The sequence below is a fragment of the Dromiciops gliroides genome, chromosome 1 (genome assembly GCF_019393635.1).
Source record: "Dromiciops gliroides isolate mDroGli1 chromosome 1, mDroGli1.pri, whole genome shotgun sequence".
NCBI classification, from domain to species: Eukaryota; Metazoa; Chordata; class Mammalia; order Microbiotheria; family Microbiotheriidae; genus Dromiciops; species Dromiciops gliroides.
This window is the reverse complement of record NC_057861.1, coordinates 119419393-119491481: the sequence shown is the minus strand read 5'-3', so window position 1 is coordinate 119491481 and position 72089 is coordinate 119419393.

Sequence of the window (72089 nt, the reverse complement as noted above, 5' to 3'; positions counted from 1 at the left end):
TCCATTTATCCTTTCATTGCACCAATAAGACTTTAAAAAATATTTCAAAATTTACTTATTCAAATGAGCATTGTTTTTTAAAAAATAGTTGCCTAGGAAAGTTTTATGGTTGTTTCAATGTTTTGACCACTTCTCAAAACATTTTTTGAATTCTTCCTTGAAAATGTATGACCTTCAGAGCCAGTTTCATTTCACTGTAATTACCTCTCTCTCTGTCTGTCTCTGTCTGTCTGTATATCTGTTTGTCCCTAACACAGACACACACACAATATTAAATTGATCATATTTCTAAACTTGACTCTAAATGACTTTTGGCTATTTCCAAAAATTAAAGCTATTATCAAAGAATGATAGTTTATCACCACTGAGACTATCCAAAAGAATGTGACCCTGATTTTGCAGGTTACTATAAGCCAGACAGTACCAGGAAGGTTTTGAGCATTATAATATTCCTCCTAGATCACTGCATTATCATAGCAGAGGGATTTGCATTGCTCAGTGAAACTATGAGCTGTGCCATGCAGGATTACCCAAGACAGACAGGTCTTAGTAGAGGTTCTAACAAAAGGTGATCCACTGGTGAAGGAAATGGAAAACCACTCCAGTATATTTGCCAAGAAAATACCATGAATAGTATTGATAGACTTTGGAAGATGGTGGAAGACAGAAGGGCTTGGCATGCTATAGTCCACCGGGTCACGAAGAGTTGGAAATGACTGAACAACTGAATAATAGCATCATAATAGGAACTTTTCAAGTGCTCAAATACATCTTGTATTCTAATGTAAGATCAAAGGCCATGCCCTACAATCTCCTTTGTACCATCCACATACTTAATTAATTTTTTTCATCATCTACTAAGCAAAGGTAAAATAATCCAGCAGTATAAAAATTGCCATAAAATTCAAATTAGTTGAATTCAAGTAAATATTTAATGTGCCATACATATTTTTTCAAATTGAAAATGCCCCTTTCCCCATGAAGAAGATGTCAATCTATCAATCAACAAGCACTTATTAAGCCTTTACTATATGCTACGTACTATACAAAGCAGTGAGGATAGAAAAAAATAAAGTTGTCCCTGCCCTCAGGGACCTGGCATTCTAATCAGAGAGACAAAGTATTTACATATGAGTATATGAAAAATGGACATAAGATAGTATTGGGAGGGGTTCCCCTAGGCACTAAGAAAAACTTCATGAAGAAGGTGACTCTTGAGCTGAGTCTTGAAAAAAAGCCATGGATCTCTAAGGGAAAAAAGGAAAAGGGAGTGTCCATAGCTAGTGATAATTCTGAGACAATTGACACATGATGCTTTCCTTCTCCCATTTATCTGCTGAGGAATAGAGCCATTACTGACACATTATAGAAAAGCTATTTAAGAAAACTTTGTTCCAGTCCTAAGGTCAGCCCTTGAATTTGGCTGTGAGATTTTTATCGTCTCTCATCCTTTCCACATTTTAATTTTGCTACTTTTTTTTGGGGGGGGGAGGTGGGGCACTGTGGGCTAAGTGACTTGCCCAGGGTCACAGAGCTAGTAAGTGTCAAGTGTCTGAGGCCAGATTTGAACACAGGTCCTCCTGAATCCAGGGCTTTATCCACTATATCACCTAGCTGCCCCTTCTACTTATATTTTAAAACAAAACAAAACAAAGTTGACAGGAGAGTCTGATGCTGGATCCCTTCTATCCTGGGAGTTTTGTACACAGCCAATAAGGTGGTTTGGGTTGCTTTGGGGGTCCCTTTGGACTTTTTTAATCCATCTACTGGGGTAATCAGGACTTCCTATTGATGTCAAAAGAATGGGTAAAACTGTTTGAGAACACTGAGCATCCATAAGCAGAATGCTCCTTTTTTCCTCAAATATCCAGTGTTTGACTAGAGCAGGATGCAGAAGACAAAGAAACAATCAAAAGTTAGAGCTACCTGGGGGCCATTCTGTCTTGTGCAAGCACTGCATAAAAAAATTTCTACAATTTTCAAGACAAGAATGTATATTTACTGAAGGTCAATTGCTTGTTCAGACAAGCTGCACCCTTTGTGATGGTATCTCCTCCCCATTTTCTACAGACTCTTCTTTAAAGAACTTGGCCATAACTAAAAGGAAGGCCTCTCTAGGGAGGGAAGAATGCTAGATTTGTGTGGTTTTGCTGTGGGAGTTGCATTTTGGCGCCTTCACTTCAATTGTGCTAAAAGCAAAGAACTGAAGGGCTCTGGTCAAAGAAAGGATAAGTACCAACTTATGCTGAATGAACCTCATTCCTTTATTGATACAATTAAAACTCCAATAAAACCCCAGGAGGATGGAGCTTCACTTTAATGACATCCAATTTAACATTTTCCTGTATAAGGTTCATTTTTAACACCTTAGCCAAAGATCTAAAGGGTATAAATAATAATACCTGTCACATATATGGCACTTCAGGATTTGCAAAGCTCTTAGTGCTATTATTTCATTGGAGCCTAACAGCAACCTTACGAAGTCAGTGTTATTACTATTCCTGTTTTACAACTGAGGAAATTTAGGTTCTCAGTTATTTCCTGGGTAACATAAGTATCTAAGTCATGATTCAAACTATAGGTTTTTGTTGTTGTTGATGTTTTCACTCCAACACTGTATCCATTACACCTTGCTGTCTTTCTATTATGCCTTATGTTCCTGTCTATAATAGTTAGCTTCAGTTCTCCACATAGAATTAAGATACTACCTTATTAAACAGCATGTTAAAATGCTGGCAGGTGCTTTAGAAATTAATAAGTGATGGGGGGAGGAGTCAAGATGGGGGCTTATTTATTTTCATTCACAGACACATGAAAAGCTATAAAATGCGATACTTAAATTTGAGAGTCGTACTAAACTTAGAACTTAGTGATATTAAACTGTCAGACAACACGAAGATCAGAAGGATAATGCAAAAGCTCTAAATCATTTAAAAATTCTTGCAAAGGAAAGGTGAAGGAGAGAGACAGAGACAAACAGAGACAGAGGCAGAATGAGAGAGAGAGGCAGAAAGACAGAGACAGAGTGACAGTGAAAGAGAGAAAGCATGAGAGAGAAAAGAGAGAGGAGATCAAGAGAGAAGAGAAGAGAGGCCAAGACAGGAGAAAGAGAGAAAGAGAGAGAAGAGAGAGTGAAGAGAGAAACAAAGGGGAAAGAGACAGAGAGACAGAGAGAGGGAGAATTTGGCTGGTGTTTAGGCCAAACAAGAAAACTGGAGGCATGAATCAGAAACATAGATAAGCAATAGGAGAAAGAAACCTGGGAAACATTCCTGCCCAAACATAGCTCAGTACATTAGTGGAGGATGAGATGAACAATGCATCAAGGCAGCAAAAAGCAACAACTCAATTTGGGAAGACTTATATAGGGCATTACGGCACCAAATAAGGTGACTAAGAGTCTCCTTGCAGTTCCAGTGAGAATGCATTTATTTGTAGTACTGCAGTCATTTCTGGGAACCTCATTACCAGAAAGATGCAGACGAATTGGAAAGGGCTCAAAGAAGAGTAACCAAATGATTACAGGCCTGGAGGGACTGACTTATGGGGAAAGATTAAAAGAACTAAAGATGTACAACTTGGCTAAATGAGGATTAAAGAGGGACATGATAACAGTCTACTAATACCTGAAGGGTGCAAACATCAAGGAGGGCAATGAATTACTCTAAATGGTACAAAGGGTATTTAGCTAAGAGTAATAGGATAGAATTATGAAAGAGAGAATGTAGGTATAAGGTCTTGAAAGCCTACTTGATAGTGAGAGCTTTGGGGCCATAGAATTGTCTTTCCAAAGGAAATGAAAAAGCCACATCACTTAAGAACTATAAAAACAAGTTTGGACAATGGCTGAGGAAATAGACTATTAAGACCAATCCTATATGACCCTGGGTAGGAGGTGACCATGAGATCTTTCTCAACTCTTAACACCTGACTGACTCCATGAAAATGTTTAAGGGAATAAAAGAAACTAAGAGGAAGCTCTCTCTTAAATGTGAATGCAGAGGAGGCAGGTCCTATGATTCTGTGATTTATCAGCATGTATGAATACTTAGATCCTATAATTAACAATTATATTCCTGAGGCACATTTTCTGGAGAGGAATGCTAATAATCACTCCCACTTACTTAGCACTTTAGGTTTCTAAAATGCTAACAACTCTGTAAAGTCAGTAGTACTATTGCTAATACTTCAGTTTTACGCATAAGCAAACCTCTTATTAGGGCCGCTGAGTGGTATACCAGATAGCATGCCGGCCTAGAGTCAAAAAGGCTCATCTTCCTGACCTCAAATCTGGCCTCAGATACTTACTAGTTGTGTGACCCTGGGCAAGTCACTTAACCCTATTTGCCTCAGTTTCCTCATCTATAAAATGAACTGGAGAATGAAATGGCAAACCACTCCAATATCTTTGCCAAGAAAACCCCAAATGGGGACACAAAGAGTTGGACACAAATGAAAACAATTGAACAACAATAAAAACCTCTTGTTGCCAAGCAGCCGGTATCAGGTTTTAATCCAGATCTTTTGTCTCCAAATTCAATATTATTTCCACTATGTCACGAAAATTAATATTCTGCCTATGTAATCTAAGAGAGTGTATATATGCATATGCATATGCATATACATATATAAATACAAATATATATACATTTTGTAAATATGAATGTTATTATAGTTTGTACATTATTCCCAGAGTAGTATGGGCTCGTCCCAAGAGGTCCATGATAGCTGGGGTTCATCTTTATCTATTACTTCTTATCAGGATTCATCTTGGCAAAACTATGAAGCTTGTCTTACCCCCTCCCCACCTTCCTATTAACACTTTTCCTTTTCAGCAACACCTGCTTCCTTCCCTTAGGTGCCCAGTATCCTGAGTCTGTCCTTTCAGAAACAGAAGCAAACTAGCTAACTAATGTGCATTGTTTCTATTATGAAAGCAAATCCCTCGGAGAAGTCAATGCTTGAGCTAAAGGAATGAATCTCTCTTATTTGAATTAGCTATATTATGACACCCTGGCATAGGAATATTTGAAGTTTGGGCAGGGGGGAGCAGGAGGTAGAAGATCTCCTGTTGTGTCTCCACTTTCTCTATTTATGTGTGAGACCTGCATGTTTCCTAAAGGAATCACTCACTGTGGTGTTAAGTAAATAATCACAACTGTGTTTTTTTGCACAGACAAATAATATGATTTTAAAAGCCATCATTAATACTTAAATCAGGATTATACTGTCCCCAGACCTAGAAAGGAACATGGGAGTGCCATGATCCATGAAATTTATAGTGGGCCTGGGGATGAATACCAAAGAATTCAGTGGCAAAAACTCAATAGTTGACCTATGTGACACAAAGTATCTAGGTACTTAGAATCACCCTGATTTCTAACTGAATATTTCAGTTTTGTTTTGTTTTTACTATATGGACAATTAGTGAGGATACCAGTAAAATCAGGTTGTCTGGTCCTATTGGTAAAGTCGTTTCCAGTCTGACAATTCTGTCATGTGTAAAGGAACTATTATCCCAGTAGTGGAGAGAATGTGTCTTTCTCTAGTTAGGTGAAGTGTATATTTTCTCAGTTACTGACAAGTAAGGACAAAGGTTCAACAGTGACTAATGAATAAAATGTTAAGGTGGAGACAGGACATAATTGTTTAAATGCAGTCACTCCAGGCGTGTATCTGTATTCATTTTGAGACCAATCAAGCTACTGATGATGTGGCAAGGAACTATTTATTTCTTTTAAGGAAAAAAAAAACCTTAATCTTGATCAAAGGTCACTCTCTCTACTTTGTCCTACTTTGAATAGTTACTGAAGGAGGGTAGTTGGCTGTTTTTTCTCTGCTTATTCTGAGAGTAATTATAGCATCAGTTCCCTGTGCATGTTCACCAATAAGTAGGTCAGACTTGAAATGTTTGGATATTGCAATCTAGTAGGAGGAGTTGGTCCTTGGGAAGTTGCTAGGAGGAGGAGGAGGGAGCCAGAGCCTGAAGGAGTAATGGGTGATGAATTATGCAATAAATGAACTGTTCCTTCAGTTTTTCCTAGTAGGGTTAAGAGATTAAAATGTTAATCTGACTCCAGGTATTTTTGTCAAAAGAAATGCAGCCAGGGGAAAAAAAAGGGCCATGCTTAGTGGTTTTTTGCTTCAGTCACAGTCAGAGGAAAGGACACTCTCGATGATTGCCATTAGCCCAGAGCCCTCAAGTTCTGGAGATGTGTTCCAATGACTAAAATGAAGAATTTGGAAATCCCTGCCAGGTTTTACTTATGGAATGAATAGAACAAAGAAACATGGAATCTCTTACTTCTTGACCTCTGGGATGTCTTTCATTTGATCATATCTAAAGAACGCAGTCATTCGACACACAGAGGCACATATTTTGTTTATATAAATACAAGCATATTTGTAAGAGATGCATGAGTATTTACTTAGCCATATATGCATGTGTGCATACATACATATACAGCAACAAGGGGATAGGTAAGAAATAACTAGGAGTTCGTTACAGATTCTAAACAGAAGTTAGCTGGATGCAGAAGAAGGGGGAAGGCAATAAGCATTTATATAGTGCTGAATGTGTGGAACACATGGTAAAAAAAGGAAAACCATTTCTTTAATTTAAAGAACATAAATATATCATACAAGATAACTGAAATTTATATAGCACTTCAAAGTTGACAAAATATTTTACATGAGTGATGTCATTTGATTCTCACAACAACATGTGAGATAGATCAGCCATTATTCTCTTGCTTTTATACATCAAAAGGAAACTGAGGCTAAGAGAGTTTGAGCAACTTGCCTATGGAGCAAAGGGAAGAACAGAAGCATTTATTAAGCACCTTAGTGCTTTACAAATTTTATCTCATTTGATCATTGTGTGGCCATACAACATAGTGAGTAAGAGAGACAGGATCTAAACCCAAGTATTCCTGATTCCTATGAGGCGGCACAGTTATTGAGAAAGTATAGGTCTTGGAATCTTGAATATGAGTTCAAATGTTTCCATTAACATTTACTATAGGGAGCTAACTGAAACTTAGTCTTTTCATTTGTAAAATGAGAGTAGTATACTAGATGACTTCCCAGGTCCCTTCTAGCTCTGTCTATAATTCCATGACTCCAAGTCCAGGGCACTATACAATAAACTATGTGTTTTCATAAATGTGAAAAGTTTTGTTTTGCAGGTGAACTAGAATTTATTAAGTGCCTACTATGCACCAGGGGGCAGCTTGGTGGCACAGTGGATAGGGTTAGGAAGACTCATCTTCCTGAGCTCAAGTAAAGCTTTAGACATTTATTAGTTTTGTGAACCTGGACAAGTCACTTAACCATTTCCCTTATCTGTAAAATGAGGTGGAGAAAGAAATGGCAAACCACTACAGTGTCTTTGCCAAGAAAACACCAAATGGGGTCACAAAGAGTCAGACACAGCTGAAAACAGCTAAACAATAACAACTAAGTGCCAGGCTAAGTACAAGGGATGCAAAGAAAGACAAAGACAGGGAAAGACAATATGCAAAGTACTGTATACAGGATAAATTGGAGACAATCTCAGAGAGATGCAGTAGCATTAAAGGGAACTAGGAAAGGCTTCTTAAAGAAGATTTTAACTTGAAACTTGAAAGAAGCCAGGAGGCTGAAATAAGGAGCAAGAGAATTCCAGGAATGGGAAGAGTTCAACGGATGGCATTCAATCAAAAAGCATAACCCTGGCTGAAACTTTCTTTCATCCCAAATCATCTTTCTCTTTCCTATTTGTCTCTGCAGAACCTTTTTTCCCCTTTTATTCTCCACCTACATACTACCATTTCAGACTGTGAGACTAAGGAAGAACAGGCCAACAGTTGACTTTTCCCTTGGTCCTCCTAGAGACAGATGGAAAACCTGGTCATGAATTAATTGTTTGCCTGTAAGAGTTCTCCATCAAATAACAATTTTTCTTCCTGCTAAAAGTTGCCCTGAAAACCCATTACCATATTTAGGATTGATCTAATGAGAGAGAGAGAGAGAGAGAAAGAGAGAGAGAGAGAGAGAGAGAGAGAGAGAGAGAGAGAGAGAGAGAAACAATACTCTAATTAAAAATAAAATTAGCATTAGGTATCATTCTAATTCAGAATCCTCACATCCATCTGTAATGAGGAAAGGAAAGCAGGTTCTATCTTCTCTGAAGTACTGTAGGCAGCTGAAAGGTGACATGAATCATTATGTCTAATTATATACATATATAATATAAATATTATATATATATATATATATAATATAGAGGAATGGTAGAATGCAAGCACTAGTCCTTGATATCAAGAGAAGAACTGCAACATTTTTAAAGCTCGTTTTGTAGCTTGTGCTTTTTTCCTCTACCAGAGGTTATCTTCTGCAAAAATTCTTCTGTGGAAACATAGGTCCAGGTAATTATAATCACATGCATGCCCTAAAAGTCTTTAATCTTTCAACTTAAAAATAAGTTAAAAAATCAATAGAGAGAGTTTGTTGAATAATAAAGCTATTTTGATAATATAGTATTATAATAATCATATTTAATTAAATAAACATAAAATAGTCCTCAGTGCCTTCAAGAGAGAAATACTATTATTCCTACTTTATTGATATGAAAAATGAATCTTACAGAAGTTCTTTTTGCAAGACACTATGCTTTCCCCTCCCCAGGAGAGTAGAATTGCTTGACTTTAGAACAATTTATAGGAAAAGGGCATAAGTTCTCTTTCTCTCTGAAATCTTTAAGAATTAGATATTCCAAAGTAGCAAATAGAACAAAAATGGAAATTATTGGATATTGGAGAGGATGTGGGAAACCTGGGATGTTAATCCACTTTTGGTGGAATTGTGAAAAGATCCAACTATTCTGGAGATCAATTTGGAACTATGTCCAAAGGGTTATAGAACTGTGCATACCCTTTGATCCAGTAATACCACTGTTACATTTATATCCCAAAGACATCCCCCAAAAGAGAAAAAGGTCTATTTGTAAAAAAATTATAACAGCTCTTTTTGTGGTGGATAAGAACAAGAAACTAAAGTAATATCCATCAATTGGGGAATGGCTAAACAAGCTGTGATATATGATGGTGATGGAATATTATTGTGCTATAAGAAATGACAAGTAGGATGATCTCAGAAAGGCCTGGAAAGACTCATATGAACTGATGTATAATGATGTATACAGAACCAAGAGAACATTGTGCACAGAGACAGCAATATTGTTTGATAAAGAACTGTGAATAACAACTATTCTCAGCAATACAATGATCCAAGACAATCCCAAAGGACTATTGATGAAACATACTATCTACCTCCAAAGAAAGAACTGAAATTGATGGAACACAGACTGAAGCATGCCATTTTTTCACTTTCTTTCATTTTTATCTTTTCTCCAAGTTTTCTTGTACAAAATGATTAATATAGTAATGTTTTACATAATCACACATGTATAACCTATATCTGATTGCTTACCACTTCAGGGGGAGGGGAAGGAGGGAAGGATGGATAAAACTGGAACACAAAACTCTCAATAAAAATGTTTATTATTTTTTAAAAAAGAGTTAGATACTCTATATCCCAAATAAGTTAGAGAAAGAGGGAAGCTTTTATTTTATGCAAAAATATCCATAATATGACTTTTTGGATTAACCCCCAAGAAATGTAAACAAAGTGGGTGCCCATTGATTGGAATATATGAACAAACTGTGACATAGAAATTCAATGGAATAGCACTGCGAATTAAGAAATTACAAATATAAATAATGCAAAGAAACATAGGAAGATTTGTCAGAACTAATCCAAAATGAAATAAGTAGACCAAAAAGGAAAACAACAATGACTATAGCATGTCAATGAAAAGGTATACTAAAAGGAAAAGGAACTCAGCAATAATCAATCTTGGTCCCAGAAAACAGACAATAAAGTGTCTTCCTCCTCTTGACAGAACAGTCAACACTATAAGGAGAGAATGTTGTATATATGGTGAAGTGCCTACATCTAAGAATGTAAAAAAAAATCACTGCAATTTATTTGAGAGCCTGAGACAAAGATGGAAAGAGTAAGAGAGACACAGAGAGACAGAAAGACATAGAGACAGAGACAGACAGAGAGAACAAGAGAGATAGAGACAGAGAAACAGAGAGGAGAGAGAGAGATTTTTGACTGTCCTATGTCTAAAGCAGTCTATAGAACAATATCTGATGCTATCATTCTAAAATTGAGTCTGTGGTCAGGTTTTGAGATCATTATGTGTTTGTTTTTCTCCCATTTAACTCTAATGAAGACCCATAATCAGTCATGAGAATTTCCAGCCCTATTGTATCCACTCCCTTTTATATCAGTCACTTCTGGTGGCTTTACTCAAGGCTTTACTCAGCCAAGGAGTTTAACTCAATTTTGTTCAGGTATTTAAATGGTAGAGAATGGTAATTCATGGTCTAGTACTAGGCCCTTGAATTGTATTTCAGGTGGACTTTTTAGCGTGGTGCCAAAGAAGAGGGTAAGTATTTTCATGCAAGCAGGAAGGCAGGCAAGAAGGAAGGAAGGAAGAAAAGAAGGAAGGAAGGAAGCAAGGAATGGCTTCATGAATTGCTAAGTGGAGGGAATAACTATATTCTCTTCTTTTTTTCTTTCCTTCCAGCAGCTCCAACCAGTGGTTGCTGTGCCAGGGTAAGTCAATTAATAAACATTCTAATGTGGGAGACAACATGCAAACTATGTACACACAAGATATATAAAGGAGATGTAAGGTAATCTCATTGCATTTGCAATGTGGTAACATGAGAAGACCAGGAAAGGTCTCCAGCAAAAAGTAGAATTTGAAATAAAAGATAGCCGGGAAGCCAATAGGTGGAAAGAAGTGGATTTTAGTCAAGGGGGACAGCCAGTGAAAATGAACAGAGTTGGGAGATGAGGTGTTTCTGGGAAGAACAGAAAGAGAAAAAAAAAAGGCCAGTGTTCCTGGATTGTTACAGTTTGTGGAGAGGAGTAAAGAAGAAGACTAGAAAGATGGGGAAAGGGAAATTTGTGAAGGGCTTCAAGAGTATTTCATATTTGATCCTGGAGTTAATAAGCAGGCACTAAAGTTTATGAGAGGAAGGGAGTGACATGTTTAGACCTGCGCTCTAGGAAATTAATTTTGGCAGGTGATTGGAGAGAGTTAGTTTGGGGTTAGGTAGGGGGAAGGAATAAACATTTACCAAGCACTATGTGACAGGCATTGAGCAAAGAGCTTTACAAATACTATCTCATTTGATTCTAACTAAAACCCTGTGCTCCCCTTTCTACAGTTTAGTAAACTGAGGCAGATGGAGGGTAAGCTACTTGCCAAAATCACAATGCCAGTAAGGGTCTGAGGCAGAATGTGAACAAACCTTTCTGATTCTAGGCCCACTACCCTATCTACTATGGTCACCTAGCTTCCTGATAAGTGTTTATAATTTATAAAGTCTGAGGTAGAGTTCCGACCTTGCCCAAATCATGCCAGTTCTCTTCTTAGCTTTTCTTAAAACATTGTTCAGAGGTCACTCAACTGCAAGTAAGTGCTGAAAATGCCAAATCTAACACCTATAGCAGGTAGAAGTCTTGTAGCCATATAACAGGTTACCATATGTGTGCATATATACATTTATATGCATAAAATATGTATAAGCAAATGTCAAGGGTATTTAGCTATATTAGCTTGCCTACATTACAGATATTTTATTAAATTACAGTCTACATTTAGAAACCTAACTAGTAATTAAATTACAACGTATGTTACAATGTTGCATAAATTAACATAGCAATGAGAAACTTTTGGTTTTTCAGTTCAGAGCTACTTTCAGTGAAGATTTTTTAACAAAAAAATTACTATTTAAAAAAAAAATCACAAAGTGTTACTACTGTCAAGGACAACTTTGAACCTTGACTCTGTCACTTACTCGAGTTACTTCCTTTCTTTAGGACTCAGTTTCCTTTATTTGTATAATGAAATTATTCAATTTAATCCAATAGCCATTTATTAGCTGTTGGTACCTAGTATGTGCCAGGAATTCTGCTATGCCCTAAGAATACATCAATATAATTTTACAGTTCTTTTCCTCAAAGAGCTAACGTTCTACCGAGGCAGTTGTACCAAATAATCTATATGGTCCTTTATTGTTCTAACATCCTGACATTCTGTTACTTAAATAAGATAAACCAACCTCATCCTCATTTCACAGGTGAGGAAACTGAGTTTCAGAAAGGAGGAGTGACTTGCCTGAGATAAAATAGACCTGGAGGCAGACTCAAGACTAAAATGTATGTTTCCTAAGTCCCAGTCCAATTAGCAATGAGAAGTTTTCAGAATCAGAGGCTCAATGGAAAATGAAAGGAAAAACTTCCTAACAAATAATGAATGTTCTTCCAAAGGAGAATAGGCTGGTTCAGTGGGTGGCTGCTCATTGATTCTCACTACCTGGGGGGAATATAAGATGGTTCTTTGTCAAGAATTTGGTAGAGGTGATTCTTGTTTGGGGATAGATTGGACTACATGGCCAATAAAGTACCTTCCAATTAAGAAGTTCTGTAAGTCTATTGTCTTTCCACTAAAGGAGAAAGAGAAGGAAGAGGAGAAAGAAGAGGAGGAGGAAGAAGAAGAAGGAAGAGGAGGAGAAAAAAGAAAGGAAGATAAGAAATATGAATTGTCTACTTCATGTAGCACTTTAAGTTTGCAAAGTTCTTTATGTGTGCTTTCTCATTAGATCCTGATAGCAACTATGGAAGACAGGTGCTATTATTATTCCAGTTTTACAGATGAGAAAACTGAGGTTACGAGTGATTTGCCCAGAGTCATACAGGCAATAAAGGTCTGAGACAGTATTTGAATTCAGATCTGCCTGACTTTATCCACTATATACCACACTGCACTTCCAGTCTACAGATAGAAAAGCTGAAGAATAGTAAGTTGGCTCATATCATGAGTGTCCAATAGAATCATTATAGATTTGGAGCAGGAAAAGACAATAGTATAGCTCAGAACAGGCATTGGTATCCCAGGTTTCAAAAGCTCTTTGTTCTCTCATCACTCTGCATGTATTTCCTGAATACAGCCACATAAAGCATTCACCATCCATTTGCCAGAAACAGACACACCAACATACACAGACCCACATGAAAATTTGGTGGCCAGATGAAGACTGAGGACTGATTAAAAGAGGGAGGGGAGAAGAGAGGGAGAGAGAAAAAGTAAAAAGATGGCAAAGGACCACACAGTCAGGAGACAATTGCAGCTGGTCTAAAAACTCTGCCAAGCTTCAGGCTGTGTGGCTCACAGGACACTATTAACTTGAATCTGTCTCTGGAGACTGAGACACTCCTACAAGCTAATCGTATTCCACATGTGAAGTCCCGTGTGCCTAGCTCCTCTCAAATATGCACTCCTATAAGAACAGTTAGCATTTATATAGTACATTAAGTTTAAAAAAGCCCTGTATATAAGGTTTCTTATTCAATCCTAAAAACAACTCTGGGAAGTAGGAGCTATTAATATCTCCATTTTACAGATGAGGAAATTGAAATGAAGTGACTTGACCAGGCTCATCCAGCTAGAAAATGTCTGGGTCAAAATTCAAACTCAAGTGTTCTTGATTCCAAATTCAACATTCTATCGAATTTTATAGAATTGTGCAGTAACATAGCTCATTCTACTGATGACATCCATACCTTTAAATGATTAAGCACTGCCCTGATCTTGGAATATCTTGCTACTTTCTTTCCACCAATGCCGTACTTTAGGAACAACCATTCCACAAGGCTATCACTCCATAAAGCCCTCCTAGCTATTCCAACTTATAACGATGTCTCCCTTCTCTGAATTCCTTCAGAATGAATATGAACCACATAGTTGAGCTCTTGTGTATAATGTCCTATATTACATTTTAGTTGTTTGATGTGTCTTCCCTGCAAGATTTTAAATTGATCAAAGATGGAGACTCTGTTTCATGCTTCTTTCAGGCTTCCCACAGTGCCAAGCACAATGCTAGGCATACCACTAAGTACTTATTGAATGATTGTGAAACTGAGTAATGTCACAGAGCTATTCTCAGCCCCTTCAGTTTCATCATTCCACCTTGGACACTGAGCTGTAATCTGTGATGTTCCATACATGTTGAAAGGAATCATACAGAAAGTAGCTCTGCCAGTTCACAAGGGGGGACCTTCAAGGGAAGAATCCAAAACAATGCTTCCTGATAATCTGAACACAGGCTGGATTATAGAAACATAGGACTTCAGGACTCCAAAAGTCTTTGAGATACTTTAATCCAACCCCCTGCCTCCAGGAGCATGATTTTCCTTGGAAAGGACATTCTTGGAAAATGTATATTTTATATAGTTACAAAAGTATTGCAAGCACACAATCCATATGAAAGAACAACCAATGCATTGAGAAGTTCTTCAAAGATGAACTTTGTGCCCAGACCATTTTTTGTTGTTAAGGTTCTTGTCGCTGGCCAACTTGGCAAAACTTAATGAAGACTGTTTACCTGCTGAGGTTGACATCACTCTCTTAATTATTGCATTTCCATTTTTTCCAACATCAGATTAAAAGTTATTATTCAAAGTCAAAGGAATACCTACAACCAATAAACTCAGAACCCATTGGACATGTGATTGTCTTAAATTAGCAGAAAGAATCAAAAGTATTTTTTCATTATTTAATGGAATTAGTTCTGTATAGCAAGCCCTAATCAGTTTTATCTTTTAACAGCCAACCTGAAGGCAGATCCATAGTACTGAGTCAGCCTAGTTTTCCACTCAATACTAGAGAAATAGTCTGTCAATTGGTCAGCCAGTCAGTCAATGAGCATTAATTGCTTACTGTGTGTCAGGCACTGTGCTAAGTGTTGCATATACTAAAACAAAGACACTCACTGAACTCAAGGAGTTAACATTCTAATGGCAGAAAATAACACATAAAAGAAAGCTAAAAAAGTTGGGGAGGAGAGAGAGTTGTAGAAATTATTCTGCCAGTAATGTCCTATAAGGTGTTTCTAAAAATCTAGAATGAGGCTTTATAAATAATGTTTAATAAATATTTATTTTTTTCTGTTATATTCCTGTAGTACAAAGGTACATGATATTGTCATTTGGGGAAGCAGAAGAATAGGTCTTAGAAACTAGGTATAACTGCTAGGTTTATATTTCAAAGATATTCCCCCCAAAGGGAAAAAACCTGTTTGTACAAAAATATTTATAGCAGTTCTTTTTGTGATGGCCAAGAATTGGAAATCAAAGAAATGTCCATCAATTGGGGAATGGCTAAACAGGCTGTGGTATATGGTGGTGATGAAAAATTATTGTGCTATAAGAAATGACAAGCAGGATGATCTCAGAAAGGCCTGGAAAAACTTGTATGAACTGATGTATAATGATGTAAGCAGAACCAAGAGAACATTGTGCACAGAGACAGCAATATTGTTTCATGAAGAGCTGTGAATGGCCTAACTGTTCTCAATAATACAATGATCCAAGACAATCCCAAAGGACTACTGATGAAAAATACTATCTACCTCCAAAGAAAGAACTGATATTGATGGAACATAGACTGAAGCATGCTATTTTTCACTTTCTTTCATTTTTTTCTTTTATTCAAATTTTCTTGTACAAAATGACTGATATGATAATGTTTTATATAATTGTACATGTATAACCTATATTCGATTGCTTACAGCCTCAGGGCAGGGGGAAGGGGAGGGAGGGAGGGAAGGATGGATGAAAATTGGAACTTAAAACTATAAAAAAAAGTTTATTATTTAAAAAAATATAAATTGCCTAATCTCCCCCCAAAAACAACAACAACAAAAAAGATATTTTAATTTGGGGAAGCAGAAGAATAGGCCTTAGAAACTAGGTATAGATGAACATCTCATACCATATACCAAGATGCAGCCAAGAGTATATTATTTAGACATAAAGAATAATATCATAAGACAATTAAGGGAGCATACCATATTTTATTTGTCAGATATATGGATTTGTTATTCAAACACTGCAGTCATGTCTAATTCTACATGACCCCATTTGGGTTTTCTTGGCAAAAATACTAGAGTGGTTTGCCATTTCCCTCTCCAATTCATCTTACAATTGAGGAAACTGAAGCAAACAGGGTTAAGTGACTTGCCCAGGGTCATGCTGCTAATGAGTATCTGAAGCCAGATTTAAACTTAAGAAGATAAGTCTTCCTGACTTCAGGCCACAAGGATGCCCAAACAATGGATAAGGAAGAATTTATGACCAAATGAGATAGAAAGCATTACAGGATAAAAAATAGATAATTTTCATTACATTGAATTAAAAAAAGAGGTTTTGCACAAACAAACCAATTCAGTCAAGACTGGAAGGAAAGAAGAAAATTGGAGGGGCAGGATTATAAATTCTTCTGATAAAGGCCTCATTTCTCAAATATATAGAGAAATGAATCAAATTTATAAGAATACAAGTCATTCCCCAGTTGATAAATAGTCAAAGGATATAAACAGGAAGTTTTCAGATGAAAAAAAATCAAAGCTATCTATAGTCATATGAAAAAATGCCCTAAACCACCACTGATTAGAAAAATACAAATTAGGGGAAGCTAGGTGGTGCAGTGGAGTCAGAAGGACCTGAGTTCAAATCTGCCCTCAGATACTTGACACTTACTAGCTGTGTGACCCTGGGCAAGTCACTTAACCTCAATTGCCTCACCAAAAAAAAGACAAGAAAAAGAAAAATGCAAATTAAAACAACTAAGAAGTATCACCTCATACCTATTAAATTGACTAATATGGCAGAAAAGGAAGAAGACAAATTTTGGAGGGAATGTAGGAAAAGTAGCACACTATTATACTGTTAATGAAATTGTGAACTGACCTTAACATTCTGGAGAACAATTTGGCACTATGCCAAAAGGGCTACAAATCCATGCATACTCTTTGATCCAGTAATGCCACTACGAGGTTTCTACCCCAAAGAGATCAAAGAAAAATGAAAAGGTCCCAAAATGTACAAAAATATTTATAACAACTCTTTTTGTGTTGACAAAGAATTACAAATTGAGGGAATGCCCATCAATTGGGGAATAGCCGAACAAGTTGTGGTATGTGATTGTGATGTAATACTCTTGTACTATTAAAAAACAAACAAGATGGATGCTTTCAGGAAAATTTGGGAAGGCTTTTATGAACTGATGCAAAGTGAAGTAAACAAAACTAGGAGAACATCATATATAATAACAGCAATATCATACGATTTTCAATGGTGAATGACTTAGCTATTCTCAGCAGTACAATGATTCAAGACAATTCTGAAGGACTTATCATGAAAAATGCTATCCACCTCCAGTGAAAGAACTGATGTAGTCTGGATGAAGATAGAAATCCTCTTTTTAACTTTATTTTTCTTGTGGTTTTTTTTTGGTCTGTGTTTTCTTTTGCAACATGGCAAACATGGAAATGTATTTTGCATGACTGCACATATTGTATATCAAATTACTTGCCTAGTCAATGAGGGGGGAGAAAAAAGAGAGAGAAAGAGAATTTTTGGAACTAAAAAATTTTAAAAAACAAATGTTAGTTGTTTTTGCATATAATTAGAAAAATATATGAAATTTTAAAAGTGAAGAAAAAAGAATAGGCTTTGAAAGCAAGAAAAGTGACTTTTCAAATGGTATAATTTGATGAGGCGAATTGCCTGGCACCACATGTCAAAATTTCTTCACTTATCATAATGCCTGAAATTCCACCATTAAAGATACATTACTTTGAAGTATGGAGTTTCTTTGCTTTTCTTTTCTTTTTTTTTTTAGTGAGGCAATGCCAAAGTGAGGACTTGCCCAGGGTCACACAGCTAGTAAGTGTTAAGTGTCTGAGGCCGGATTTGAACTCAGGTACTCCTGACTCCAGGGCCGGTGCTCTATCCACTGCGCCACCTGGCTGCCCCTGGAGTTTATTTTCTTTTAACTAGGTAAAAGAGGCCTTTCTTTGCTTTATTTCTTCCCTAGCCTTAATCACTGAGTGGGCATTTCCTCAGGCAAAGTAAGACCTGTGAAAGGCCTTAGTTTAAAAGGTTGCCTCCAACTGCATCAGAGCCATCTCCAGTAGTCGTGATGTATATATCTTGCCACTGGACCCAGAGGGCTCCCAAGGAGAGAGTGACTGAACAGCCCTGTTTCATTTAAATTCAATTCACTGCGTTATGACATCACCCTGAAGTCATGGTCCTCTTTGGGAATGAAGGACAAACAATGATGTTGACCCACTGGCTGTTCCATTAATACAGTTCTCCACCTACCAACCCCAAGTCTTTTCAATGACAGACTCTCATGCCTGGAATGCTTTCCTTCCTCATCTCTACTACTAAACTCCTCTGGCTTCCTTTAAGACTGAACTCAAATTATACCTTCTTTAGGAAGGCTTCTTCCAAGTGCACCAGACGGCCGGTGCCTTTTCTCTAAGGCAACCTTCCATTTACACTGTGTATATCTTGTATGGACCTAGCTGTTTTCATCTTACCTCGTCCATTAGAATTTCAACTCCTTAACAGCATGACTGATTTTTGCCTTTCTCTCTATCCCCAGTGCTTCGCACAGTACCTGGCACATAGTAAGTTCTTAATTAACACTTGTTAATTGATTAACATTATATATACTGGGTATTTATTCACTTTTGTACAGCTTCTCTTCCAGTATAATTTCAAATTCTTGATGTCAAAGTCTGTATTCACGTTTGTCTTTTCATCTCCTTGCAAAGTAGATGCTTAACAAATGTTTGTTGATTTGATTGAATGAGTTACTGTTTATAGTGTGAAAGTGGCCATTGATAATATGCTTTAGCATCCTGACCTTCGCCATGTGTCTCTCCATGTCCCTTTGGGTCTCCTACAATTTTGATGCACCAGTGATTGTGATGCTGTAGGATTTAAAGCCAGGTAGTATCCTTGGAAGAATATTGATATTAAAAATGTGTGTGTGTGTGTGTGTGTGTGTGTGTGTGTGTTTTGCTGGACTTGATGGTACATACCTATAATCCTTACTACCAGGGAGGTTAAGCCTGGTGGAACACTTAAGCTCAGGAGTTCTTAACTGTAATAAGGCTAAACTTATTAGGTATCATCAATACTAAATCTGGCACCAATATGGGGATCCCTCAGAAGTAAGGGAGCAACCAGACTGCCTGAGAAGGAATAAACTGATCCACATCAGAAATCAAAGCATCCATGTTGATCAGTTGCAGGATCATGTCTGTGAGTGTCCATTGAACTTCCAGTCTGGATGAGATTGGAGACCCAGTTTAAAAACCCAAACAGAATAGGAAAGGGGTAGGGACCTAGAAGATGCTCCAGGGAATACCTTGGAATTATTGAATATGATAGAAAATTTACCAAATTTAATTTATAGACTATCCTTGTCTTATTCATTTTCAGGCCAACTTCACTTTACACAAGCACATGTCATTGTCTGGGCAATAGACATTCTTCATCCATTTTCTTGTTCTTGCATGAACTATTAGGTTCATCGCTTGAATGGCCTCCTTGAGAGAGTCCTGTAGTATTTCAGTGATTGATGCTATCTATATAATGTCATCCACAAACTAGAACATCCAAAAGACTTACTGTCAGAAATGAAACTTACCTTCAAAAAAAGCACTTAATGTTGTCAGAGTATTGTAAATGATAATTGTGGTTGCCATGATGGAGTAAACTGGATGATCTTTGGTGAACACTTTGAGTTAACCAAAGGTATCTTAATTAGTTAATTACTAATGGTGTCAAACCATCAATTTAATAGACAGGAAAAACTCCATGTCATTATCACTACAAGCTACAAAGATAACGCTGACATTTAACGCTCAAGAGAGGATCTGTTGTACTCAGGGAAAATACTTGAGAAACACAGAGCATCAAGGAAACAGAGTTACAAACAGTGCCAATCTATGCTAAAAGTGACTATAACCTAATGGCAGAGGACAGTCAAAACATTAGGGCATAGTCAATATAATTAGTGCATTATATTGGTTTTTTGGGGGGGATTTGTGGAGCAATGAAGGTTAAGTGACTTGCCCAGGGTCTCACAGCTAGTAAGTGTCAAGTGTCTGAAGTCAGATTTGAACTCAGGTCCTCCTGAATCCAGGGCCGGTGCTTTATCCACTGCACCACCTAGCACAGTGACTTATAAGACCTGAATTCTTCTCTTGGTTCTGCCAACTAAATAGTTCAGGATCTTGGGCAAGTCTCTTTACCTCAGTTTGCTCATCTGTAAAATGAGGAAGTCAAACTAAATATCCTTTAAATGCCCTGGTTGTGCTATCATTCAGTGAGTTTTGTGAGTCATGTATATGACATAGAAGAGAATGTATTGATATTTCTATTATCCATGTGAAAGGACTGGCCTTTTATAAAAATCATTATTCGATTATAGATCATCCTACTTTTTCTTTGGCCAACTAACCAATCAGAACACATAAAGAATTACCCTTGGGTATGGAACTCTTGTTTTTTCCCTCATTGCAGCTTGTTGCTCAAAAGCAGCTTGCTTCACTTTCAAAACTGTTGCTGTAGACATAGATAGTGATCACTACTGATCATGCTATCTTTGAGTAAGGGCAGCAAATTTGTCATCTGCATGGTGGGAAAATCTAGATGAGCTTATACTGATGTGATAATGTGGCTTAACAGAGGCACTAAACCTAATGGCCAAGGTAAAAAAAAGGAATGAAAAAGCAAAGAGTCCTGTGGGACTATAGCAAAAATAAGACCAAGTCTCTGGCTGCTTGATTACATGTACACAATGGTCCCCACTACCAATAACTTCCATTTGATTTTGAAAACCTTTGAATTTAAACTAAACTAGAAACACTCCTTCTTACTGTCTGTTCTCCTTGTGTTCTTTAAACAAACTTAATCTCATGTAAAAATAAACCTGTGGATGGGTGGTGGGACATATTGGCCTGATTTTAATAAAAAAATCTGTCATCATAAAGCACATGAAAATTAAGAATGGAGCTCACCATGCACATCTTTTGAGTTCCAGGGACCACACAAAGCAACCAAGTGTTCTTCTGATGGTTTGCATTATGCCTCCAGAGCCATATGTGAAGTGTTTCCCACACTTACAGCACCTCCATAAGTCATCTTTCCATTTATTTGTATGGTATTTTTCTATTTGCAGGATATCCATGTTTGTGTCACCATCCACCTTCCATACCATTTATTCAGAGATGTCTTGGATGATAAACTGGCCCACATGTATTTTTCTCTTTCTCATATTATTTGCATGTGTGTAGTATATAAAATTCACAATAGTATAAATTTCACGAGGCTGGGACCTTAATGGTTTAAACAGAAGAAAAAGTATCCCCATCCCTGTGTGCACTTCCTAAAGTGTATTTCCCATACTTTTCTTGCTACACTTGTAATAAATAATGGACACAGTATAATAAATACAGTAAAATATCAGTTAGTTGACATTGCCAGGGAATCACCTGGATAACTGAGTTGTCAAAATAAGTGAGGGTTTGACATTTAAGAAATGTTAAATTTGAACCATATTTTTATAGACACTTCTCTTCATCAACCATGATTCCAAAAGACCAATGAAGAAGAAGATTATTTACCTCCTGGTTAAGAAGTGATGGTCTAAATATGCATGATGAATAACATTGGTTTTGGATATGGCCAGTGTGAGAATCGATTTTACTAGCTTCCATACGTCTATATTTCTTTTACTTCTCACTCCTTTCATGCTTCTCAGTTTAGTTAATCTCATGAAAATTGGCCTCTTGCTAATTCTACTTTCAGAGCTCTTCTTTCCTTCTAGTTTCTAAACTGACTAATAACAGCGCACTGAGTAAAATCACTGGGTCTTCCACAATTCCTGGTAGCTTTTACTTTTGCTTGTTCCTAGGGGCCTGCTTCCCTTCCATCAGAATTCAGGTTCAAAGCAGTTCCAGATGGTTAGGGGTTCTGGAAGACTGGTTTCTGGATAATCAAAGTGTTCCTGTAAATAATTGAGTGACCTCACAGTAGAAGAGTTATGAGAGGATATGGACCAGAGCCTTACAGAATAAGGAGGTATGGATGGGTTGCAATTTGCATTTTTGGAAGGAGAATCTACATTGATGAGACTGGATATCCATCAAAGTATCAAAAAAAATTCCATTCTAAAAATGTAAAATAATGATACTTTTTTTTCACTAGAAATTCCCAAGTGCCTATGATTTCACATAATATAAGCCACATAGAATACTATAGGAAAAGTTACATAAATATTTAAAATGTGGAATATAATATAGAACAATAAGTTAAGTATTGAGATAGCCTGAGTGGATGCTAGGATAAAGTTGGGGGGAAAAGCAACAGTCATCCCTGGTATTGTTCCTTGGATATACATCACCCCCTCTTACTTCCCCTGACTGCCTGACTTCTCTCACTGCTTTGACACACCACCTGCCAGCCCTGATCAGTAATATCCTATACTCTTGGCTTTTCCCATTCCTCTAATCCCATCAAAATTTCCCTTTCTTCGTTTCCATTCTCTCTAAAACCTACTTTCTCTGGGAAACGGAAAAGCAAACCAAACTATCTGTGATAAAGGAATAGGTGCTAATAATAACTTAAGGTGTTAGCCTTTCTAAGAAAGACATATGTATCTTAACAAAGGCTTTGTAGAAGCAAAAGAAATGGCAAAAAATTTCAGACACCAAGGCAATCTTGTGAGGACTATGTTTTAGAGCAGTTTCAGAAGCCCCATAAAAATACCATGAAGATGGCTGCCTATTCCACCTGCACACAGGGCCAGGCTTAGAGTTAGCAAAACAGTTGAGAGTCTGGTTTTACATTACATGTTTTTCTAGTAATGTAGGTTGAAGGTTGTAATGGCATCATCAAGTGTATACTTAGTATATGAAGGTCAGACATTATTTTGCATTATGAGGCATCTATTTGAATAATAAGGTTGACTATTTTTAAGCCCACAGTTAACAAAGATGTAAATATTATTCCAAAGGCAGAGCAAGTGAAGCCATGGATACTCACAAGACAGAAGCTATAAGTCAAGAAATGTTTACAAGGGAGGAGAGAGGAACTAAACTGGTTCAGCCAATCTGGGGTACCTCCAAACCTCACTGTGCCCGAAGAGCCAAGGAAAACTGGGAATGGTGCCAACCTAGCCTAGTACTTAACCAGCAAACATTCCAGCTGCCTTAATTTCACCAGCATGGTGCAGTAGGAAGTAAGCTGGACAAAGAAGGAAGACATTTGGGTTCTAGTCCCAGCTTAGCCACAAACTGAGTGCTTAACCCTCTGCAGCCAATACCATCTTGCTAGGCCTGAGTCATCTCACCTATAAAATGAGGGGATTGGTTTAACTTACGTCTAAGCACCCTTTTAGCTGTAACATCATATGTTCATATGATATCATAAACAACCCCAGACATTTCCCAGTTTACTCTCCTAAACAAAATTTCCTTCTACTCTCTGGTGAGGGGGTGGTGGAAAAGAAAAAGGTAGGGGGTAAGGATGCAAGGAGGCCAACCCAGAAAGGAGAAGTTAAAATACTTGAACCACAAGTTGTAGGGCTGAGGACCCCCTAAATTAGGATGAGCAGCCCCATAAAAGACTGATTAATGCCATGACAGGGTGTGACTGTCTCTAGGTGCTTTGATAAAAATGTGTTTGTACTAAGGACATCATTCATTACAAGTAACATTTGGGTGTGGTGTTTCAATAATGTCTCCATATTAAATAATTATAAGCTGAAACTACTAAGTGCTTTGAAACTGAGCCAGAAAGCAAACTGAAAAGAAGACAAGCATGGGTGCCCCTTTTAATGGTTATAGTTTTCAAGTTGTCCAGAAAGGATTCCTTCTTATAAGTCCATTACAGACTCATTTACTTTTTTAAATTTTTAGTTTAATTTTATTTTTTTATTTATCTATTTATTTATTTATTTGTTTGTTTGTTTGTTTATTTATTTATTTTTGCAGGGCAATGAGGGTTAAGTGACTTGCCCAGGGTCACACAGTTAATAAGTGTCAAGTGTCTGGGGCCAGATTTGAACTCAGATCCAGGGACAGTGCTTTGTCCACTATGCCACCTAGCTGCCACCCCACCACTCATCTACCTTACTCTACCTCACTACCACCCCCAAAACAATATTGGAGCATTTTAGTGTGTAAAACGTAAGCAAACTAAAAAAAACTTAATCTGATGACCTCTAGTTCACAAAATGTCAAGGTAAAATCAAAGACCTGCTAGTAAATGTATTAGGAATCTCTTTATTTTAGAAATACCAGAATACTGAAATGTTTATTTTCTCATATTCCTTCCACAAATACTTATTAAATCCATAAGATCATAGAACTAGAGCTAGAAGGAATTGCAGAGCCATCTAGTCTAACCCCTTAATTTTATAATTAAGAAAGTTGAGATCCAGGCAGATTAAGTAATTTGCCCACAATTAATCAGATACAGAGCATCAGCAAGATTTGAACCCATGACAGATCCTCAACCCGGAAGGGGATTCAGGGTCCATCTGCTCCAGTAGTTCTTATTCTGGGGACTGGGGACACACACAGAGTCCAGGAATGTATGTCCATAAACTTTGTTTTTTAGCATTTTGATAATAGCATTTCAATTCAAGTGCTTTCTGTTATCATTGTATTTTATTTTCTGCATTTAAAAACATCATTCAGAGGAGTCTATAGGCTTGAATAGACTGTCAAAGATGCCACGACATAGTAAGTGAGATAAAGTCATTGCCCTTGAGGGGTTTACAATTTGAGAGGAAATGTAAGAGAAAGAGAACCAAATGATACAAATTAGAATGTCCACAACTCCAGTGTTTCAGTATTTCATCCTGGCATGAAGGAGACCCTGGGTTCTTGAAGGCCATGCCAGTGGAGCCCTACCAAGCTGAAAAGGCTTTGAATGTTATGGGAGGACCAGGCCAGTTAGGTTCAGAAAGGTTCATGGCCCACTTGGGTCCAGGGCGATGACTTTTTCAGTCATAGCAGTTCCCTAAAATGGACTTTAACTATACCACAAAGTTATAGAGTGGTCTTAACCTTCATTAGTGGAGAGAGTACCCACAGTGATTAATTCATGATTCTTGTTGTATTAAAGTATGAATGCCCTAAGTGCAAAGAAGAAACATAAAGAGCTATGAAAATCGGAAGATTAAGAGATGACTTCCAACAGCTGAAGTAATCAGGACAGGCTTCCTGCAAGAGGTGACACTTGAGAAAGGCCTGAAATGGGAAAGATTTCAGTGGGCAGAGAAATCAGTCAATCAACAAACATGCCTTAAGCATCTACTACGCAACAAGAATATGCCGTGTACTGAATTTACAAAGACCAAAAGAAAAATGAAAATGAAACAACCCTTATTCCCAAGAAGCTTACATTCAATTGAGAGAGATAACATATACATTTGTGTATACATATATGTATATATATATATATATATATATGCAGTAAATACAGTATAAATTCAATCCAGAAAAAATAAAAGCAAAAGAGAAGCAGGAACTTTTGAGAAGAGGAAAAGCTTCATGTTATATAGAAGATGGTGCCTGAGCTCTGTCCTAAAGGAATTGAGAGATTCTAGGTAGTGGAGGTGAGAAGGGAGTGAAAAGGAATACATAATAGGTAAGGGGGGGCTCTAAGACAATGCATAGACAGGAATGGAAAGGATAAATTCTGGAAATAGCAAATAGTATAGTTTAGCTAGACCACAGAGTGAGAAAGGGAAATAGAGATTGATTTCGTTCATGTGTGATGCTTTTCCCCAATCACACCAGACACCCATGATACACCGTTCTCTGAATCCTGGAGGATTTGTTGGGTTCAACAATCAATGTGGGCTTGATTGAATTATGACCCTCCTGGGGTTAGCAACTATACCTCTTGCCTCCTCATGAACCTGACATCTGCCCAAGCTGCCTTGACAGCCTTGCACATGGGAGATGCCCACAAAATGCATGCTAATGATGAGGAGTCACTTAACCCCTCTAAGTCCCAATTTCCTCCTTTGTAATAAAGGTAATTAATAATATTATCTGTTGACTGCACAAGGTTATTGTGAAGATCAAATGAGGCAATACATCAAAAAAACTGTTTGCAAACCTTAAAGTACTATATAAATATGAGTTATTACTTTTAATCATAGACTCACAGACAAAGCTTGGACGGACCTTAGAGGCTATTGAATCCAAATTCTTTGCTATGTAGATGAGGAAAGTGAGGTCTACTAAAGTTTAATGACTTATTCAGGGTCATACAGCTATTAAATGTCAGATGTAGGATTCATACTCATGTATTCCTGACTCCAAGTCCAGCATGCTAACCACTATGTAACCTAGCTGGCTCTTATTATAATGTTATTATATCATGAACAAGAATAGTGCTGTCATTAAGAATAGCAAGGAAGATAGAACAGCTAAGTGGCACAGTGGATAAAGCCCTGGACCTGGAATCAAGAAGACCAGAGTTCAAATCCAGCCTTGGACACTTACTAGCTGCGTCACCCTGGGGAAGTCACATAACCCTGTTTGCCTCAGTTTCTTCATCTGTAAAAATGAGCTGGAAAAGGAAATGGGCGACTATTCCAGAATCTTTGCCAAGAAATCCCCCCAATGAGGTTGCAAAGAGTTGGACATCACTGAAACAACTAAACAACAATAAAGTAAGCAAGATAAATGGAAGCTGTATATAATATTAGCATTTTCTCTCCTCAAGCCACTACTTTATGTCTATCTTTCTCCTCACTATCTTGTAGAAAAAGTCAATTTGCTACTTATTCCTAAGCAATTTTTTTTTTTAGTGAGGCAACTGGGGTTAAGTGACTTGCCCATGGTCACACAGCTAGTAAGTGTTAAGTGTCTGAGGCCAGATTTGAACTCAGGTACTCCTGACTTCAGGGCCGGTGCTCTATCCACTGCGCCATCTAGCTGCCCCTCCTAAGCAATTTTTGAGCACAGAATGAGTTCATTTTGAGAGTCTCATTTTTTCAAACCAAATTAAACTACTTTAAATAGTATGACTAATGAAATTGATGAATTAATGTCAACCTAAAGATGACCCACAGTAGCATTTCAAATTTTAGGTAGATAATACAGTAGGATTAGAATTAAAGTTCAAAGGAATCTCATGCATCATTAATTCAACCCCATTTTAGAGATGGGTAAATTGAAGCCCCCAGAGGGGCTTGCATAAATGGTTCACATAAAGCCATACAGGCAGTAGGTAGCAGAGCTAGGATTTGAACCCAGGTCTTCTTCCTCAAAAATCTAGTACATTTTTTCCACTCCCTGATGCTATCTCCCTTAAGGCTTTATCCTGTGTCTATTTTCTCCTCCTAAAGCTTTGTCCTTTTCCTTGCTTATCACATTTATAGATGACATATTGTTGGCAAAGATAATGCCTAGGATGGTAGAATCAGGCAGAAACAATGAGAGAAAACTAAAAAGGTGAAACCCAATGATGAAAACTGCCATTAGTTATTAGGGGCTGGAGGTAGGGGGAAGGACTGTGTAAATCAACATGGTAGAGAGCTAGTTTTCATGGCAAATTATTTAACTTCTATTAATCTTGGTTTTCACATCTGTAAAAAAAAAAAAGAAAGAAAGAAAAGAAAAGGGAGAGAGGAGACATTGGCCTGGATGGCCTCTAAAGTCCTATCCAGATCTAAATCAATGTTCCCATGATCCTAGATGACAGTTCAATATTTTGATTGATTATAAACTCAATAAGTATCAAAAGTGTGTTATAACTGCCTCAAAAATCCAATATGTTCACAAACTACATTAACAAATACTGTGTCGGGAACAAGGGAAACAGGTAGCAGTACTCACTGTATTTCTTAGTGGTCCATTCACATCTGAAGGATTGTGTTAGTCCAGAAGTACCATGTTTTAATTAAGCCATTGACAGACTGAATATACTTTAGAGGAGAGCAACCATCCAAGTGATGGGACTGAAAACCATGTCACATGAGGAATGGTTGAAGAATCTTGGAATATTTAGCATAGAGAAGAGAAGACTAAGGGGTCACATGGGAGCTGTTTTCAAATACCTAAAGAGGGAATTGGACTTTTCTTTAGGATCCCAGAGGCTTGAACAAGACTGGCAAGTAGAGAGTAGCCCAGGGGTAAAATTTCAGTTCATACAAAGAACTCCCTAGTAATCAGTTACTTACATGAAGCTATAATGTCATTATGAGAATTTTCCCTCTAAAGGTACATATAGTAACTCATCTGTCCTCTCTCCTTTTGTGAGGCTCTTATCAATGTTTGCCCCTAAGTCCTTCATTAGTGCTCAATAAAACTTGCCATAGTACTTCATTTAGATTTCTTGAAACTATGGGGCTACCAAAGAAGATCAAAGGCTGCTCTATTCATACAAATTTCGAATGGAATTCCTTATGCCATCTCTCTTCTGTTTTTCATCAGTCATATGTTGAAGGCTACTCATGCCTACTGCACCCCTGTCCATTGTCCTTTGCAAACAAAAACAGGAGAGAGAGAGAGAGAGAGAGAGAGAGAGAGAGAGAGAGAGAGAGAGAGAGAGAGAGAGAGAGAGAGATGGATGCTCACTTTGGCCAATTAGAGATTTTCAATGAACCCAGTTCAGATCAGTAGCTCAGGTAGCCATTGAAAAGTCTGTTTCTTTACCATATCAATTAATACACTGAATACATGGTGTCATAGATACATGACACCATGGACCATCAAGGTGGCGCAGTGGAGTAGAGCACCAGCCCTAGAGTCAAAAGGACCTGAGTTCAAATCTGGCCTCATACACTTACCAGATGCATGAACATGGACCAGGAAATAGCAAACCATTTCAGTATCTTTGCCAAGAAAAAACGCATATGGGGGTCATGAAGAGCGAAGCATGATTAATCAACAAAATAACAACACCACAGACTTATGGGAGAAAGCTCACCAAGCCTCCCATGTGTTTGGGCAATAGACATAGATTGAAGTGCATTCTCTAAGACAGGGTTTCCCATTGCCCAATTCTTGACAGATACTGATATGTGTAGTTAAAAGACTTTGTCATTTCAATAAGTATGCCATTCAGGATCACGGAAGACTATTGTCAAAATGTGTTTCATGGAGAAGCATGGAGTCATTAAAAAACTTTGCACAGTTTCCAAAAGTAATCCAATCAACGCATCCTCCTCATTATTTGTTGAGTCCCAATCATTATACATCCACAGGATTTATCTAATATTATAAACGGGTAGAGAAGCATCAACATACTATCCACACAATAGACACATAGGAGAACAGGAGAATTCTGTTACTAATGAAGATTGGGATGAAATTCTTTATTGATTATGGATCTCATTTAGAAAGTTCTACAACCATTCTGGTGCTTGATATAATTAACACAATGGCAGTAGCAAATATAGCATGTGGGACAACCTCATCATGTATTAAGAATGCTTTATTTGATTTGGAATCTGACATTAATATACTATTAGTAGAGCAGTGAGTTATTCCAACTATTCCAGAAAACATTCTGGTATTTTACTAGAAGTCATTGAATTGTATGATCTTTTGACCTAACAATAAGACGATTAAGCACATGACCCAGAAGGTCAAAACACAAAGGGAAATGCTCCACACCTACAAAAAATGTTTATATAAGTAATTTTTGATAGCAAAGAACTGGGTGAAAAAAGTGGGTGCCCCACTGAGGGAAGAATGAACACTAAAGTCTGGCACATGAATATAATGACAAAAATGTAGAATTTAAGGAGATTAGGAAAGATTACATAAAGAAGAATGCAAAAATGATTAAACAGAACCTAGGAATAAAACAGCTAAAATCAGTACAACAATGCAAAGGAAAATGAAACTGAAAGGTGTTACAACTCTGATTTAGCAGTGACTAACTGTGACTTCAGAAGAATCTTTCAGGATTGTTGTGGACGATAGGTGTGAACTGGGACATAAATTGCCAGGTGTGCTCAATGTGTCTTGCTTTAACTGTATTTCTTTGTTATGGAGTAGGTTCTATGGGTAGTAGAAGGAACAGCAGTCGTTGCAAAATGTCAGGGATGTAACAAAAAAAAATCCACATCAATAAAACATTTTTAAAGACTGGAATAAACCAGCTTTCAGAAATGTTGTTCTATAGCAGACTACATCTTTACAATCTCAAAAATGAGTGAAAGGTAGAGAGTACATAAGATCCTACTGTACTTATTGTTTGTTGACCAAAAAAAAAAAAAAGAGTTGAATTTAGTAAAGCAAAATGCCACCATAAAAGCTCTCCTTTAACAAAGTGCCTTTCATACATATGTAAAACAAAATTCCTTGGAGAGTTACAGCTGTTTTAAAATCAAAATAGCTGCCTAGTAAGATAATAAGGTGGTAGAGTGACTAGAATGCTGGGCCTACAGGCCCAAAGACCTGAGTTCAAATTTGGCCCCTGACACTTACTTGCTATGTGACCCTCAAAGGGTCAACTTAACTTCTTTCTGCCTCAGTTTCTACAACTATAAATGAGGAATAAGAACAGCATCTATCTCCTTGGCTTATAATGATCAACCGAGATAACACTTGTAAAACACTTAGCACAGTATGCAGTACATTGTAGGCACTTAATAAAGGCTTGTTTCCTTTCCTTCTACCAATGGAAGAGCTCACATCAGGGATTTTATAGAGAGGATTTCTACGTAGGTCAATAGGTGGGATCACATTACTTCTAAGGTTGCTTACAATTCTAGGATAATTCTATAATAGCCTGTAGATCAAGTCTATCTCTTAACAAAAATGCAGCTGTAAACTGTTCTTTAGAACTCATCATTAAACAGCTTAACACTCATCTCTTTTCATTTCCCAATTGCTCAAAAGTATTTCAGTTTAGAGGGAAATTGACAATATCCTTCCTGCTAGACAAGAGGTAATGAGGCATAACCTACTCTGAAAATGTGAAGACCTGGGTTCAAGTCCTGCATCTGACACATATAGTTATGTGACCCTGATGGGGTAAGTCAGTTGACCTCTCAATTCTCTAGACAATTCCTTAAGGCTCTAAGTTTCAGGGAAAGCATCAACCAACATTAGTAGAGAAATGAGATAGAATGTCCAGTGTCTAATCCTTTGCTAGAATGCAGTAAATAGACCTAGACCAATCCTTTAACTTAAGAGATTATGGAGTCACTAATCTTCCTCCAACTTTCTACAGATCTCAATAATTTCTTTTCAGAGAAAGCTGAAATAGCTTCCATAAGAAATTGGAAAACCAATTGAAAGCAACATACTTGGCTGACATTACACAGAATGTGTGGGTGGTTTCCCCTTTTGTTGTTTCAAATAATTTTTGGTCAAGCTTTCCAGAGCATCAAGGGATGATCTTGCATGGATTAATTCATGGACAGAATGTCATGCACTTGTACCAGCTGATAACCACTACACAGAAAGACAGCTATTCCCTATACTAATTTCAAAGGAAAAATTCAACAAAGAGCTTCTAAATGTCCATGAGGGACTAATAATAATTTGGAAATTTGTCCATTCACCAAGGGATACTTTTCCCCCTATGCTTTCATGTATTTTCATTTTTCATATGTGTGGTCTATATTTTTTCTAACTTGGAATATAAAGAACAGAAAGATACCATTAGTAAATAAAGACCAGTCTGGGGCTAAAGTCTAAAGTACTAAAAAATTAGTACATGGCTGTTTGCATGTTGTCACCCTCCATTAGACTGTGAGATTTTAAAAGAAGGGACTGTCCTTTGCCTTATTTTGTATCCCCAGTGCTTAGCACAGGGTCTGGAAAATAGTAGGTGTTTAATAAATGTTTATTGATGTTCTGACTGACTGACCAACTGTGTTGAAGTCTCTCATTCTTCAAACTTCAGTGCTTCAAACACTCATGATTTTCAAGCTTTAAATTCTCCCACCGTTGATGCAGATCAGATACCCCTGACACTTTAGTAGATCATCTTCTTGAGCTGCTATGACTGAAAGAAAAAAAATCAATACTTCTTGGCCAAGCCTCCAAACTGAACTCAGCTGGTGCAGGGTGTTGATGACAGACATACAATCTGTCACCAGGCCTGTACTTGAAGCCCTTCCAGAATGGTAGGACTACTCAGAGCTTATGGTCGGCTGGCACCAGCTTCCAGATGCCAAGGTCATTTCCACGCCAAAATAAGGCTTTGGGGCAGGACATGAATGGATGATAGGCTAAGATGAAGAGCATCAGGACATCATGTCACAGATAAGTGAATGGTGATTAGTGAATGACTGGAAGGGTCCTGACCAACAGCTGCTTCAAATTCCTTAAAACTGCATGTCTCAGGGCAGCTAGATGGCACAGTGGATAAAGCACCAGCCCTGGATTCAGGAGGACCTGAGTTCAAATCCTGTCTCAGACACTTGACATGTACTAGCTGTGTGACCCTGGGCAAGTCACTTAACCCTCAATGTCCCACCCCCACCCCCCAAAAAAGAATGAAAACTGCATGGCTCACTAAGACTTTCTGATGACTGCATACAGAATGATGAAGAAGATAACACTGATGCTGATGATGATGTCAAGTGAGAATAGAACTAGAAATTTGTCTTAGTAGCAGTTTTTTTCAAAATCATAATGGTTGTTTCTGAATATTCCTTTCTCAGATAGGCATAATTTCAGCTCATCATTTAAGAAAAGAAAAATAATTGAATACCCAGTCTATGCTCTCCAGATGTTGGGGTCAGTAGGATGATAAACATAATAACAATAATAATTCATAATAATGATAATAACACCTAATATTCATAAAGTGCTTTAAATTTAGCAAAATACTTTACATATGATCCTTACAGTAACCCTATAAGGTAGGTTTTATTATTGTCCCCATTTTACAAATGAGGAACCAACTGAGACAATTTAAGGGTTACATTAATAAATTGAGAGAAGTCCCAGGGTTACTCACCTAGCAAGTATCTGACATGGGATATGAACCCAGCTTCTAGCACTCTCTCCATAGGTGGTTTTGAGGGAACTACTCAAGAAGCTATCATAAGATCAATATATTGAATATCAAGATGGAAGGAACTTCAGAAATAATTTAATCCAAACCCTTTGTTTAATAGATAGCAAGCTGGGGCCTGGAGAAGTGGAATAAATTGCTCAAAGTCACACAGTTTGTAAGTGGCAAAGCCAAGATTTGAACCCAAGATAATCATCTGTCAGAAATGCTATGAGTGAAATTAATGCTTCCACAGAGCTTGGATCTACCCTTGAAGTCTACTCCAACCCCAAGACTATAATTCTCCAATTCCTCATTTCTTTGGTGCCAATCACCCTTCTCCAAGATGTCTGTAATGATCAAGTAAGAAAAGGAGTGATAAGGCTAAATTAGAAAGCAGTTCACTAAATGTTAATTTATTTTTCCCGAAGGAGTAAATAAAAGTCAGAGACAGCACAGTACAGTAGATAGAAAATAGGCCTTTGAGTCCTGGTTTCAAATCCTACCTCTGCCTTGTACTAATTATATGACCATGAGAAAAATCACAACCTCTCCTTGCCCCCAGGCAACTCTCTGAGACTAACTTGCAGAGAAAGGGGCAACCTTCCTGGGTGGAGAGAGTTTCCAGTAGAAAGCTCTCTATAACAATGAAATCACAGGTCCTTTAAAAGAAAAACATCTTCAACTAGCCTCCTATAGAGCATTTCATTTTCTTCAAAAAGCACTTCACCCCTAGCTCCATAAGCATTAGACCACCCTCCCATTTATACGTAACCTGAATAATTGAAAAGTTATCAATAAAAAGTGACCAATATGGCACATTTTGTACAAAAACAATATAAAATCCAATATGCCAAGTCTGCCATAATGCTTTATTGCTTGGGACATCTCCGGAGATTGGATTAGATCTCTTAATTGTTCTGCAGACATTTAAATGTGATTGAGCTCTCTGCTGGGACTGGAATCAGTTCAAAAGTTTAAATGTGTTCAGTAATAATGTGGCTACTCATTAATTCCCAAAGTAAGCATTCAGATGCTAGCAACCAGGCTACAAACTATTATTCGGACCCTGCCCTTAATGTTAGCTATACACCTTGTGTACATTTTAATAGTAGTATGTTATTCAAAGTAGCCTATGTTCACAAATTATTGGAGAATTTTTTGGTGGAGTCAGGGTGGGATAGTTAATCTGGCCTTGTGATTTCTTTAGTATGATGGAAGTTTCAGTGTAGAAACTGTAAACTGATGAGGATTGGCAAATTTGCTATCATTTGTATCCTTAAAGAGTTATTTGGGACACTGACAAATTTAGTGACATACTCAGGGTCACACAGACCTTTTATGTCAGAGGCAGGACCTCAGCTCCAATTGTATTAACTCCAAGTCTAGTCTTCCAGCTGATATACCACAATGGATCACAAACTAGAAGAAAACATAAATGGATAATTGACACTGTTAGGTAGATATTTTCAAAGGTAGCAATGATTCAATTAGACTTTTTCATTTGGGTTAATGATTCAATGATGTTTAATGAGATTACACTGATGGATGTTTCAAAAGAGGAACTAAAGTCTGATTTTATTCTGTATCAGTGAATTGTAACATACATACAAACACACATACATACATACATTATTGTTGGTTATTCATGAGTAAGTAAAGTTAAGCAGAGATATCTATCAAATCTTTAAATAAGTATAAAAAGATGTCTCAGAGAGAAACAAAAGAATCTTCCCAACCCCTTATTTCAATAAGAGAGCCAGAGGAGATTAGTTTTCCATTTATCTAAGCCCTTTTTTTTTGTACTTAACATTCTTTTTTCTTGTCTCCAGACATCAAGTTCATTTACAATTATGGGACCAATTTTGAGCAATTCACCTACTTTAATCCAAGTAATCAATAAATACTAATCCAGAGCCTTCTATGTGCTAGGCACTGTGCTAAGCATGGTGATAGAAATAGAGGCAAAAGTCAATGCCTGCCCTCAAGGAGTTCACAGTCTCATGGAGGGAGACCACAAGCAAACATATATGTAAACAAGCAATATGAGGGATAAAAATTAGATAATTAAGAGATACAACCAAATTATGAAATAGAACAACATGGCAAGTTCACAAATGAAGAACAAGGACAAAGTCACCAACAACATTCACTTTGGAACCACTACCAAATGCCCTAGTTAGGAGGGTGAAATTTTACCTCCTAGGTCCTTTTGCCATAAAAGCATAAAGAGCCACACACATTGAAGCTGTCATTCCTAACACTTCTGGAGTGGCAATTTCTTGTGAGGGTGGTCAGTATTTCCAAGTACTGGTTTACTCTGGCCAAACTCCCAAGTTCAAGGCATCAGTGGACATTCTCCAAATATATGTACAGACAAAGAAACCAGTGTCCATTTCTCGTTGCCTGGAGCAAATCTCATTATACTTAGACTGTTATCCAGAATATCACAGAAATATTTTAAGGGCTCAGATATAGAATTTTATGATATCCCCCTGAATTGAACCAGTATTGAATATAAATGATTGAAGAAAGGAAATCACCCACCCTATTTTCCAGAGTGGTAAATTCCACATCTCCCCTTTGTAGAGCATCCTATTGATTATGGGATATTTAGAAATAACATTTTCTCCTATTTTCCCCTGCACTGTCTTGAAGACTTTGCCCCTCAGTGCATTCAAAAAAGGGATTTTGTAATGATTGTTTGTGAAATGGAAGTGTCTTCCACAAGTCCATTTACTATAGTTTAAAGATTCTATTTTCATATTTCGAAGGAAAGATTCTGTAGTAACTGATATTTATTAAATCCTTCAAGAACATAATTCTGATATTTGTGGATCAACTAGAATCCTCCACAATTCCTGTGTTTTCCACCAAAAAAAAAGTTAACATCTTTCTGTAAGTCATTAATGTCCTGATTTCTTTCCACTTCATAGCCTTCTGTGAAGCTGATAGGCTACTTGGCAGTCTGGGTATATTCTGTGTTGCTCCAGTTTCTCATGAATGGCTCAGATGGAGCCTTTCTTCACATCCCTTGGGGGGAGGTAAGGGCTTCCTGCCAGTCCATAATACCTTTGTGAATGGTCATAACAGTCACCTGGTCTGAGAACAGAGGTTGGGCCAACTCCCCTTCCCCTGGCCTGAAGAAGTAGGCCTGGATCACACTTCCTCCCCAGAGTTTTTCTATCTACACTGAGTTGCCATGGAAATACATAGTTAGATAGTATTCTTAGCCGTACTTTAGCTAATTCTCTCATCTGATTCTCTCCTGTTTTTCCTCCCAGCATTTTGTCTTGCTCCCTGCTGGAAAATAGATTGAGGAGAAGTCCAAGTCAATGGACAGCCAAGCCCACAAAACGATGTCACTTGTGTTTTCTGGGCAGAGTGTCTTATAGCAACACCTACAAAATGTTACTCAGAGGTATTTAAAGCACTCAGATCTGATCCATGCACTGAAAAAGAGGTAGCAGCTCCCTTTGAGAGTACAATGGGGTCTTTCCAGAATCAGCCAACAAATTATATTCATTCAATAAATACTTAGTGCCTATTATGTATAAGGTATTGTATTAGGTACTGGAGCAAATACAAAGAGTAGTAAAATATGGTGACTGTCCTTATAAGTGTTTACAGTCCAGTAGGAAAAGCAGCACATAAATACAAATAAACATGATGCAAAATAAAGGATAAGTATCTAAAAGAGATGGGAACCAGAGACTACGAGATTTCTAAGGAGAAACAGACTACTTCCAGCTAGGGAGATCAGGGACAGCATCACAGAGTATGGTCATGGATGAGGTAACAGGAATGCTGTCAAAAGTCACTGGCTCGGGGCAGCTAGGAGGCTCAATGGATAAAGCACCAGCCCTGGATTCAAAAGGACCTGAGTTCTAATCAGACCTCAGACACTTGACAATTACTAGCTGTGTTGCCCTGGGCAAGTCACTTAACCCTCATTGCCCTGCAAAAACAAACAAAAACCACATTTGGGAGACAGCTAGGTGGCACAGTGGATAAAGCACTGACCCTGGATTCAGGAGGACCTGAGTTCAAATCTAGAGTCAGACACTTGACATTTACTAACTGTAACCCTGGGCAAGTCACTTTACCCTCACCCAGCAAAAAAAAAAAAAATAGTTCTAAAATGTCACTGGCTCCTTCTTCTTGTATGAGGAACAGCCCCTTTGTCTCCTGTACCTTCATTATGTCCTTAAACAAGAAGTAGCTCAGGCATTGCTATTCCCATTATGCAGAGATACAAACTAAGGCATACAGAGATTGCTTGTCCCAAATCATAGAGCAAGTCATTGGTTGGAACTCAAGTACTCTGATTTCCTGTCCAATTCTCTACTCACTACATTATGTTGCCTTCCATCTGGCTGTGTTGGTTGCTTTCCAAATGCGGAAGGGTTGTGTGTGTGTGTGTGTGTGTGTGTGTGTGTGTGTGTGTGTTTAGCCAGCATACAGCATTTTTCAATTAACCCAAGACATTAGGAAGAAAAGAATATCTTCTGAAGAATCAGGGATTCACCACTCCTGGGGGCAGGCTACTGGAGTTGATGGACCAGAAGCCAAATGTATTATGACAGATTCCAGGTTAGTATTCTTTGGTTGCCTTAGAACCCCAAAGTACATGAATTGAGATTCCATTCTGAGACCCAGCCTTGATGACAACATGAAAAGTGGAGGGTCTAAGAGCTCAGAGAACTTTAAAGAAGGAAATGTTTGTGGGTGCTTTGGGGAACACTATAGTAGGAGAGAAATTACTTGAGTAGGGGCTGATAGTCAAAAAATAAAGAAAACCTCTGTGTACTTAGTCTCTTGAGAAAAACGGTCTTGGCAGTCACTAGAGATGGTTCAGTGAAAATAACAAAAGTGGTGTGTAACATTCAATAAAGAGGAAATAAAGTGCAGGGTGCCTTCAAAACAAGGGTGGGGGGTTCTGGGTGGGAGGGTGAAGAGATTAACAGAATAAATGCTCTCCAGCTGCATTTGTCTATATTCGAAAAGGATCATAGGATTTAGTACTGAAGGAACTTTCATTAGTCCAAGACCCTCATTTTGCACATAAAGAAAGTGAGGCCCATATAGGGGAAGATGACTGGCTAAAAGTCAGACAGTAGAGGAGCTGGAATATAAATCCAAGTCATTTAACTCCAATACTGGTATTTTCCCATTACATTAAACTACACTTTCTTACACTCAAGGAATTTACAAGAGTATGCTAGTAAATATTTAACAATCAGGTCACTGAAACACATAGTTCCAAGCTATAAATGTTCACACTTAAACTTTAATAATCAGTTCTCAGAGCCAGCTAGGTGGTGCTGTGGATAAAGTGCCAGGCCTATGGTCAGAAAGATCTGAGTTCAAATTCATCCTCAGACACTAGCTCTGTGACACTGGATAAGTCACTTGACCCTGTTTGCCTCAGTTTCTTCATCTGTAAAATGAGCTGGAGAAGAAAATGGTAAATCATTCCAGTATCTTTACCAAGAAAATTTCAAATGGGGTCACAATATGTTAATCATAACTGAAATGACTGAACAACAAATCTCAAGAGCTAATTCAAACTGGCTCCAATGCATCCCTGGAATTATATGAGATATTTAAATATTATTAATTTTAAAATTATGCTATATAAGGAATACCAGGTATTAAAAAAATACTAAAAAGACCATATAGTCACACAATAGAATATCCAGGAAGAGTCCAGGATTTCCCTGATGGATTTGACAGCTGATAATAGTAGTGCCAATGTTCCAAAAATAGGAACATGGAATCACTCCTTATAGTTTGAAAGAGGGAAGGGAATCATAAAAACATGTACTATCATTTTCACCTAACCAAAGAATCATGAAATCATTGAGATGGAAATGATTTCTGTACGTGACCATCTAGTCTAACACATACCTTACCAGTTCCTCAGTCAGGCACCCAACAAATGGTTGTCCATCCTCTGCTGGGTGTGGAAAAGTAAGGAACTCACCCACCATGAGAATTAGGCCATCTTACTTTTTTGTGTGTTAATCATAAAAGTATTTTATTATTTTCAAATTATATGTAAAGATAGTTGTCAACATTTATTTTTGTATGATTTTTAGTTCTACATTTTCTCCCTCCCTCCCTTCCCTTCCCCGTCCCCAAGACAGCAGGTAATCTGATATAGGTTTATATATGTGTGTGTGTGTGTGTGTGTGTGTGTGTGTGTGTATATATATATAAAATCACATTAAACATATTTCTGCATTAGTCATGCTGTGAAAGAAGAATCAGAACAAAAGGGAAAAACCTTGAAAAACAAAAAACAACAAAAAAAGCAGAAACAGTATGGTTCAATCTATATTCAGATTCCATGGTTCTTTTTTTTTCTGGATGTGGAGAGCATTTTCCTTCATGAGTCCTTTGGAATTGTCTTGGATCATTGTTTTGCTGAGAAGAGTTTCCCTAATATAGTTTCTTCCTCTTCCCTCCCCACAACACAGTGTGAGGAGGCTTAGACTTAGAATTTTCCCCTTGTATCCATGGGGATTAGTTTAAAAAAAAAGACAAGTATGGAATACATTATATAGCTTCCTGGTCAACCAAAGTATTAAAAAGTCCCAATCATAATAAGCTTATCAGATTTTATGGGTCCCTAAAACCATGAGAATTGCCATACACCAATGACCTGATGATTAGATGTATTTCTGAGACCAAGGAGGCATGTCTACTAAAGCTGGTGCTGTGTCACTGTATCCTTGTTGATGATCTTTGATATGTTAGGGTAAAGTAAACCTTTTAGCAAAAAAATAAAAAAAGAAACAATTCAAATGTTAAAGGAGCAGAGGGTGTGAAATATGGTTTTCTAGAAGGCAAAGGAGCTAGGATTAGAACCAAGAATAACCTATCTAGCAAAACTGAGTATATAAGGAATGAAGGAAGGAAGGAAAAGAAAGAAAACTGAGTACATAATCTTTCAGAAGGAAACATGAATATTAAATGAAAGAGACTTTCAAGCATTCCTGATAAAAAATACCAGATCTGAATAGAAAATTCGACATTCAAACAGAAGACTCAAGAGAAGCATAAACAGGTAAACATGAAAAAGTAATAAAAAAAAGTTAAACTATTTCCATTGCTATAAGAGAAAATGAAAATGTAACTCCTAGAAGTAGTCTACATAGACAGAAGGTATAAGTTTGAAAGTTGGGACGATTCCTCCCAAAAAATGAAAGAACAAGAAAGAGAAATGTACTGGAAGAAGTGGGAAGGGAAAGGTAGAATTTTCTCACATAAAAGAGTCATGATAGGGGTTGGGCAATACTTAAACCTAACTCTCTTCAGAATTTTTTCATAGAGGAAGATTATATATTATATATTCTCAGTTGTGTATAGGAATCTATCTGACTCAATAGAGAAATAAGAGAAGGGGAAAAGAAATGGGGGGCAGTGATTAAAGTGGGGATGAATTAAGGGAGGCAATAGTGAAAAACAAAATAAACTTTGAGAAGGTACAGAATAAAAAGAGAGAGCAGGATAAACATAAGAACACAATAATTATAACTATGAATGTGAATGAGCTGAGTTTACTCATAAAATGGAAGTGGATATGAGAATGGATTAGAAACCTGAATGTTGTTTACAAGAGACACTTGAAATAAAAAAGACACACACAAAGTTAAAATAAAAGACTGGAACAGAATCTATTGTGCTTCAACTGAAGGAAAAATGACATGATCTCATGATCTCAGACAAAGCAAAAGCAATATGGCTAATATGGAAATAAGTCTTGCTTGATTTCATCTATATAATTGCTATCACTTTGCAATTACTCAGTGTGATAGGATTAGGATGAGAATCCCACTTCTGCTACTTATTACCTGAATGTTTTAAAGCAAGTCAGCTAACTTCTCTGGGACTCATTTCCTTCATTTGTAAAATAGGGGGATGGGCTAGGTAACATCTAAGGTTTCTACCAGCTCTAAATCTATAATCCTATGATCCTATGATTTTCTAGAACATAGGGGCTATCATTTTCATCAGTGAATGAAGGAATCCAGGACTTTTCCCCAACAATGACATTCACAAATGACAAGGTTCATAATGATTCATCATAACCACCCCCAAAATACTTATTAAAACCTTCTGTATGTAGTAAACAGTGCTAATTGTAAGTTCCCCCAGAAGGATTTATTATCTGGTTGGGAAAATAAGACATTTATTTATCTATCCATTCATTCATTAAACATATATTGAATTTCTACAACAATCAAGGTATCATGTAATGCATATCTAAGTACCAGGGAAGGAACAAATATAAATAAGGAATAGTTCCCAGACTCAACATGTGCAAAATAAATAAATAAATTAATTAATTAATTAATTAATATCAATTTAAAGTAGCATAGTCTGCCATTGGAGTGATCCAGAGAAAAAGCATTAGAGTGGTTGTTAGGATGATAGGAATGATCTGACATCAGAGGGGGTGGGCTTCTTAAAGAAAGAGCAGGCAATAGAAAAGAGTGGGAAGTTGTACCCCAGTAGAATGCAAATTCTCAGAGAAATGAGTTGTTTCATTTCTATCCCTCCAACCCAGGCACCAAGCACAATGTTGTGCACATAGGAGGTACTCATGAAATATTTGCTTTATTATGTTGAGGGGTTTACAGTAACCATAATGAAACCCACCTAGATCACTTGGGAAGAAGTGGTCCAGGGTAGCTATTTTGGGAAAGCTTCAGGGGATTTTTGGATAACTAAAATTCTAAGGAGAGCTATATAAACTGGTAGAATATCTTGCACAATCTGAATATCACCAATGATTAGGTGTTTGTACTATGTTGACTACAAAGAAATAGCTATTCATGAAGCAAGAGAACATAGAAATGAATCAGCCAAGTGCCCATCTTTTGAGAAAGACCTTTTATGAAATCCATCAATCAACGTACATGCTTGGGATTCTCTTTGGTGTTTTTAGGATGTGGGGCATGGGAATGGAATCCTCTACAATCTTGCAGTTTACAAAGAGCATACATGAAAAAATAACAGGACAATTAAGTGTCAATCTAAATGGTATTTACTATATAAGAAAGAGTTCAATGTGATCTAGAGTAAATAGCAATGATTCCACTGGGGGAAGTAATTGAACTGGTCCTTAAAGGATAGGAAGGCTTTTAACAGGTGGATGATGCCTCATGACTAGGCCTTTTAGAAGGGCATTTAGACTAAGTGAACAAAGGAGCAGAGGTAGAAAGGTGTATGGTGTGTTTTAGAGGAGAATTAGCCTGCTTAGAACAAAGGGTATATATTAAGGAGCAATAGAAAGTATATTTGGCTAGGCAGTACGGGACATTGAAAGCAAGACAGGGATTTTGTATTTAATTTGAAAGGCAATGAAAAGCCATGTGAACAAGAAAGTAATAAAATGAATGTGGCATTTGGTAATGATTCATTTGGAAGGCTACATTATGGCTTAGAGGAAGGAAAGCCTGGAGAAAGTGAGACCAACTTGGAAAGTTTTGCATTAATTGATGTGTGAGGTGATAAAGACCTGGACTTAAGTGATGGCAAGGGGAAAGGGTAGTAAGGAATGAATCATAGACCTTTCAAATGAAGAAATAACTGGATATAATGACTGATTGGGTATAGGAAATGAAGGAAAGGGAAGTATCAAAAGCAATTCCAAAAAGAAGAAAGACAGCTGACATACCAGGAGAAAAAACCCACTGACTTTACTGTTAGAAGCCACGATTTCAAGTCTCAAGTGTCACAGCTTATTGATATCATGCCCTTGGCAAGTGACTTACCCTTTCTGAGCCTCAGTTTCCTCCTCTGTTAAAAATATTTTTCTATATACTTCATATAGTCTTTCTAAGAAATAAATAGCATGTGAAATGACTTTATAAGTCTTAATGCAATATCTACATATAAGGAATTGTTACTGCATTGGATAAAATTATGGTCACTTTGTAGTTTTCCACTGAAAGGGAAAATATGTTTTAAAGGGATGAATATTATTAATATAAGAATAAAGGACGTTTAAGGTAAAAAAATTTGTTCTAAAACTAGGAACACTAACTTGAAGCCCCATAGATTAAAGATCTTTGTCACTCCCAGCCCTTTCCCTGCCCTTCAGATTTAACCAGTGTTCATTGCTTTAGGGTTCTTTTTCTCTTCAACAAGGAAAATAGGCTTCCCAGGGATCCACTCTTACCACTCCCCCCCTCGGTTTCTTGAAGAATAATTCATTTCTGGCTCTAATCTAAAGGATCTTCCCCATCAGGTCAGGAAGTAGAAAGAAAATACCCAGAGTACAAACATGATTCAGAAATGGACACAAAAAATATTCATGAAATATTTATTTTATTATATTGAGTTTTATTCCTATACACAGAAAAGAAAATGTTAAGCAAAAAAAAGAGTAACAGAATTAGTCAGTTGAAATGCTACTATGATAGCCTTACTGAGACATTTTCAACAAGGCACCTCCACTGAGAACAGTCTTATTAAAACCAAGGGAGCACTTTTCTTTCAAGTAGTCTCTCCATCTCAGTTTCTGCCTTTCTTGTTTTGTACCTGTCTCTCTTCCTCTTTCTCTCTGTCTCTTTTTTGTCTCTGTCTCTACCTCTTTCTCTTTGTTTCTCGTTGTCTCTCTCTGTCTCCCTGTCTCTCTGTCTCCCTCTGTCTCTCTGCCTCTGCCTCTTTGTCTCTGTTTCTGTCTCTTTTTCTTTGTCTCTGCCTCTTTGTCTCTCTCTATCTCTCTGTCCCTGTCTCTTTCTCTGTCTCTCTTTGTCTCTGTCTCTGTGACTGTCTTTATCTATCTGTCTCTCAGTCTATCTCTCTGTGTGTCTGTCTTTCTGTGTTTCTCTATCTTTATCTCTGTCTCTGTTTCTGTCTCTCTATCTCTCTGTCTCTGTCTGTCTCTCTTTCTACTACCTCTAACACTGTTACCACTGCAACTGCTATAATAGCCAGTATTTTGACTCTTGACCAAAGGAAAACAACAAACAAAAAGAAGGTGGCCCTATGGCTCTCTCCCAGACAAAAGCTTACCTAGGAAGCCATACACTCCTGAGGCTAGACTGGTAGGGAGAAGGCAGTTCCCATGCTGATCTTGCAGAGCTCAGGATCATCCTTATACCTCAGGACCAGCAGGAAGGAGAGAGACTGAGGGTCTGGGATTGCTCCTTTGGAATAACCACTGAATTCAGGCTCAGCAGTCTAATAAAGGGTCCTCATCATGATGGACATTGGAAGCATGCTTTAAAATAGGAGGAGGGAGGCCCCCAAAGGAATATTTCACAAAGATAATAAATTTGTTGTCTTACTCTCTCTAAATTACTTTGTATTTACTTTATTTTTTCTCCTCTATAAAATGTAAACTCCACAAGGAAATGGAATGTCATTTTTCTCTTTTTATCTCTACTGCCCTGTAGTAAACACTAAATACATATTTATTGAATTAAATTTAAAAAATAATTACAATAATATTATTCAAATACAGACAAGGGGTTACTGAGCATCATCATTAAAAAATATACTATTGTTTTTCCAACTTATGGCATCATAGGATTTGCCTGTGTGTTTTCAATTCAATTTTTCTTCAGTCAGCAAAAATCCACTTTGCCCTCAACCATTCTTAGTATTTTCCCTCTGTTCATTATCTCCAATTTATCCTGGATATAGCTTGTTTATAAATAGATGTTCACACTCTGTCTCCCCCATTAGACTGTGAGTTCCTTGAGAACTGGGACTGTCTTTTGTCTCTTTGTATCACCAGTTATTAGTGCAGTGCTTGGAACACAGTAGGCACTTTATAAATTTTTACTGACTCACATCTGTCTAACTGTACTCCCTGTATAACTCCTGATGATGATAGAAGGCACACATAGTGACTTTCCCTATTTGAATGGAAGCAGTTTATTCTTTCTTAGCCCCTTATGATTGTTTTTTTTCACATTTGACTGTAGGATAGTAAGTAATAATTTCAATAACACTGCATGAGTTCTTAGATATTATCAAAATCGACAGCAGAAAGGAGTGAACAATTGTTATAATACAACATTTATTTGGGGTCTTTCATCTAAAAATCTTCAGGTGCTTTTCAAACATGAATTAGGATTCACAAGTCCCCCCAGGAGTAAGTTATTAGAACACTATAATAACCATTTTCCAGATGGATTAACTAAGACATGTAAGAATACAATAATTTGCTCTGAGTAACAAAATTAAAAGAGATATGAGGAAGAAATACATTCTGAGTTCCCGATTTTTGGACTCTGCTTGATAAACATGGAATTGGTTATTTGGAACAATCTTGAGGGTCAACTGTAAGACTGAGCCATGACAACAGCTGTCATTGTCAGACAGGCAAATACAAGAGAGAACAGAAAAATGGAGACGAAAAAAATAGAAAAGAGTAAGAAAGGAGAGGCATATGAGAAGTTAGAGCCAAGGGGAAAAAATAAAAAGAATATACAGAAAGGGGCGGCAGCAATGGCGCCCACTGGCAATTATACCACACATTACCTATCCTTATACCACATAATTCTGCTTCCCTGTAGGGGAGATTTCATGGTTGTCTTTCCTTATGTGAATCTATAGTGCTCATGCCCGACTAAAGGATAAGAGTATCAGGCATGTGGAGCACAAAAGGACATTAGAGATCACTGAGTCAAAAACCCTTTGTTGTGTAAATGTGGAAGCTGAGGCCCAAAAAGGTTACACTTTAAGTGTCAAAAGTTAATATCTTGGGGCAGCTAGGTGGCGCAGTGGGTAGAGCACTGGCCCTGGAATCAGGAGGACCTGGGTTCAAATCCAGCCTTAGACACTTGACACTAGCTGTGTGACCCTAGGCAAGTCATGTAACCTCAATTGCCTCACCAAAAAAAAAAAAAAAGTTAATGTCTTCCTTACTTCAAGTCCAGCATATTTTTTATTATACTACAACAGATCTTAAAAAGGTCAAGTAAAGCCCCTTTATTTTGTAGATGAGAAAACAGATCCCCACAAAAGTAAAGTGACTTTTCCAAGGTCACTGAGGTCATAAGTAGCAGACTTGGGACCTGAAGCCATCATGGTACTGTTAAGGGCTAAAATTCTAGCTAGTCTGTCTAAAATATTTAATGAGTGGTCGCCAATAAATTATAAGCTTTAGCAAGAGTTAGACTTTTAAGCATTTATTAAGGAGAATAAGAATTTGGTAAAGAGAGAGAAAGGCCTAGATTCCTATCTATTAAAGGGAGAGCACATTTCTAGCTCCGCTCTCCACCAGAGTCCAGAGGAAAGAGCCCGAGACCGAGCGCCAGTCTCTTCCTTCCTCCTCCCACTAGCCCGCGTCACTTCCTGACTCCTGGTCTTGCCCTCAAAGACCTTCGCTTCATGGGCAGAACTCTTCTACAGTAAGTATCCAGCAGGTGGCATCATTCTAATCGTTACAGTCCCCCCTGTTGTTCCTCAAGAAACAAAATGTTTCCTTGATGGAACAGTAAAAACAATATAATAACTATTGCTAACTAATAATATGTGAACAACAATATAGAAAAGGAAGAGAGGAAAGTTTTGTCCAGAGGGGCGATTTTTTTTTGTCCTCATGAACCGACGCTTTGACATTAGTCTTGCAAAGGGAGGGCCTCTGCAGAGAATACATGTTACAGATGGTGTATATTATAACAGAAAGAGAAAAAAACAACAAAAACAACAAATCAAAACTGTTCATTTAAAGTCTCTGAAAGTCTTTTCTCAGATGTCCTCTAGGTGTAGTCGTGGAATGGAAGTCTTTTCAGGGGTTGATGTGTGGATACTGGTAATCAGCCAGGAAAATTTCCTACAAAATTGAGCTTAACACAACTTTAAAATAGCTTTGTCAATAATCAAATCAAACAATGAAAGTTCTCAAAAATATGTCTAAGGGAATTCAGAATCTTAGTTGTTACACATGAAACATATAATAAAACAAAAATTGAAACATTCTTTAAAATTATAATATTACTATAGTCCCCCCTTATGGAGGGTAATTGAGAAGACAATTGCTGCAATATTAATTAATAAAAATAATTTTTATCTTTGTTTTATCACTTTTTGCATCATCTGCCTAATTATCCTCATGCCATTATGAGAAATTAAAAAATCTAATATAATTGGTAACAGGTGTCAAGGCCAAATTCAACACTGTATTTATCATGATACCTGAGATAATTATGGGGGTTACCATAAAAGAACAGAGAAATGATGGGATATGAGCATTCCCACACTTGAGCAATATATACTGCCTATGCAGTATGCCAGGTTTAAAATAGGTGGATGGAATATATGTCCATGCCACCGAACATATTGGAGGAAACTGAGTCAGACTTAATCAGATCCATGGGATTAAGATGTCCATGGCATCAGGCATATAGGAGGGAGCATAGAAGCCAGGTGTAAAAGTGAGATGGGTGGGATGAACACTTCCAGCCATCTGTACAATATTGTGGGGAAAAATAAAATAAAATATTAAACCAAGAGAATCCAACCTCAACATTAGTCAAAAGCCGTTCCCTCGGCCATACCTTGACTTCATGCATGTCTCCCCTCATGTGACAGTTCAGTGTCTGCTCTTGCATGTATTCCTCTTGTGATTGGATGGCATCTTGGCCAACTGGCATCTGATAACTCAGAATAAAGGCAATTAATGTCTTAAATGATAAGTTCCCATAATCCAAGTCTCATATGGATTTAAAATTGAGGATAATAAATGATTGCAAAAAATGTTAATACATCTTGACTCAGAACACAATATATAATTACGCAACAATTTCAAATAATACCCGTTTTTTTTACTTAGTATACAATTACTTTTGTGAAAAATCAGAACATATTTAAATACAAGTTAAAGCACAACAGAATCTCAAAGAAAACTTTTTTTTTTGAAACAAGAAAACTTTTACAAACGTTCCTGTCTTTTTTTTGTTTTTTGGAATATGCTTATCAAAAATAATACTTCTAGAATCAATTTACACTTGCCTTGGCAACCAATTTGCCAAGGAAATGCTTTAAAGAGTTTGATCAAATAATCAGTTGAGAAAAAAATAACAAAAACAACTCCGAATATGGGAGCACAATATTCCAAGAATTAACATTGTATTATGAAATCAAAACCATCTTGTAATGTTTCAAAATTAGAGAGATGAATAAATAGAAAAAAAATACACATGGAACAATAAAAGACAATGAAATTCAAACTAGGGAAATCTAAATGAATATGAACTTAACATTAATAAGAGTATTATAAAATATAAACTTGATCACATGACTATAAAAAGCTTTTACAAATATTCTCCTTGTTTTAAAAACTAAGTATAAGACACAATCTCAAAATCATTGAAAATCTCTATGAAAATAGACCCATACCATTAATTTCAAAATGTATATGTAATAGCATAGAAATCCTATGTAACCTCTGAACTGACATTATTACTCTGAGTGAATTCAGAACACTTTTGATTCCGATATCTAAAATCCCCAATACTCATATCAATACCTTGCTGCTTACTTCTACATTTCTGTAAAATATATACCCTTCCATGGCAAAAGAAGCAGAGTCTTGAACTATGTTGATGATTGTCAGTCTTATTCAGCTTAAGTTTTTCTTCTTTAACCCCTCTATATTGTCTGTCAGTCTTTTCACCATACAAATGCTTTATAAGATTACTAATTAAAGACAAAAGCAGGTTAGCAAAATTATGAACAAAACAGGCATATGTGGAATTTAAAGGGTTTTCTAAGGTTGTCTCAGAAGCACAGCCAGGCTGGGAAAGGGCTGAGCCTGAAGCTGCAAATGTAGTTAGAGAAAGTTGAGCATGTGCATCAGATCTCTGGACTTCCCAGGCCGGGGAAGCAATGGGCTTGGCCATGGGAGGAGTAGAGGGTGGGGTCTGGAGAGGAGGGGAGGGACCAGAGCAATTTGAATCAGACTTGATTTTGAACTCAGGCCTGGATTCCTCTTCCCCCACTTTGCCTCCAGGTGCTAGGGGATTAAAAGCTTCTAGAGGGTGGGTCATTGCCTCCAGGCATGCAAAATTAGAGCAACAATTAGTGTTAGAACTGGGAAAAGCTGCAGGAATCTCTACAGGTTTCTCTGAAAAAGCATGGTTGGGAGAGGGAGAGATATTTCCTTGTGTGAGTAAGTTGCTGGCTCTTTTAACAAAAATAAAAAGAAAAATAGAAAATCCACAAAAACAAAGCATTAACATGATCTTATCTCCCATTTGTCTGGTTAAACAGACTAAAATAAAAAATAGGGTAATTAGGGAGTTTAAAAGGTCCATTCGAAAAAATTTAAAGGGAAAACACAGCCAGTAGACCAGTACTTAGCAGTTAAAGGGAGAGGGAGGGGAAATTTCTTACCCAACCAGAAGATCAGAAGAAGACTGAGGTTTAGCTTTCCTCTTCGTGGTCAGCCATCTGTTAAGGGCTAAAATTCTAGCTAAACTGTCTAAAATATCTAATGAGTGGTCGCCAATAAACTATAAGCTTTAGCAAGAGTTAGACTTTTAAGCATTTATTAAGGAGAATAAGAATTTGGTAAAGAGAGAGAAAGGCCTAGATTCCTATCTATTAAAGGGAGAGCACATTTCTAGCTCCGCTCTCCACCAGAGTCCAGAGGAAAGAGCCCGAGACCTAGCGCCAGTCTCTTCCTTCCTCCTCCCACTAGCCCGCGTCACTTCCTGACTCCTGGTCTTGCCCTCAAAGACCTTCGCTTCATGGGCAGAACTCTTCTACAGTAAGTATCCAGCAGGTGGCATCATTCTAATCGTTACAGTACATTTAAAAAGAAAAAAGAAAAAAACACAATCAAACTTGGAGTCACAGGACCTGAGTTTGAATTCCAGCTCTCCTACTAACTGTATGATTTTAGGTGGAACAATAGACAAAGTTCTAGGGCTGAGGTCAGAAAGACTCATCTTCTTGAGTTCAAATCTAATCTCAGACACCTATTAGCAGTGTGACCCTAGGTAAGTCATGTGAGAATTGGAGTGCCACCAACCTGCGGAGAAAGACATTGCAGGGAAGCTCTGCCCTGAGGAAAAAGCATGAGGTGACCTTTCTGGGGTTTCAAAGGTTGGATTGGTGCCTGAAGTTGTGCCTGCCACCTGTGGGTCATGTCAATCAGTGCTACCAGCCAATTACCTTAGAGCTGTGTGTGAGGATAGCCCAGCTTCCTATTTCAGAGGGGCTTCTGTGAGAAGTGGCAAAGGAGCACAGTCTTTTTGTTCAGGAACCAGCTGCGCGCGAAGAGGAAGACTCTCACTCTCTTAGATAGCTAGATGAAGGATGTTTTTCCTCTCTCTCTCTCTCTCTCTCTCTCTCTCTCTCTCTCTCTTTCTCTCTCTCCCTCTCTCTTTGCTAACTCTTAATATACTTTGAAAAAGGCTTAATGCACAAAGACTGGTGCTAAAGCTTTTCCAATCTAAGGCTACCACACATTAGATTTTAAACATCACAGCTAGAATTTTAGGCTTTACAATCGCTTAACCCTGTTTGCCTCAGTTTCCTCATCTGTAAAGTGAACTGGATAAGGAAATGACAAACACTCTAGCTACTTTGGCAAGAAAACCCCAAACAGGGTCACAAAGAGTCAGACACAACTGAAAAATGACTGAGCAACAACAACTTCCTGATCTGTAAAATGAGGATGTGGACTAGATGACCCCTAAGGTCCTTTCTAGCACTGGCTCCATGCTCTTCCGACTCCAAAGCGGCACATTCGCCATCTTGTTTTTCCCTAGAACCACATCATCTAGACATGTAAAAGTGCTTCACTCTTCCCCTTCTCTCTATGGGTATAGGCTTCAATCACCAAATTACTAAAATTCAAGTAGAATTCCCTAATGGAACACCCACTCAGAGTGTGTCCAAGGGCTTATGATAGGCTAAAGGGGAAACATCCTGAAGACACACATAATGACACTCCAGCTGAAGAACATTTTGTTGTTCAAACATACTGGGTTTCCTCCATAAGAACATAAGGAAGGAAAAAGCACAGCTCCCAAATCAATGTATAAGGACATTCTCTGGTCTAATGCCACTTTAATCAACAGTTGGTCAAAAACTTTTATTAAGTACTTACTATGTATCAGGCACTGTGCTAAGCACTGGGTTTTTGTTTGTTTGTTTGTTTGGATTTTTTTTTTGCCGGGCAATGTGGGTTAGGTGACTTGCCCAAGGTCACACAGCTAGTAAGTGTCAAGTGTTTGAGGTCAGATTTGAACTCAGGTCCTCCTGAATCCAGGGCTGGTGTTTTATCCACTGTGCCACCTAGCTGCCCCCTGGGGATTTTTTTTAAAAGGCAAAAAACATGTTGCTTACCCTCAAGACTCTTCCAAACTAATGGGGGTTGGGAGCTAATATGTACATAATGATGTTCAAAAATGATGTAAGTTTATGTAGAAGTTAATCTCGGGGCGGCTAGCGCAGTGGATAAAGCACCGGCCCTGGATTCAGGAGTACCTGAGTTCAAATCTGGCCTCAGACACTTGACACTTACTAGCTGTGTGACCCTGGGCAAGTCACTTAACCCTCATTGCCCGGCAAAATAAATAAATAAACAAACAAACAAATAAATAAATAACAAATGAATGAATATAAATAAATAAATTGATGATAGATAGATAGATAGTTGGATGGATGGATAGATAAAGTACACAGAGGGGAATAAAGTCTAAGATTTTGGATGGATAGGAAGTCGTCAGGTTAGGAAAATCTTCAAAAGCTAAACCGAAGATTGTATATTTCATCCTGGGGGTAATGGGGTGTTATTGGAGTTTATTGAGTAGGGAAAGTAATAAGTTATTCTTCACTTTCTTCTGTTTTGTGGTTCCTCACTTTTGTACCAAACATACAATAAAATGCAATTTCCCTGAAGAGAGGGATTGCTTAATTTTTTGTCTTTTCATCTACACCTCACTTTTTTTTTTGGTGAGGCAATTGGGGTCAAGTGACCTGCTCAGGGTCACACAGCTGGTAATTGTTAAGTGTCTGAGGTCGGACTTGAACTCAGGTCCTCCTGAATCCAGGGCCAGTGCTCCATCCACTGTGCCACCTAGCTCCCCCTCTTCACTTTTTTTTTAGTCAGACCTGTAGCTTTCTTGCTAAGGAAGTTACATCTGATAGTATAGATCAGAACCTATTCTGCAACTTGTATTTGTGGAGAATTGCATGTGGTATTAACAAATTAAATGACTCACCCAGGATCACTCAACCAGTAATGTGCAGAGGCAAGATTCCAACCCCTTTGCCTAGTTCCAAGACTGGGTCTTTAACTACTAGACCATATTATCTCTTACAGAAGGAGTAGGTGAAATAGTAACTATTTTATAAAGTAAATATATTCGAGAGAATCACAGAATTTGAGAGCTCTAATGGACCTAATTGAACATCTAGTCCAATGAGTGGATTTGCCAATCTAACAGAAATGGCAAGTGGTTGTCTAGCCTCTGCTCCAAAAAGGGGAAATCTACCACCTTTCAGTTCAAACAAGCAAGCATTTATTTAATAAAAATTTATTGAGTAACAATTAAACAAGATTATTAAATGGTAATGCAGACAACCTAACAACTAATGAATTGAATATTTTATAGAATCCAAGTTATGATAGGTAATAAGAGGTTATGGTATCTGACCTGTGGCCCATTGCTTCAATTTCCTTGGCAATATCCTTGCCAGATGCTTATCTAGGATCTGCCTGAAAATTATCAGTGATGGGGAATTCATTGTTTGTTAGACTGAATAAGTAAGATAATTAGTTAATATGGGAATAGGGTGGACTAGCAAAAGGCATCACTGAACCCAGAACCAGGAGAGCAGGGTTCTAATCCCAGCCTTTTACTATACTATGTGAAACACTTTATTTCTTTAGCTCTGTTTGCTCCTGTGTAAAATGAAAGGGTTGGACAAGATGATGTCTATGGTCCCTTTCTGCTCTAAGACTTTCTGTTCTTCTTTAGCTTCGTTAAGAGAGAAAGTAAAGACATTTTGGGGTATCTTCCTAGTTCTCCAACTCTCTATAAGTATGTCATCTAACATCTATATGCCTCAGTGTGAACAAGTGTGAAATATCTCTTTTACCTTCCAAAGAGAGATCATAAGTAGATTTATAAAACTGATGAGACGGCTCAATCCAGAGAACATCCTCCCTTGGAGTAAATGAGGAAATCTAGTCAATTACATTAAATCTTCCAGGCTAGTCCTAGACAATTTCACTTGTAAAATAATTGATTTCCTAGGGGCCAGAATGTTAGTGCAGGATCTACATGCCCAAGATGACTAACTTACAAGGCATCTGGACCCCTAATTTCAGTCATTTTAACCCCTGATAAGGAAGAATCCACTTGGCCATGGCAATCAGCATCAATCAAGACAGCTGAATTGATCACAGCAACCATGCTGAAGGCCAGCTCAGTTATTATATTTAGATAAAGCCTGATTTGACAGGTGTCACTAACACCTGGAGAAAGTCAGACCCAAAGCTTCTAAAGCATCATAAAATTCCATAGGAAATATGACATACTAATTATTTCTGTACATGTGTATATATATATGTCCATATAGGAATCATATTGCTTATAATTCAACTAATATAATAAAGTATTTACAGCTTCAGATATGAATTGATATATTGTCCATTCATTGGAAACAGGAAGGAAGTCATTTCCCCTGGTCTTAATTTGCACATTTCTAGAGAAACTTTCCAAAAGGAGTCATCTCCCTGTTTTGAGTGAGGGATTTGTCAATAGGAAAGACACTAAATCTAAATGATTTACACAACTTTTCCTTCTTTGAAAAGTTTTATAGAGGCTTGTGTTTTCTGATTCAGAATGTGTAACCTTTAGTGAATCCATTCTTCAGTGTCATATTTTGAAAGGTCCTTAATAGTATGTTGTATTGGTGTCTGAAAGCTTACGATGAAAATGATATGCATCCGGTAGAAAGACTGGGTTAATCCCCTGCAGCTGGAATACAGTATGGGGGGAAGGGAGGGAGAGACAGGACTCTTTTCTGATGGATTTTAAATGGGAATTAAGACCTCTTCTTAAAACAAACAAAAAAAATCCCCAAAGTGAAGACATACGGTAGTGCAGCAAAAAGCGAAGTTTCAGCAAAGAGTCAAAGAAAGCCTCTTTTCATGACTGGCTCCAATCTTTCACACCCACTCTGAGGAAAAAGAAGGTATCATCGCTTGCTACAAAAAGGGAGGGCAAAACAACTGTTCATAGGGCCTCTGAGCACAGGCCGTGCTTTTAATAACCTTTCTCCAAATCTTGGAAGACATACGACTTTTCAATTCAGATGTTTCCAAAAATACACGAAATGCAAAAAAACACTTTCCCCTTTGCCAGAAACACTCTGGTGCTTTGCTTACATTACATGCCCCACCCCCCCTCCACAACATGTTGGGAATAATAAAGTCCCTCATATCATTGATAAGATTGAACATGGGCTAAGGCAAATGGGAGACGGCTCAGTCAATCTTTTACGCCTCTTTCTTATATACAAATATGGACGCCATCCAACCTTCCCAATCTGAATGACTTTGGCTGAGGGAGGTGGGTATGGAAATCATTTCCTTTCTAGGTGCAGTAGCTGCTTTCCACAGACTCAACAAAGACATGAAATATCATTAACATCTGATTCTAAAAAGGTTGACAACTAGTTCTTTGTTTTAGGAAGCAGCCTGGGGAAAGCTGCTGCACATTACTACATATCGCTAGCAAAATTATACCTATTAGGCACTGATAGGAGTATCGGAATATTTCTCTCATTTGTGTTTTGAGATGGAACTTGAATATGTCTATTGTTTTCACAGCACCCATTTCATATTTTAAACAGCATGGAAAAATCAGGCATGTAAACATTACTTCAGCTGAGGCAAAGCACTGCTTGGCCCAACAAGAGAGCCTGCCTAGCTGAATTTTGTGGGCCATAGTTTCAAGAAGAGGATGTAAGGTAGGCAGAAAAGGGTTCTTGCAGTTTGTCTAGTTGTTGCTTCTGTGTTACAGGACTCAAGCTCCCTCCTTTTCTGAACAAATTAGAAAGAAATATAAACCTTAAACAAGCTTGTCTTTTGTATAGTTCAGGACTTCTTAAACTTTTTCCACTAGCAACCCCTTTTCACCTGAGAAATTTTTACAAGACCCTGGGTATATAGGTATATAAAATAGTTATACATAACCTTTTGCTGTTGCCAATTTTTCATGATCCACACATTCAGTTATGATATGGGATCACAACCCACAGTTTAAGAAGCTTTGGTATAGTGGACAAGGCTTACTTGGATGTATGAGCTAGGGAGGAGGGGAAAATTTGAGGAAAAAGAGGCTCCCATCTATTATACCTTAAGAATACTGAAAAATAAAGAAAAAAAAGGAAAAGGAACAAGTGAGTTACAAAGAAAGAGGTAGCCTCAAAGCCATGAACTCTCAGGTTTAAATCTTTTTTCTGACATATATTGCTCGGATGACCCTAGGCAATTCACCGCTCAGTGTTTTAGAGAATTCTCCAAGACTGTAAGTTGCAAAAAAGGTGCCTATCTGCATTGGTAGAGTTTACTCACCAAAGAACCCCCTCTACCAACAAAATTACTTTAATCCCTATCCTTAAGAAAGAAAAAAAATGCTAAAAAGAAAAAAAAAACATTACTTCTAAAATAAATTTCAAACAACCATGTTTTCAAAGGCAAAAGCAAAATTACAAATGAATGTTTGATTCAATGATTTTCCTCTCATCCTTTGTTTTTGTTTTTTAGTGAGGCAATTGGGGTTAAGTGACTTGCCCAGGGTCACACAGCTAGTAAGTGTTAAGTGTCTGAGGCGTATTTGAACTCAGGTACTCCTGGATCCAGGGCCGGTGCTTTATCCACTGCGCCACCTAGCCGCCCCTTTGTTTTTTGTTTTTGTTTTGTTTTTTTGTTCATCCTTTGGAATAAAAAATGGATTTACTCTAAAACAGGATAGTGAGGAACAGGGGAACCATCTACTCCTTTTTCCTAGACACTAGGAACATTTCTGTACACAAAAGACCTTGTCTTCCCCCTGAAAATTAATTCTTGGATGCCCAGACTCAAGTTGAAATGTAACTTATTCTCAAAGTGAACACTACCTTTCATCCACCATATATGTCTAGATTCAGTTGTCTAGAGAAATGACCCCAATTCACTCTAATCTATCCATAGTGGATAGAGGACTAGCCTAGGAAGAATTAGGTTCATAGGATTTCAGGATCATAGATGTAGAACTGAATTAAAACCCCATAGGTCATCTAGTCCAGCTCACTCATTTGATAGATCAGGAATCTAAGGCCAAGAGATTTTAAACAACTTGCTGAATGTCACATGGGTAGGAAATTCGGGTTCTGACATTTTCTACCCATGTGATTGGGTAAATAGCTTAAGTACTCTGTGCCTCAAGTAGCTCTCTAGCATTTATCTACTAGATAAGGTCATAGATTAGTTACTGTCTAACTTGATGGATGAAGTTCCCTTAGAGGAAGAAATCATAAGCCAATTAATTTCTATGTAGGCTTTAAACAACTTTCTAATAGCAGTGGAAAAACAAAATGGTTAATCAACTAGATAGCAAAGCAAACATGGCAAGGGCACCCAGAAATTAGACACTATAAAATTTATAATGGGAGTCTAATTAGGAGCCAGATGTGCTTACTACATGACTAGGACCAGGTAGTGATGATAACCCCAAGTTAGGAATGTAACCTCAACTGTTCCAAGTATCCCCACTCCCCCAAAACTGTAACTTTCCAGTTTCATATGTCCCCCATATACCCTCTATAAAAGCATTGTCTTTATTCTGGCTTGGGGAGGCTAAGTCTTAAACTTCTCCTCCCGGCTGTATCCCCTTGTGCCAAATCGAAAAAAAAAAAATAATTTAACTTTATTTTATCTCTGATTGGAACATGTGCAAGTTTAATTCTTTAACTGAGGATATCCAAGTATAAAAGGACCAGCCCGCCCATTTTTTCTTTGTCCTTAAATTTTTCACTAGAAATAAAGAAATAAACAATTACATGACCATATAAGCATTCGCAGGCAGATGACAAACCTGAGTATTCATATACCTAGTTGTTTGGTGTATCGATTGACTACACATTTAGAATGAAAACAGTAAGATCTTACATACTTGCATTGTGCTCATATCTTCTATTGACCATTTGCTATGATTATAGAAATCTGCTATAAAAGAAAAGCAGAGATATGATTATAACAGCATCAAATTGGTCCTTCAGGCTTAAGTCTAAAGACATATATATGGCAGGATAAAGCATCCTTACCTCTGTTTGACTTCAGGTAAGAGTTGCAGGTAACAACCAGTCATGAAATAACAATTCCACCTCATAGCTAAGCTCAGAAATAACAAAGTAGGAAACATTCCTGTTCAACAGGAACACAATGGGGAAACTGAGCCAGAAGGATACTACGTTAGGCAGAGACCAAGATTGTCCTCTAGGCTTTTTTCCAGACACAGACCTATACCTGTAATAGTACAGGATCACATTCCCTCTTGTAGAATTTCTCTCAAATGGTGGATTACTGACTTAATAATCCATCAGACAACTATACCTGAATTCAAAACTCAAAACAATATCAATTTCAGTACCAAAAGATTTTATCTCAAATACCAAGTTTCACCAATCACAGCTCAGTGCTATATTCAGTTGTTTTCTACTCTCATGGAGTTGCAATGAGCAATAAAAATTTACCAGGAGACATACAAGTAAGAGGTTTTACATAACAACTTTCATTTGTTTTTTCTTTTTTCTTCTTCTTGAGTTTAAACTTATCCTGGCATAAAGATAAATTATTAGAAATTACTTCTATATAGTAAATAAACATAAATGATCAGTAAGACTATTCCTTATTTAGGAATTTCATAACCCCATAACAAGACTTTTCTCAGGGCAGATGACCTTGCTCATACAGATGGTTTCAAGAAACCTGCCAAGTTTACAAATTAAGGGGAATCTACAAGGTCTTTTTCGTGTGACTTTTTCCAAACAATAATAACCAACTTTCCCCCTTATTTCCAAAATTCTTCCAGTACTTACTGAGTCTCATCACTCAGTAATGGACCTAATTGGCAGGATTCTTAAAATTCAGAGAGAACAACGACTATTACAATACTAAGTAGGAGTCTCATATAATTTACAGTTGTTTCCAATTTTAACACACATACACACACGCACCAATTTAAAAATTACTTTAAAATTGACCAGTACTTGACTTTAGTTTGTAAGACACTATAAATGTCCAAATAGTTGTTCCAATCAAACTCAATTACTTTTTAGTGCTTCCCTGACTCACACAAACCTTTTAACTTTTTGTGAGCCAAGAAAAAAATATACATACACACACACATATATACATATATCTGTGCATGTATATATGTTTATGTATATATGTATATATATATATATGTTTTTTCTTCCTCTCTCTCTCTCTCTCTCTCTCTCTCTCTCTCTCTCTCTCTCTCTCTCTCTCTCTCTCTCCTTCCCTCCCCCCCTCTGTTTCCCTTTTAATGTGCCTGCACATTTCTCATCTGTCATATTCTTTACTTCTAGCTCAACTACCATCAGGTTTGAGAATTTCAAGGTGGGGGAGGGGCCAGCAGAGCAGGAGGAGAAGAGGGAATGACAAGAGACAGGGGAGATGGAGTTTCAGAGGGGATGCCAGAAAGACTAGCCAGTTCCACAGGCTCTGTAGGACCATGGCTTCCCGACAACATAAGAAAATCATCTAAGAAGTCAGTAGAATCCTGAGAGGGGAGAAGCTTCTTTAGGTTACCATTAGCCTCCTTAGGTTTGGCCAGAAAAGATGTCACCAGACACACATTGTTCTCTCAATTCTGAGATCTGTCTTAAGGTCATGAAGGCTAGTATATATAGGATCTTTGTCCATTTTCCCTCATGCCTGCTGAACTAGTCCAATTGCAAAATAATGTTATAATTTAATGACCCATTTAATGGCAAAACTTCTTGGGATTCCAACTGATATTGCAGCCAGGTGGTGTTACTATAAAAGATCATGTGTTTCTTTTTCAGGTCTGTAAGGTCAGAATGGACCCCTAAGAGAAATCCCTCGGAATACTCTCTCCATGTCCTATGCCTGTGGTAAAAATTATTTGTGGTAAAGATATATATCGGAAGTTTTAGCTGAATCATTTGAGAGACTGCACATGCTACTGAAGTGGCTTTTGAAGGACCTCCTATTTTGGGGAGGAGAACTCGAGGAACTTCCAGGATGTGGACTTAAAAGTGAGGGCAGGAACAGAAGTTCTCTCTCTCTGGCAGTGAATTTAGCAGCAATGGAGCGGGATTGAAAGGAGTGCACATGGTTTGGTGTTCGATCTTTTCAGAGATTTGCTGTCTGGCGGGCAGTTTGGGATTCTGTGAGTTTTATAAAGGAATAGATCTAAGATTATTCATTTGTATTTCTCCTTCCTTATTTCCCTAATTGGTTTCAACTCTTGTTGTCTAATTAATTCCCAAGCAATAAAATAAAAATCTGATCCATCATAGATTAAAGCTCAGTGGCTCCTTTTTCTTAAGGAAAGTTAAAGGGGGAGATTAATGCTCCATATATCTAATTTGGCTTTCACATGCCTAAGAGGATCATATGCTTCAGGAGTAGGGCTGCCTAGGCAGCTACCCAGATATCGTCCTTGCATCCAAGGAGATATCAAAACCGAGAGTTCAAACACCAGTGGGGGCATCTCCCAACAGTCTGGTCCAAATGACTGGGGTAGTCTTTTACAAGGGAGAAGGCACTCCCTTTGCACTGAAAAACAGCCTCTCTTCCCTTTGGTATCCACTTGCTAGGGACAGGGGTCCAGTAAGAAGGAGAAAATACACAGAAGATGTCTTGCCTTAGGGTATTGTGCTGAGAAGAAAGAACAATATCCCATCTCCCAGGTTTTGGCACCAAAAAAAAATGTCATGGGCAGGCTGGTTCTTGGATATTTGGATATCTTCAATTAAAGAACTAAATTCGAACACGTTCCAATTAGAGATAAAGTAAAGTTTGGTTTTTTTTTTAATTTGGCACAAGGGGAAGTGGCTGGGAGGAGGTTTAAGACTTAGCCTCCCTAAGCCAGAAGAAAGACAATGCTTTTATAGAGGGTACATGAGAGACAATTGAAACTGGAAAGTTACAGTTTATGGGGAGTATACTTAAAACAGCTGAGGTCACATTCCTAACTTGGGGTTATCATCACTACCTGGTCCTAGTCACATAGTAAGCACATCTGACTCCCAATTAGACTCTTGTTATAAATTTTATGGTGCCTAATTTCTGGGTACCCTTGCCACGTCTGCTTCGCTACCTAGTTCATCAACCATTTTATTTCTCATGGGAAGAGCACCCTCTAAATAGGCCTAGGCCTACTACAATTCTTTATCAAATAAAATCAACAGCTCTATTGAGGGATTCCTGTGAATAAGATTGTGCTCTGCGGATGGGGACAGGAGATGAGAAAAAGCCTACAAAGGCAGGATCCTTGTCCTCTATGAGCTTCTGATATAGTTGTTAAGGTAAAACACACACACACACACACACACACACACACACACACACACACACAAGAAAAGTTAACAACAAAAGATTTTCAAGAAACATTCAAGAAGGCAGTAAAAGAGACTATGAGGGGGCAGCTAGGTGGCGCAGTGGATAAAGCAGGAGCCCTGAATTCAGGAGGACCTGAGTTCAAATCCGGCCTCAGACACTTGATACTTACTAGCTGTGTGACCCTGGGCAAGTCACTTAACCCTCATTGCCCCACAAAAAAAATAAAAAATTTGAAAAAAAAAAGAGAGACTATGAGGACTCTCCATGAAGGCAGGTATTCTTTTCTGGTTGTTGTTCTGCTTTGTATCCTCAGTACTTGCACATAGTAGACAATTAATAATTGTTGAATTAAATTGAGTGATAGGAGTTCAAGTGAAATCAAAAAGCATTTATTAAGTATTCACTGTGTGTCAGGCCTTGTACTAAGCTCTGGGAATTAAAATATAAACAAAAAGAGAAAGTCTGTGCCCTCAAGAAATTCATATTCTAACTGAGGAAGACAATGAATAAAACCAAGCTGGGGGAAGGGGAGAGGCTGTGGGGAGAATTTACCCCAAGAGAAAGGAGTGAAAGGTGGTTGACCTAGTTTCTTCCTCAAAATGTGGGTTCCAGGAGGAACTCATTAATGGGAGGAGTGAGTCTCCAGGTACAGAGAGATCTTCTTTAGCAAGAAATCAGTTGAGAAATGGAGGAAAAATCTAGTCACTCAGAAGCAAAAACTGGGAGAGAAATGAAGGAGACAGACACAGGAGTTCAAATAGAGGAAAGAGAGATCTCTATGTGTTAGGGGTGATTAGGTAAGGTTGCCTAAGAGAAGCTCACTGACAAAATCTTCACTGCTTACATAGCTTTCAAAAGTTAGCAAAGGGTGCATTTAAAAGAAATCATAATCTTTTAAATTATTTTCTTTGACTTGTCTGTTTTGTTGTATTTTTTTCCTTGTTGGTTTAAAAAGAAAAAAACTCTCCCCACTTAGAGGCTTGTCAGTAAACTGTCTTCCTTATACGCATGAGACAGCTTAATGATATATCAATCCAGTGACATCGAAAAAGATAGGATACAGCTCTCCACTTTGGGGGAAACTCAGCTGTGCCTGCCTCCTGCCTATTATGCTGAAATGACATGTGGACAAGCTGTCCTCACTGCAACCAAAATGCATCCCTCCATGCATACCGTCCCCCCCCCACTACCAGACTAAGAACTTCATTCTGGGCCTTCAAAGTTTTATTTATTCTTTCCAGAACTACATGCACCCCCCCACACACACACACACACACACGCACCAGGAAATATTCTAGATAAGACTCAAATATAAAGAATTGAATCTGTTGTATGTGTACATTTTTTTAAAATTCATCCCTCATTTCTTAACACAGAGATTACTGAAGTGAACAAAGGGTCCAGTGGGTAGTGTTAACATGACTAGTGAGGTATTTACCACACTTTCCAATGGGGTTACTACTCAATTAGAGCCAAATAAAGGGTTGTTGCCCAGTAACTATGTAATTACAACACCAGTGCACATACAATAGTGTCATTGTTAGCCACAAATAGAGAAGGATTCCAGGTATTCTGAGCTCCAGGTGGTTATTCACACAACTTCAGTCACTAGTGGAGGGGCTAGTTTAAGCAAGAACTCAAAGGATTGGGGGGGTTTTGTGTCAATGGTATTGTAATGTCTAAATCCCTTGAAAATCACCTTGATTTACAAAGAAAAGACAGCTAGATACAGGGAAATGACAGCTTTCACAATCATATTTAACAGATAGGAAGTTCTTCCTGCTTTCAGAACCCTTCAAAATCACTGATTAGCTATTTCATCCAACATCCCTTGTGGGAAGAAATACATAAAACCTACTCATAGAACAAGTTGCCCTAAGAATTTGCAAATCTACATGAAGGCCTTATCTGCCTACTCACATTCAGTGGCGGGCTACAGTGACCGATCTCTTTATCAAGCAGTAAATCTAATCCAATAACTGCCAAGAAAACCCCAAATGGAGTCACAAAGAGTCCGACATGACTAAAACGACTGAATGACAACAACAGAATCCAAATAGGCTTTCACTTAAGACTATGATAGATGTTCTTCTTACCTTTTTATATCCTTTGCTGCCTCTTTCTACACTAACACCTTTAATACCGTTTCTATACTCAAGTAGGAAGTACACAATTTGGAAAGCAGATTGTTATCTTTTATAAAAATCAAGGAATAAATGAATGAATGAGTTTTTCCTAAAACTTTTTTTTTTAATGAAAGAGCATAACAAATTCTTATAAAAACCAAAGGAAGTAGAGAGACAGTGGAGAGCAGGGGAAAGAGTGCTAGACTTGTAGTTAAGAGAAACTTCTATTTGAATCCCCCCTTACATTGACCATTGACAAAACATTGTATATCTCTAATCTTAGTTTTCCCATCTGTAAAGTTGTTGATAATAATAAAACAAGGTTGTGAGATATTTCGTGATCAGTTTAGATAATGTATGTACAGGATTCCCCAATCTGTGAAGTACTAAATAAATATTGACTTTTTTCAGTAAGCCCCAGGGGACAGAGATGGATGGAGCTATGATTTCATTTATATAAGGAACTCCTTTGGATGAAAAAACTCATATTTCTGACGCAAACTTATATATCATCTGTAATGTATAGTCTTAGGGGTTTGCCTGAAACACTGAGATTTAGCAACTTGCCCAAGGTCTCACAGCCAGGAAAGTGGCACCTAAACTCTGATCATCACTGGATTATGCTACCTCTCTTTCTTTGAGTAAGGAATGCTAAATAAAATGCTCCCAGGGTGGAATAAAAAAAGCGTTTGAGGGGCAGCTAGGTGGCACAGTGGATCCACCAACCCTGGATTCAGGAAGACCCGAGTTCAAATCCAGCCTCAGCCGCTTAACACTTACTAGTTGTGTGACCCTGGGCAAGTCACTTAACCCTCAGTGCCCCACAAAAACAAACAAGCAAACAAAGCAAACAAAAAAAAAAGAGTTTGAGTCACCCAGGAAAAACTATATAGTAATGTTTTCTCAAGTTGTTGTTCATCCTTCATTTTTGAAGAGGACCAATGACATTACAGGGTAATGTCTTGACTTACATAATGAATTGGATGTAAGTGAGGCAGAGTTGCAAAGTCATCAACCTCACTCTCTCTTCCATAATCATCAAAATCCTGTGGCAAGACAAAAAATCGAGATGACTGATGATAACCCGGGACACAATGGATGACCTTGGGGTCTTTAATGTCTGACCAAGCTCTAAGATCTGCACAGCACCTGCTTCAGTCATCTTCATGCCCATTGGACAAAATTGTTCTTATGAGCTCATGTCTTCACATGCTTGCAGTAGACCTTCCCCTAACTCACCAACAGGTTTGAGGCCTCTCCTTTGCCCTCAACCTGGTTTAGCCCTTCTGCAGAGATGGTTTTACCAGGGTGTGGTCACTGCACATGCTACAGCTTCTTTGAGCTACAGGTGAGACTTGGGTGCCAGGTAAGCACCAAAGGTAGATGAGCAACCCTGAAAAGAGCTTGGCAAGCCCTCACCCCAGAGGTGCTAGTCCTCCCTGAATACCCTGTACATTCTAGTTTCCTCATATATAAAATGAGGGATAACTTCTACCCAACCTGATTCTTACAAAATGGTTCCACCATTGCCTTAATTCAGTCTTTGCAGTGCTGTTCACAATCTGTAGAGGTAATAGGAAAGGCAAATATAACCACTATTAAGATCATCTCTAATTTAGGGTAGAAGTCAGGAGACCTAAGCTCTAACTCTGGTTCTGAAACTAACAAGCCAGATAAAACCTCAGAGAAGACCTAGGGCAACTCATTATTTTTTAGTCATCTGGCAAATGAGAGGGCTGTATACAATGATGATGATGATGATGACAACGACGACGACAAGGATGACAGATAACAATAAATCTCCTGTAAATACAAACATCACAATATCCTTGAGAATTCATCAATAAATTTTCCTAGAAGGGAGCCATTATTATAGATTTTTTGCCCACTCCCTTGGACATAATATTGACCCATAAAAATATAAGAATAATGTCTTAAATCCATGTCAACATACCCAAAACTAAAATCTCCAGGTTACATGGAACAAACAGTTTCAAAACTGTAATTAATTTCCCCAAGACATGGAAGGGAAATTATCTATTTATCTACCTATCTGCATATACATCTATGCATATGTGTACATGCATGTTATAAATATACATATATGTGATGTATATATCTGTATATACATATAAGTATATACATATTGTGTATCATGAATACATGTGCATATATGGATATACACATGATATATACAACTATAGAACATTCTATAGAACTAAAGACAACCCTAAATTGGAGAAATATTAAAAATAATAATGACATTCATCTGGAGAAGCAAAAGGTTAAACATCTCCAGGGAAATCATGAAAAAAGTGAGAAGGAAGTAGCCAAATGGCACCATATCACAAACTGTACTATACTGCAAAGTACTAATCATGAACAGATGAATAAATAAGGCATTTATTAAACATTTATTATGTGGAAAACATTGTGCTAAGCACTGGAAATAAAATGATCAAATGCTATGTTACTGGTTAAAATTTAAAAAGTAAAAGAACAGGCAGCAGAACAGGTTCAGTACACAAGATATAGAAACAAGCAAACATGATAGAGTAATGTTCGTTAAACCCTAATGCCCCAAGTATTAGAGTAAGAACTCACTATGTAACAAAACTTCTAAGAAAACTAGAAAACAATCTGGCAGAAATTAGGCATAAACCAATATCTCACATCACATAACTTCATAAGCCCCAAATGTATACATAACTTAGATATAAACACCATAAACAAATTAAAGGAGCAAGGAAGAAAACATCTTTCACTACAGTTAGGTGAAGAGTTCATGACCAAAAAAGGGATAGAGAAGATCAAAAAAAAAAGAGAAATGAACAGTTTGATTATATAATTTTTAAAGTTATACGAATAACATCAATTCAGTGAAAATTAGAAGAAAAACAGCCAGCCAAGGGGGGTGGGGATCTACGTACCAGTTTTCTCCAATAAAAATCTCATATCCCAGATATAAAAGAAGCTATTTCAAATTTATAAGAACAAAAGCCATTCTCCAATACATAAATGGTCAAAGCATATGAACAGGCAGTTTTCAAAGAAAAACATCTAAGCTATCAACAAGCATGAAAAGAAGTTCTACAATTCACTAATCACTGAAGAAATGCACATTAAAATGGTTCTGAGGGTCTTGCCTTAGTCAGACTGGCAAGAATAACAAAAAAGGAAAATTACAATTGTAGGAGGGGCTCCAGGGAAAATAGGCACACTGGAGCTATGAATTGGTCTAGCCATTCGAGAAAACAATATGGAACTATGCCCCCAAAGTTTCTAAACTGTATGTACCCTTTGACCCAGTAATACCCTTACTAGGCCCATACTTCTATAAAAATAAAAAACAGAGAGAAAAGGCTCATATGGTTAAAAATATGGCAGCTCTTTTGTAATGGCAAAGAACTAGATACTAGGGAAGGATGGGGATTTCAGTGTAAGTGCTCATCCATTGAGAAATAACTGGACCTATTATGATAAAAATGTTTTGGATATTGTTGTGTCATAAATTACAAAAAGAGTTATGAATTAATGCAGAATGAAGTGAGCAAAAGTAGGACAACAAATATAGTAATGAGAACTGCAAAGAAAAAGAACTCTGATCAATGAAATGCCTAACCATAATTCTGAGGACTAGTGATAAGTTATGCTTTCTGCCTCCTGCCAGAGAGGTGATAGAATCAGGATGCACAATAAGAATTGCATTTTAAGACAAAGCCAATGTGGGAATTTGTTTTGCTTGAATTTGAATATTTGTTATAAGGGCTTTACTTTTCTTTAGTTTTTCATGGAGGGAAGGGTTGTTAGGAGGGAGATGGGTGCTAGGGATAAAATAGCCTCCTCCCCCACAAAAGAAGAAAAGGCCAAAGGTCTTTGAAACATTCTTCAATGAATAGAAGAGGACAAAAGAAAAATAAAAAAGAAACACAGACAAACTGAACAGCTTTGAAAGTTGCATGCTAAATTAATGATATATTTAAACTATACATAAAAGACATTTTCAGTTTCACATACAGTCTCCTTTTCTTGTTCTACTATGTATATAGAAATGTTTGTTTAATTTAGTGTTTAAACTCAGAATAAAGTTAATTTTTTAAAAATTCAAATGAGGAAATTGAAATAGATGACCTCTAATATGCTACTTACTGACCAGAGACTTTTTGAAGGAAGTATGAGAGAGATGCATCAAAAGAGACTTTACAGAAACAAGGAAATCAGGGACCTTTACTGTCTATAATTAGTGTCTATATATAATCACTGCAGTCTCTGACTAACCTAAAATTCTGTGATCTCATGATTCAATAAAGATTATTCTTAGTCATTGTTTCATGCTTCCCCCAATTCCTCCCAGAATCCCTAGAGGTCTTTTCTACTAGGCTCCCCAAGCCTGTCACATGTGTTGCTTCACACATCAAACACAGGCTCTGTTCTCCCACAATCCCCAGATGCTGTGGACTGAAGTGTTAGCCACACACTCAGGAGGCAAAGCAGTATTCTGGTTATAAACTCACTGAGCAGTGGCTGTTGTGAGTCCCTAGTCCATGAATAAATTTTTTAAAACCATTTATTAAGCCTTTACTATTGTTCAAAGAACTAGAAACACCAACAGAAAAGCTGGAAACTTCCTGTTCTCAAGGAGCTCCTACTCTAATTGGGAGAGACAACATACATAGGAGGATTGAGCTGCAGGGCAGATGGCAAGACCCCTAGGTCTTAGCACTAGGTGCTTAGAGTATATCAGCCTATTACATGACACAGTACTCAGGACACTGAGTAAGGCTTTGTAGGAGGGCAGATGGCAAGGCCAGGATGATCTTAGTATGTAAGCACATAATAAGTCTTCATATAGGAAGACTCTAAAGAGACAGATCAGAAAGACCTGAATTCAAATCTTATCTTAGACATTTGGATAACTGTTATTTAACCTCTCAGCCTCAATTTCCTCATATCATCATGAATATATATATATAAATGTGTGTATACATATATGTGTGGTGTTTATGTATGTATGTATGTATGTATGTATGTATTTGTACTACTTACCACACAGTCATTTGAGGATTAAATGAGCAAAGCTTTTTGAAAACTTTAAAGGGCCACATAAATATAGTAGGAGGAGGAGGAGGAGAAGGAAGAGGAAGAGGAGGAGGAGGAGGAGTATATTAGTATATAAAAGACTAGAGTTAAAGATTGGTCTTGATGTTTAGACTGACTAAAGGAGAAAAGCATGTGATTTTTGAAAACAAGTTGTAACAAAGATTTGGTACATTACAGTGGGAAACAAGTAGATTCTCATGTATCTAGAAGCTAGTAGCCATGTATCAGAAAGGAAGTCAGAACAGAAAGCCTGTAACATAAGTGGAGTATACTTGGTTTATTTTTTCAGATTGAATATCCAATCCTTAAAATGAGGTAATCATGAATGCATTTTACTAACAACCCACAGAGATAACATAGTAATTTTTAACAGAAGTTGTAAAATCACATTTTTAATGCCACAGGTACCAAGTGAAAACAAAGAAAATGTCATATAGCCGTAAACCACAATGGGAAAAGTCTTTCTCCTGAAGCTTTCAATTTTTGTAGTATAATTTTTTGAGGCTCATGTTCCTAATTCATCTACAATTGAACGTTCACAAGCTTGGCAAGTTTTAGTTTGCAGTTCCCTTATCTTGATTTTGGACCAAGCCTTCAAGGACTTTTATATTTTAAATATACAATATAACACAGTGGATAGTGAACCATGTTATCTCTTTCATGCAGAAGAGGGCATGACCCTCCTAGGTGAGGAGAGTAGAAAGACTTTGCCTACTTGTGTATATGAAACAAAACAAATGTTTAAACAACCATGAATACTTTGCTTTATTCAGGTAAGAATCTATTAATAGAATCATTGAGTATGCAAATCAACTTGAACAGAATGAGATTCACTCATAATATTTAGGGTATGGAAATACAGAATGTTGGTGGTGGTTATTATTTGTCCTTCATTTTTGGAAGAGGACTATAAAAGATGTCATGACTTGCAGTGAATTAGGTTTAAGTGAGGGAGGCCTGTACAAAGTCACCAGCCTCACTCTTTCCTCTGGAGCCATCTGGGTCTGGTGGCAAGATATATTATCAGGACAACAGAGTGCAATGAAAAAAACACACACTGGATTTGGAATTGTAAGGCCTTGATTTTGGCTTCAATTCCCAACTGCCACTTAATTTAGTATAACCATGAGCAAGTCACTTACCATCTCCTGACCTCAGTTTCTACATCTGTAAATGAAGGGTTGAACTCAATGATCTGTAAGATTCCTTCCAGACCTAACATCCTAAAATGCTATGATTCTACTCCATAAAAATGAAAAATGCAGCATTTGACTCCCCTTGCCCTTAAAGAAGACAAGCAGTGGCTAAAAGTCGACCCCCACCTATCCAGTCAAATGTAGCGTTAAGTTCCCACTCTATCAGCTTGACAAAAAGGTTTCTCAAATCTTGCTTAACAGAAGTGGATGTTAAGTCAACACAAACTCTGGTTGCTACTCCATGAGTTCGATTAAGGCCTCCTCCTAAGATGCTCCAGGCTTTCTGCTAAGAAGTTCCTTCTCCAAGCTATCAAACACCTCAGAAAAAAAAAAATTTCAACAAGACATAGTGGGTGTTTCACTAGCACTAGCAGGTCCCAATTCCAAAGGTTTGAATCTATTCAATCCTATTATGTTCCATGGACTGTTCTAGGTACAAAGGATGCAAATAAAGGCAAAAATAATCCTTGTTTTACAGGACTCAGTCTAATGGGGAAACAACAACAACAACAATAATGATAATAGCTAACATGTGTGTGGTGTGTGTGTGTGTGTGTGGTGTGGTGTGTGTGTGTGTAGTGCTTATTATGTGCCAGGCATTGTGCTATGCACTTTATAATTATTATCTTGATCTTCACAACAACACTAAGAGGTAGGTGCCATCATTCCCCTATTTTATTGATGAGGAAATTGAGACAAATAGAGGTTAGGTGACTTGCCCAGGGTCATTATTAAGTGTCTAAGGCCAGATTTGAATTCATGTTTTCCTGATTCTGGGCCCCCCATTGTATCCATTGGCCCACCTAGCTGCTTTGTCATGCAAAGTATGTACAAATAAAACATACACAAGATAAATTGGAGGTAATATCAAAGGCACTAGCTTTAAGAGGGGTCAAAAAAGGATTCTTGCAGGTACCTAGGCTTTTAGCTAAAATTTGAATGAAGCCAAGGAAGTCAGCAGATGGAGATAAGGAGGCAGAACATTCCAGGCATGAGGGACAGCCAGTGAAAATACACCACGAGATAGAGTGTTTTATTAGAGGAGCAGAAAGGAGGCCAGTGTCACTGCATCACAGATGATATAAGAAGACTGGAAAACTAGGAAAAGACCAGGCTGTAAAAAGCTTTAAAAGCAAAACATGAGATTTTAAATTTGATGCTTGAGGCAATAGGGAGCAACTGCAGTTTATTGAATGGTAGCAGGGGTCAGATGTGACATGGCCAAATTAATGGCTTCACAGCTGAGTAGAGGATGGACTGAAGTAGGGAAAGGCTTGAGCCAAAGAAAACAATCAGAACAAAAAAACTGAAACTATAGGAAGGTTATTCTTTGTCTTCCTTCTGCCTTACCATGGCCAGAAGTTGATTAGCTTATTGGATTTAGAGCTAGAAGAGACCTTAGAGATCATTTAATTCAATCCTCTCGTTTTACATTTGTGGAAACTAAGGCCCAGAGAGGTGGTCACATTAGTCCTGGAGCTGGGATTTAAATCTAATCCTTGATTCTGAGTCTATTACTTATTCCACTACAACATGTTCTTTCTCTTCTCAACGTCCAGTCATTTCATGAGGCCCTATCTGTCAAATTTGCAATATTTTAAAGTCCTGCGCTCTCATCACTTTTCTCAGCTACAAAAACTCCCCTTCTCCTCAAACCTTGCGTTGATTTCCGAAGTTAGCTCCACATGTTCACAGGCTACACAGAAGTGAGGAGAAGAATGACAAGCAAGGCTGTTGTGCCTTTCATTCCAAAGTATGTTGCATATCACATGCCTTCATCATCACTCGAACCACAGGCATTTCTGTCTGGCCAAAGCCAGAGGAATTCAGTGGACATAGTAAGCACAGATATGTAAGATAAATTGCAGAGTAGGGGCTTTGGGCCGTTAGTCTTGGCCCTTTTAAAAATGAACTGTGGCAATATATAATGCTCAATGCTTTCTGGTTCATTGATTTAGAACTGGGGAGTATGTATGTGCATTGGGTGGGGGGAGACTTAGAGATCCTAGAGTCCAACTCTCTCATTTTATAGATGAGGAAACTAAAACCAAAAAGGGATAAATGACTTGCCCAAGGTCACACAGATGGGAAGATTAAAAAAGAAGTAACCAAGGTCCTGTGACTACAGAGCCGACATTTGTTCCACTGTACCACATTGGTTAATGAAGTCTTAGTTGTTATTATCGTTGAGGCCCCCAATTCTACCCAAAGAAGATCTAGGATTTCTCCAACTGATGAAATCAAATCTCCCAAATTTCCAAGCTGTAAAAACAAACAAGCTTAGTAAGCCTGGTAAGGTCAAGTCTTCTCACTGCTTCCTTCCCGTTATCAATGTGATCACTGATATAAGAATGCTAAGGTAGCCAAATGTGAAAGGATGGCAAAGGCTAAACAGATGAATAAATGAAAAAGGGAAACTGAGCTAACATTTAAGTTGGGAATGTAATAGCCATCCAAGTATCTGAAGAACTGTCATTTGGAAGGGAGCTTGAACTTTGGCTTTTTCGCCTAGAGTGAAAAACTAGGATCATGGGCAGAAGTTGAAAAGTGACAAATTTAGACTAATATCAGGAAAGACTTTTTGAATGGTTAGTTATGCAAAATAATGAGATGCTTCACAACATGGTAGGTTCTCCCTACTGGTGTCCTTTTTTCAAAAGCTGGATGACCACTTTTGAGGGCATTTTGTAGTAGGAATCTTCCTTAAGGTATGGGCTGAGCAATATGTTCCCTGACGTCCCTTCCAATTCCGAAATTCTGGGACTCAGATTTGCATTAGGACTGAAACTTTAGTTTTGAAGTTGGGAATTCATTACTGATTTTGGCTCTGAAACATCTATCTTTTTTTTTTTTTTTTTGGCAAGAGGCTACAATGAGTGCTAAAATCATTACTGAATGGCCTTAATCTAAATACTCACCTTTCCCATTTCACACTAGGGTGAAATTACTTTGCTATGTAAAACATACAACTTTGAGTTTATCATTTCCCAAAGGTATTGACAATCCTTTTTTATTCCTTCTGCTCCTTCTGCGTTCAGATTAGACAGGTTTGTCTCCAAAAAAAGGTCATTATGGGTTATCTGTCAACCTCTGAGACCCATGTCC